The sequence below is a fragment of the Patella vulgata genome, chromosome 5 (genome assembly GCF_932274485.2).
Source record: "Patella vulgata chromosome 5, xgPatVulg1.2, whole genome shotgun sequence".
NCBI classification, from domain to species: Eukaryota; Metazoa; Mollusca; class Gastropoda; family Patellidae; genus Patella; species Patella vulgata.
In genome coordinates this window covers 54,417,214-54,470,641 of record NC_065883.2, presented here as the reverse complement: position 1 = coordinate 54,470,641, position 53,428 = coordinate 54,417,214, and the positions used below count along the sequence as shown (strand labels likewise).

At 35.6% G+C, this 53,428-nt stretch overlaps 1 protein-coding gene and 2 long non-coding RNA genes across 9 annotated transcripts; 2 read left to right on the top strand and 1 right to left on the bottom strand.

The window, feature by feature from the left end:
- Positions 1-409: 409 nt before the first annotated feature.
- Positions 410-40,234, bottom strand: LOC126821131 (kelch domain-containing protein 3). 7 transcript variants are annotated; one of them, XM_050549468.2, is made up of 12 exons: positions 29,790-29,935; positions 23,446-23,635; positions 22,024-22,197; positions 17,335-17,450; positions 14,692-14,763; positions 13,770-13,986; positions 13,049-13,135; positions 11,322-11,430; positions 9,406-9,476; positions 4,645-4,723; positions 2,776-2,862; positions 410-2,181 (listed from the first exon to the last, which is right to left on the bottom strand). In XM_050549468.2, the coding sequence occupies exons 2-11, from the start codon at positions 23,600-23,602 to the stop codon at positions 2,799-2,801; spliced, it is 1,146 nt and encodes a 381-aa protein (XP_050405425.1). In that variant the 5' UTR covers positions 23,603-23,635; positions 29,790-29,935; the 3' UTR covers positions 410-2,181; positions 2,776-2,798. The 7 variants fall into 7 exon arrangements, with proteins under 7 accessions (XP_050405425.1, XP_050405422.1, XP_055957127.1 ...); XM_050549465.2 differs by lacking the exon at positions 29,790-29,935 and adding an exon at positions 39,786-40,234 and having other exon boundaries at positions 410-2,862; XM_056101152.1 differs by having other exon boundaries at positions 410-2,862.
- LOC126821133 (uncharacterized) lies at positions 39,521-46,412 on the top strand. Its single transcript, XR_007680261.1, has 3 exons — positions 39,521-39,564; positions 45,461-45,579; positions 46,220-46,412. It is a non-coding gene; the product is annotated as an uncharacterized LOC126821133 (long non-coding RNA).
- Positions 46,413-47,760: 1,348 nt separating this feature from the next.
- On the top strand, positions 47,761-53,169 carry LOC126821617 (uncharacterized). Its single transcript, XR_007680429.2, has 5 exons — positions 47,761-47,917; positions 49,337-49,515; positions 50,812-50,910; positions 51,338-51,469; positions 52,675-53,169. It is a non-coding gene; the product is annotated as an uncharacterized LOC126821617 (long non-coding RNA).
- Positions 53,170-53,428: the final 259 nt, after the last annotated feature.

The window sequence follows — 53,428 nt, the reverse complement described above, 5'->3', positions numbered from 1 at the left end:
TATTTTTGGTTATAATGCTTTTTTTCTTTGTATTAGTAATTCTCAATCACTTTTCATTGTATACCAACTTAAAATATCTCACTTACTTAAGATAAATGCATATCTCTCATACCAATTTAAAGGTCAATGATCTTTGAAAAACAAATTTTAATTTTTGCACACGGGTATGTGTTGATATTACCCATGTGTCTCATTTAGCCACAGCTGATCACTTTATTATAGGCTACATATAGGTCTAGGGTTGTGAAGTGCTCTGATCCCTACCCAAAAGCCAAGATAGAAAGATATGGTAACTAAACCCAATCTAATGGCTAGAAAGAATTGTTGACTTGATTCTTGATGAATAGTTATGTGACCAGTTCCATCATGATGATATATAGATACCATATATAGATACTAAGATAGGGAATAACATTATTATTGGTAACAAATTTTATTGTGTATGAAATAGTTTTGAAACTCACACAACAATTTATGTAAAACAAATAATTATTAACTAAATACATTTAAATGATGTTTTACATTTATATGCAAACCTTATAAAATACAAATCATCATGAATTTATATTTTAAAATCAAACTTTAAAAAAAACCACCCATAATACTTTATTATTAAGAATATTAGAAAAAGTTTCAAAAACAATTCTGACTAATTTTTATACCATGAAACTTAAAATATTTCATCAAAGTATGCAAACCCACAACTTTGTAAAGGTCCCTTGAGGGGTTCTTAATCCATTTTGAAAGGAACTGGTGAGAGATACATAATCTCCCACCCCCTTCCTTAACACATTTCTTCTAGAAGATTTCAACATAGGATTACAATATACTTCTTGTTACATGATCACTATACAAAATACAAAAAAAAATGAAACAACCTAACATATACAAGATAACAGGAATATGTGTGCAACTGCATCACTTATCAATGCTAAATGCGAATTACCAGTAACAATTTGTCTACAATTTCTGTAATGATTATTAATTTATTTACATATTAATTGTATAAATTAGCTACATATAAGATCTCGAGACAGCACTGTCTAACATCGAATATTTACATATAAAATATATATTATAAATTATCAAAAATATTTCACTGTTGGGACAAGGGACCCAAAATTATGTAAATTTGATTTTTATGTGCATTGAGAATTTAAAAATATATTTCAACATGTTTCAATTCTGAATCTTTAAAAAGATTGCATCATTCATATTCACAAGAATGAAAACTGAAAGTATAACTATAAAGTTAATTTACATGTACCTTGACAAAAAAAATATTTTCAAATGGGAAAATTTCACCTTTGACTAAAACGACAATCTAGACTTAAAAACTCACAGTATAAAGTTATCTTATACTTATGATATACTTACAATGAAGCAAATATGTCAATTTATCATATTCACATTATATGGCCTTTAACACATTGCTATAAAATCATAGTTACAAAAGACCTGTTCAGTTTATAGTTATAATGGTATTGTCATACTTTTATAAATCTAAGCTATTGTACTACCTGTACATCAATTAGAATATATACTATATTAAACATCAATAATAAATAATAAACAGAATCAAAGTACATCACGTAAAGTAACAATATACAGGTAATAAGGCAAACATAGGAAAAAATGTTATTCTTGTAATTAGTGGTCAAATTGATTTTAATATTTGAATGCCATTTAATTCAATTCAAATGATCTATTTTGGGCTTATTTATACCGGTAGTGCACCTTTATGTCTAGAAATTGTAAAGCTTTCAAGTTCATATAACATATTCGTTTTCTGTTAATTTATATTTTTTTTAATTTTAGCCCTTTATTATCAATATTATAAAAAAACAACTCTGATTCTTTATTTGTTTTAATTGACATTGAAATTAACAACAAATACCAAAAAATACATGAATATTTGAGTGAGCACTAGAAGAAATTGCATTTCTTTAGTAAAATTTTTAATTCAATGTACATTAATGATATAGAAAACTGCAATAATATATATTTTTTTTAATTCATCACCTGTGTACTGAAATATATTGTGTATCAAAAAACCATTTAGAAAATATATATAATAGTAACATTTATTGTAGCATAACAATAAATTTGTACTAAAGATTTCCATAAATCCAGGTCTGTTTTCAAAGCAGATCATTTAGCTTAACTGCACACCCTTCCGACCTATAGAAAATGGAAAATACTTTGGCAATATGAAATTATTCATGTAAATTGTTGACCTTTTGGTTAGAAACTATACTAAAAGCATTGTTACACTCATGAATTCCAGGAATGAGCACATTATTACTGGTACCCAACAAATACTAATTATTTACTGTTTTTAATGGAGGGCTTGGCAAAGACACTGTCACGTCATTCATGTGAGCTGAAAATCTGACATCCTGTGTACATTATTGTGCTTGTAAAAGAAAACATGACAGTTGTAATTCAATTGCTGTCTGGGCAAAATTTCCCTTATAGCACACTGTATGGCATAATGGAATGCCCTTCTTCATTCATTAGCCTGGTTGGTGCAAAAACGTAGGACCTTAAACCTCATTTCATTCATTCGTTTTTAATGGTTTCAAATTTTTATTGGTTATTTCATAATTCAATGGTCATAAATACACATGAAGGAGGAGTTTATTAGAAAGTGGAACAATGAATGTGTATTTCTATTAGTATCCGAGACCCTATTTGGTAAAAATGACTACATGTGATTTAAAAAAACATAAAAAAATGGATTGTACTTCTGGTTTAATTCCTGGTTTTACTGACCAATAACAGAAGATATAATCTAATCAGCCATTTGTATTACAAGATCGACTGATGGTATTATTAGTTGTCATAGCTGATAAATCCCACCTGAAATAACACATGAATTATGGCCCCTGATTGTACGAAAAATCACATTTTTAGCTTGTGGACTTTCTAGATTTCACTATTTTTGTCCGATTTTGATAAAACTTGCAAGTGTATGTTTATAACCCAAAGATCTCGGTTCTGGTTGATATTCGTGCATATCAGACTGTAATCATGTTTTTAGCTTGTGGTCCCTCTGGAGAACACAAGTGTTTGTGGACACTCTAAAAGTCACAATTTTTATCCCATTTAGACTAAACTTGAATTATAGGGTATATCCCAAAGATTTCTCCTTTTGATATTGGCTCCTGATTGTATGAAAAATTTTGTTTTTAGCTTTTGGACACTCTAAAGGTCACAAGCTAAAAATGTGATTTTTTTTTTCGTATACAATCAGAGGTCATAATTCCAGCAGTTATAGTCTGGTATGCATGATTTTTAAGTTTCATCAAAATCGGGCAAAAATTGTGACCTCTAGAGGGTCCACAACCTGGGTATTACATACTTTTACACTATCTGTGTACAAGGAGCGGCCATTTTGTCGGACAGTTTTACAAAATACGAACTCAACCGTCATTAAGGTGTAATGGCGATACATTTAAAAGTTATTTTGGTTTTTTTTATTTTAAATCGGATAAAAATTGTGACCTCTAGTAGGTTCACAAGCTAAAAACGTGATTTTTCAAACAATCAGGTGCCATAATCCATGATGCTATGTTCAGATCTACGCGATTATTGAAAGGAACCAAGATCTTTGTGATTTAAACATAAATTTAAAGTTTCATCAAACCTCGATATACCATATTTTTACACTATTTCCGTACGAGCGGCAGTCATTTTGTCAGGCAATTTTGGTCCGATTTTCACGATATTCAACTCAACCAACATTACGGTGTAACGGTGATATATTCAAACATTTTTTTAAATCAGGCAATAATTGTGCCCTCTAGAGGGACTACAAGCTAACAACGCGATTTTTCGTACAATCAGAGGTCATAATCCAGGATGTTACGGTCCAATATGTGTGAATATCAAAAGGAACAAGATATTTGGGTTATAAACATACGTTTCAAGTTTCATCAAAATCGGATAAAAATTGTGACCACTGGGGTGTCCACAAGCTACGTACATGATTTATAATGCAGTTACGGTCCGATACATGCCAATATCGAAAGGAACTGAGATCTTTTGAAAATAAATCTACATTTAAAGTTTCGTCAAAATCGGATAATAATTGTGATCTATAGGGTGTCCACAAACAAATTATGGACTGAAGTCATTTCGGGACTAACACATGGTTCAATTTTATTTCACTAATTCGCTTGCGCGTAGGGGTCTTTTAGCAGTGGGAGGAAACCGGAGGACCCGGAGAAAACCCACAAGGTTGGACAGGTTTGCATAACATTTCAGGCCTAAAGAAAGACCTGCAATAGGCAGATTTAGCTCTTGCATGATGTATATATTGTTTAATAAAAGTCTAATAATTTATATAGCATTTAAGGTCAAAAGAAAGACCTGCAATAGGCAGATTTAGCTCTTTAAATATTGTTTACCCTATATTTCAGTTATATCTAGAAGAAAACTTGTCATGGTTCAGACAGAACATTCTACAGGCCCCTCAAATTCTGTAGAATAATTTAGAAATTCATTCTATAGAATATGGAATCCCCTGCACCCCTCCATTCAACTCTATATCACTTCTATAATAAACTATGCTGGTATTCTATAGGACTTTTGGCTAAGGGGTATGCCAGTCTTCATTAGCCCAGGCAGTCTGGTACTTACCTCAAGCTCATAGGTAAGCATTTGGTATCTAATTTATATTCTAACACAGCTAAATTACATAATGTTTTCAAGGAAGGAGCTGAAAGCAAACAATAATAACAATAAAGAAAAGAACAAAACCATGAACTATCAAATGTGTTTTTTTTATTATTATTAGCTAAGATTTTAGGCTTTTAACACACTCTAGTAGGTGGAGACATGGTGGCTAAGTGAGTAAGATGCTGGCTCACTAGCCCAGGTTGCGGGTTCGCTCCGAGTGTTGGCCGAGAAAGTTCATCAGGGTTTTCTGGCATGGTTTTCCCATGTCAAAATAATATGGCCTCCGAATAAAAATTCAGACATATAATTGCTCAAACCATAGATGTCCTGATCACTAATTGATCATGTAATATGTTTATTATATTATACAAATATGTACTTTTAAAACATTGAAAATCAAATTGTCGTTAAATTTTTGAAAATGTTGCAATTTGTGATGTCCCTACATTGTTGAGTTACATTTTGCCCTTAACAACCGGACCATATTATATGGTAAATTGTGTGTGTGTGTCAAACACAATGATCCTCAAAACCCAGACCACTGATTGGTGTAAGGCTTGGTTATGTAAAACTGTTAATTATAGTTTTGACATAAGAGCCTTCTTAGAATGTAATGACCCCCCCCCCCCCCTCCCCAGGCCAGCCCAGGCCAGCCCAGCCCATCAAAATTTCAGATCTGTGCATCAGTGACTTTATATCTTTTGTGGTGAATTGTACTTCATGGACATTGCTCCTCAACACCCAAACCGGTGGCATATGGTACAGTGATGTAGAACTGTTGATCATGAAAATAAAACTTTATGATAAGAACACTTGGCAGGTTAAAGTGTGACTGCATGGTGCCTTGTATTATGTTCATGCTTCAGATGCACATTATTATGATGACTGCAAAATCAAATACATGGCACCCAACTCAGCAGGCCTACATATAAAATTTTATATATTCCAATTAAAATATATTGCGATTTTCTAAAAGTCAGATTTTTAATTTGAATAGCAATATTGTTATGAAAGAAGATCGGGCTATAAGACATAGAGGAAACAAGCCAACTGTGAGGCTGATGTGCCCCGTCGAAATCCTGAAATAAATAGATGACACATATTAATTAATTGCACATTTATCTTTTTCAAAAGTATGGAGCAATCATTCTAGTTATCAACTATACACTAAGTTCATCACTATACACTAAGTTTCATCACTCTCTATCAGATAGAATAAAAGTCAAAGAAATTGCTTAGCTTTGCTTAGCTTTATCGGGAAATGTTAATCATTGAACTCAGTCAAGACATTCACCTAATGAACATCAACATCAAGTTGTTGGGTTAGAGCAAAAACATTGTAAGTGACATTTTTTAATTGTGGAGAAAAATGACTTTAAAGGTTGAAACATTTCTGGTAAATCCAATTTTTTTACAATATATTTCAATTTTCTCCAGTTGACTTATGATATTAGTACAATTTTGGAATTACAATTATTTACACCCATTCTGTCCAAAATATCACTAACGATGTTTTTGCTCTGAATTAAATTTAATATTCACTCGATTCGTTTAGTGCAAAAACATTGTAAGTTTTCTTTTGGCTTTACTTTACCAGCACTGGTATTTGAGTATGGTGTGATTGGGGAGTGGGGAGGCGCTTTTAGTGATCTTCAAATCATCATTAAATACTTGCTTGTCATTTTTCATATATATATATATTAATGCAACTATAGAAGTATTACGAATGAGCTAATACAGTTTTTATCATAAGCTACTAAAGGTAGGCTATATTGATGCAAAAATCTAATGCAATTGTTAACATGCCTTGCTAACACTGTTATATAGATATCGGAAATACATTTCTAGAAATGTCGACAGTCACTTTGTAGATATTCTGCAAGTTTTAGCAGATCAGTTTTCTTATAGGCTTACTTATCAATGACTTAGTTTTTTCCGTATAATTGGCTCTATTAACATTTTCTGATGTTCACATTTCCTAGTTTTTTTTATAGGATTTGGGGTTTTAATATTTTATCACCTCCTGTTTTATCAGCACAATATACAACAATATCCCCATCTGAGATTGAAGGAAAGTAAGCCTAAAAACTGTTTATTTTAATCACCTCCAATCTGTTACCATGGAAACTTAGCTGTGATGTCATAAATTATGACATCATATCAGCTATGACATCATATTCAGAGAGATGGATTCCCTCACTTTCAATGTTCTTACTCTAAACAAGTCAGATACGATGATCTTGCTCTCACCAATATGATATTTATGCACATACGACATTTTGGGGGAAGCCATATCTCCGAGAAAAATTGATAAATTCATTCTTTCATACCCCAAAAAGGTGGATATAGGTATTCGTACTCCAAAACAATCAAAAAACAGTTTTCGTAAAATTTGTCACTTACGATGTTTTTGCTCTGACCCAGTGAAGTTTAAACATTCTACCTCAAAAGCAGAGTTGTTATATTCTAAAGTCTTGAACAAACCAATTTACTAATCGCTCTTGAGCCTAAGCAGAAAATTCTCATCAAACTTAGTCAAGATAATGATATAATGAATCTATACTCGGAGTTTCATAGCTCTCACTTAATTATAAATAACCAAAGTTATCATGCCCAAAAGCATCAACCAATCAAATTGCTTATCTCTGCTTACCGTTAGCAGACAATGTTTATCATCGAACTCCATCAAGGCATTCACCTAATGAACGCCTACACCAAGTGTGAACATTGTTGCTCAATTAGAAGGAGAGTTATTGTGTTTCAAAGTCTCAACCAATCAAATTGCTTATCACTCTGCTTACATGGAGCAGAAAATGTTCATCATCAAACTTAGTCAAGGTACTGACATAATGAAACTATACACCAGGTTTGATCACTCTTACTTAATCAGAACTAAAGTTACTGTGTCCCAAAGCATTAACCATTCAAATGGCTTATCTCTGCTTACTCTAAGCATCAACTTACTAAACACCTACACCAAGTTTGAACATTCTGGCTCAATTAGAAGGAGAGTTATTCCGTCACAAAAACTGTGACGGAAGGACGGACAGACAGACGAACCCATTTTAATAGTACCCTGCTTTCTTCGAAATGCGGGGGACAATAAATATATACCATGGGGTCTAACGAAAATTTATAATTAATTAACCCACTGTGGTGAATCGAAATCACTGAATTCTTTCTCACGAATCAAGTGAAAAGGGCGCAATGCCTATATCTCCAGTATCTGACAGTAGAACTCAATGTCTAAACTACTAGAACACCATTAAAAACAAAATCACCAAATTCTTCCACATGAATCAAGTGAAAAGACCGCAATGCCTATATCTCCAGTGTCTGACGACAGTAGAACACAATGTCTCAACTACTAGAACACCATCACCGAATTCATCTTCATAAATCAAGTGACCAAATTCTGATATGGTTAAGTACATGGATCGATTCAGCGCTCCCCACAGCGAAGCGACTATAAGATATATATTACACTGTTTTTCCCCAAATCCTGATCAGAACTATTTTCTAAGAGTAAGAAATGCGCTCAAACAATCTAGCACAAATATGAAAGAAAATGAAAATCTACACAATCTGGTTGATACAAGGCGATTATCAACTCTGACAACCAGTCTTTGTCTTACATATGATAAGGTTACATTACCTTGAAGAATGATACATGCATAGTTTTATAGTCAAAGCATGCAAGTGCACGATAGTTGAATGGCTCGCATACACCAAGCAAGTAGACAAATTGATGTGTTTGGGTGACTGGTTTGAAATTCTTTATGCACAATTCCAACACATTTATTCTTTTTCATAGCAATTTGAAAAATTGTTTTAGAATATAATTTACAGAAGAAAAAGAGTTAATATTGAGAGCTAATTAACTTGCCCATTTCATTTCCGTTCAGTGATCGTAGCGGCCAAGCTAATATTTACTGCTGATCAGTTTGCTCAGTGTGTAGGAATATGTCTTAGTGTCTTGATATTCAAGGCAAAATAGTAAATAAGCAAGATTGCTACCTTCCGTAAAGTTAAACTAAAAAGTCTGTAAATTAAAAAGTTATTGATCGAATCATCTGAAGTTTGGTGTGTGGTCATAACTTGTCACTGTGAACATCCCCACGGGAAGTACTAGATGTACAAAATAGCAGTAGCACTCCAATATTTACATTGTTTGACACGATCATGCGTTGAAAAATCAAAATAAAATAAATTGTTTCATTTTAATTTTACTGAGTGCTTGTTTATCTGAGAATAACATCAGAGAAAGATGTTAAGTTTATGGTCACATGCTAGACTTACTTGAAGCAGACAATCATCTGGCGAATGGATTTTTTCTGAATAAGTTTAGCATCCCTGTATTTACATTGTCAGTGTGATGCAAATTTATCTCCTGCATATGACTGATAAATATCTTGAAAAATTATGGGGTCTTAAACATTCATTTTTCTAGGGAAAAAATTTCAATGTTGGCATATAATTACCCTAGTCTTCCAGTAAGGAATACCCATGTATAAGAATTACTTCACCACATCGACACAAACCAATGATCTACGATTCTTAAATCAGATGATCGGTATTGTAAGCAAATCAGACGAGTCAAATAATCAATAATCAATAGTTTATTTGCAAAACTACTGCAAAATAAAACTGTTTTTTTATTAATTTTTCATTTGTTCAACTATTATTGCCGCATATTGTGATATTGTAGAAAAAAAAACTTACAAAAGTCTAGAACATATAAATCAGAATGATCAATAAGATCTATTTCATTACGGGCTGGCTGATCTTTTGGACTGAAAATAAAATGTAAATGTAAACAAATCAAGCAATCATCTCCTATTAACTCTATATCCTGATTTGAAACTTTCAGTCAGACAATTGAACTGGCTTCAAATTTTGGCATTTGATTTTGTATTTTTAAGTTGTTTTTATCAACAGATACTCTATGGAATCGGTAGAATACCATCTGCTACCTACCAGTATGTTATATCACCAAACAACAGATTTTAAAGTAGAAGTCCCAGATTTTACACAGCAGCCAGAAGTATACAAAATATATGCACTAGTGTGAATAAATAGCCAAATAGTCTGTTTGAAAGTTTCAGTACTAAGAGAGAGAGAGAGAGAGAGAGAGAGAGAGAGAGAGAGAGAGAGAGAGAGAGAGAAAAATGGGGTTTAACTCCACTCAACACAAACTAGGTCATTTCGGGACTAACACATGGTTCAATTTTATTTTAATAAATCGCTTGCGTGTAGGGGTCTTTAGCAGTGAGAGGAAACCCACAAGGTTAGACAGGCGACCCTACTGTTTCAGTACAAAATATTGAGCCATTCGTAAGTTATCATGTAACTCAATTAAGGAATTTATAGTATGACACAGGGATGATCATGATGATCACTTACACTATAAGTTAAGCAAGTATGTACACATGGGTCTCCAGGCACTTGGGAATATTTTAAGACTTGTCGTCTACCATATATGGAAATTGAAGTTTATATTTCTGTAAAATTACCACAGAGATAGTTGTAAAAGTCTCTGATGGTATTTTGCAGGATTTCTAAAAGGTATATCAGTCCGAAAATAGTTTAATTCCATTCAGTATATAAAAGAAGCCTGTGTCACCTATAATCTACGCTAACCAGCGGCTGCCAGGCAGGATACGCCCACATTTTCGAGAGATGGATAGAGAACAAGCTAAAAAGAAAGTGATTTTTCCTACAATCAAGGGCCATAATTCAGGAAATTACAATTCGATATGCGCAAATATCGAAAGGAACCGAGATCTTTGTGTTATAAACTTACATTTCAAGTTTCAAAAAAATTGGATAAAAATTGTGACCTCTATAGAGTCCACAACCTTGATATACCATATTTTTACGCTATTTGAGAACGAACGGAGGTCATTTTGTCTGTAAATTTAGGGCCGATTTTCACGATATTCGAACTCAACTGTCCTTAGGGTGTAACGGTGATATAATAATACGGTTTTTTAAATCGGATAAAAATTATGACCTCTATAGAGTCCACAAGCTAAAAACGCGATTTTTCGTACAATCTGGGGCCATAATTCAGGAAGTTACGGTCCGATATGCGTGAATATCGAAAGGAACCGAGATCTTTGGGTTATAAACTTACATTTCAAGTTTCACTAAAATTGGATAAAAATTGTGACCTCTATAGGGTCCACAAGCTAAAAACGTGATTTTTCGTACAATCAGGGGCCATAATCCATGAAGTTTCGATCCGATACATGCCAATATCTAAAGCAGCCGAGATCTTTTGGGGATAAACCTATATTTCAAGTTTCGTCAAAATCGGATAAGAATTGTGACCTGTAGAGAGTCCACAAACAATTGTGGACAGAGGGACGGACGTCCAGACGTTCAGACTAGGGCGACGGCATAATATGTCCACGTGAAAATGTGGGCGTATAAAAAATCATTTTCAGGGTCCTCTTTTTAATCCAATTGAATCCAAGCTCAAATATTATCTATCATTTATATTTTGATTTTGTTATCTTAATTTAGAGTGAATTAAGGTGTAAAAAGTGAAATATTGTCCTAAAAAAGACAATTTTTAAGTTTTTGTGTATTTGGGTGCAGATGTGGAATTAACAAGTTGTATTGTGGTTTCTTACCTGGTTCCACCAAATAGAAAGACACAGGATCCAATAACACAACAACACTGACGTCTACGTGGACATGGCTGATTACCTTTTATCTTAACTTCTCTCCATGCCATACGTACTACAAATTGTAATTCAAACGGTGTCTTTAATTAATAAGGGGATTAAACAAAGGACACATTAGAAACTTTTCCTTTAAAATAACTCTATAAATTCCACTGTTTTTCTAATATGTCAATTGTGGAAATATATACAAATAAAGTAACAAAGATATGATAAATACCCAGTCGCCTACCTGTAGTAATTTAAAGGGTGACTTACAAGTTTTCAAGGGTCAGGGGGAAAAAAGACCAGAAAGTGGATGGGCGGTTCAAATTCAACAAGTTTCGGCTATGTCAAACAAATTCTAAAATTAAAACCTTGCCATAAAACTAAAGTTCAAGTCTGACTTCCAGTTGTGTTCCTCCTCATGATTGATTATCTAGTAGGAGAAATTGTTCTGCACCTCTGTGTTTCATTAGGGTTCCTCTATAGAACAACCCAAACAATTCCGAAAAGTCTGAAAACAATTGGTTGCCATGCAAGATACGCCCACATTTTGCAAGAGATCAGCAGTGAGGCTGATATCCCCTGCTGAAATCCCGAAATAAACAGATGACACATATTAATTAATTGCACATTTATCTTTTTCAAAAGTATCAAACAATCAAACTGATTATCAACGATACACTAGTTTCATCAATCTCTATCAGATAGAATCAAAGTCAAAGAAATTGCTTAGCTCTGTTTAGCTTTAGTCTCTAGAGGGGCCATAATATAAAAAACATGTTTTTTTGTATAATCAGGGGCCATTATCCAAATAGTTACAGTCTGATATGCGTGAATATCAAAAGGAGATCTTTGGAACATAAACATGTCTTTTAAGGTGCATCAAAATTAGATAAAAATTGTGACCTCTAAGAGTGTTCACAACCTTGGTATTACATACTTTTACACTATTTGTGTACAGCGGCCAAAATTAAAAGGAACCCAGATCTTTGGGATATCAACTTATATTTCAAGTTTTGTCAAAATCGGATAAGAATTGTGATCTGTAGAGAGTCTAAATACTAATTGTGAACAGACGGACAAGGGTGAAGACAATATGCGTCCACATGAAAATGTGGGCGTATAAAAATATCAGAAAAACTCTGACCGCATTTACAAAGTGTTGATGACAGGGACAGTACTCAGAAAATTTAAAAGCAAATTTTAAAAACATTTTGAAATATACTATAACATAATTATGTTAGTTCTGAAATGACCTACTTTTCTGTTGATGGGACATTTCACTCTGTATTTAAAGGCTCAATACCACTCTTGTTGTAACTGAATAATATGTCCCAATCTTTATTCTGGTCAACAAATTGTACTATTTTAGAATATTTCAATTAATTGATGATACAAATTTCATCTTAACACACTTTATTTAAAAATTTTGAAAAATTCAACATAATAATGGTTTTAAACGTCTAACGTAAACCTTTTCAAATGAAACTTCGATTTAAAATATTTTCGAACCATCTGTACAAGTAAAATAGGATGTAATGGATAATTTACACAACAGGTAGGACACTTAAACATCTAGTACTTAGATAGAGATATTATTTATTTTCTGGAGCTTTCAAGCCAGCAAGAGTGTTATTGTCCCTTTAAACACATTTTTGAACATCTATCAATGAATAATTTAGGAAACTCACCAGGATCTAAGGCAAACACATCATTATAATGTTGATCATAGATACCATTATATCCTCCAAATATATACATTAAACCATCATAATAAACTGTAATTAAATACAAATACCATTATATACATTAAAGGAAAAGATCAACGATTTTCAACAAGGTTTCCATACATCTTAAATATATATTCATATATAATCCCCTAAGCAAAAATATTTTTGTAAGCGAGAAATTAATTTTGATTAAAACCGGAAGTGACGTAGTTGGTTCAACACACTCACTGGTCTCTATAGTAAGCATACAGATTTAGCATAAATTTATTGCTGTATTGACAAGGGGAATAATTCTGGAACAAAATGTCTTAGAACGCTGAAAGTCGATATGGATCATCCTCTAAAGGTTTGCAATCATAGTACCAAATTTCAAAATGACAGGAGTGGCAACTTTATACACCCAAACTATGTGTTGGCGTATAAAAATGCCATGTTCAGCACTAATACAATAAATACTGGCATTCGTCGATAACAATTTGAGATCAACATAGTACACAGTGTTTTCTTTATAAAACAATTCTTGATCACAGTTTGCTCAAATAATATCTTTGGCTTTTGTATGACAATAACAACAGGTAATTTGACGATCTTAAATACCTTTACTAAAATATCCCAAAACAGCCTTTTTCCAACTATTGTGATATTGAACATTAACCATATCAGAGAGCAGGCAACTACTTACATGCTGAATGACTGCGTCGTCCAGATGGTACAATACTATTTGTTATAGATAGTTCACTCCATGTACAAGTATTAGTATCCAACATATGTACTTTATTAGAGTATATCTCATGATTAGTAAATATATCTCCCCCTTCATCACTTCTACCACCAAATATATACATCTTACATCCAACATTTACTGCCGTATGAAAATCACGCCATCGTGCTGGAGTACCCTGTTAAATAAAATATCAAAAGTGTAAAAAATGTTCATCATCCACACAAGTCAAGCCATTGACATACCCGGTATACACCAAGTTCCAACATTCTACATCAATTAGAAGCAGATGTATGGTGTCCGAAATTCTTGAGAAATCAAATTGCTTACCTCTGCTTAGCCAATGCAGGAAATGCTCATTATCAAACTTAGTCAAGGTACTGATGTAATCAAACTACCATATACACCAAGCTATATCACGCCGACTCAATTAGAATCAAAGTTTTTGTGAGCATTGACAATTCTGCTTATCTCTTCAAGATATTCACCTTATAAACACCTACACCAATTTTGAACATTCTACCTCAATTAAAAAGCAGAGTAATTGTATACCAAGCAGTGTGACAGGCAAATTTACAAATCCATTTTAATAGTCCCATGTTTTCTTCGAAAGTCATGGGACAAAAAATAAAATTCTCCTTCCTTTCCTTTGACGTAGTGTCAATCAATATATGTTTGTCAAGCGAGCACAGACAATAAACACATTTTATACAATTGGCCTCAAAGGGAGACAACATTGAATAAACAAATCCTATGTATAAATCTGCATTTTTTTGTAAATAAAATTTGATACCATATTTACAAATCCATGTTTTGATTAAATAACAAAATAAAATGTAAAAGACGATAACAAGTCTAATTTTTACTTTAGTTACTAACTTACATATGTTTTGACATAGCTCCAAGTCATTGTGTTGAAATCAAGGACATACACTTCGTTAGAAAATCTGTCTATCTAAAAAGTTAAAGTAAAAAGAATTTCCATAAATTACTCATGAATCAAGAAACATTAGTCTATGTATGCTACCAATAGAATTTAAAATATTGTTATATTGTTATAAAAAAGACAACATATGTTTCCACATCACAAACTATTCTTATCACAGACGCATATAAATGAAGACAAAATTTTCAGTGATTTACTGATACGAATCTTAAGCAGGGACGAATGAACGAAAACTTGTACCGGTAAGTGTTTTGGAAGATTACTGACATAACTTGTGGTAGGCATTCATTTTCCATCATTTTTATAAATGAAAACAAATAATATTTTAGGAATATCAGTAGACATGAATTTTAATCTTGCACAGGAATTAAATTTGGAAAATAGTGAGGTGCACCTAAACTTTTGTATTCAGAACAAGACATGCTACGTAAGTTACATAACATAAAAAAATATTTGTAGTTGAAGTCTATATATGGAAGCTTATTGATTGATCGTATTCCCTGATAAATGACTTTTGGTGATTTAAATCTGGCCTCCATTAACCCCAACTAAAAATGTCTGATATGCAAATTTTCAAAAAACATCTCTGATTTGTTGTAATGAATAAGGCAGGGGATGCTTACAATTTCTAAACCAACCTATCGGGCATGGGGGAAAAATATAATTTTAAAAATACTTCATTATTTCATTTTCCTGCTGTATGTAACTTCATAAATCAATTGATAGTGGTGCCACAATAACAAATGGATTCAATTATTATTCTTAAAACTTTTGCTTTGTTCTTTCACGATAAGGTTGACACCATCTGCCGAGATTTGGATGGGTATCCAGTGTACGTTCCTCCATCTATAGATGTACACTCGTTTGCTTCATTCAGTGAAATAGACACTGAAACTGTTGAAAAGCTCATTCAAAATGCAAAACCAACTACGTGCAGTTTGGATCCGTTACCATCATGCCTGGTTAAAGAACATCGCGATATATTCGCACCAGTAATCCGTGATATTATCAATACCTCCCTCTCGTTGGGTGTGTTTCATTCAGACTGGAAAAGAGCTATCATAAAACCACTTCTAAAGAAGACAAATTTAGACCACATCAAAAAGAACTACCGTCCAGTTAGCAACCTTTCCTTTTTGTCCAAATTAGTCGAAAAGGCTTCTCTAATCAGCTTTACTAAGCACATGGACAGCCATCGTCTCCTACCATCATACCAGAGCGCATATCGTAAAAACTATAGTACAGAAACATTAATCCTTAAAATATACAACGACATCTTACACAATATGGAACATCAATTATTATCCCCTTTTGTTGCCATAGATCTTAGCGCCGCGTTTGATACCGTGAACCATGAACTGCGGCTTGAAATCCTCTCAAAGTGCTTTGGTGTTTGTGAAACCGCACACAAATGGGTAGCTTCCTATCTCTCTGGTAGAAGCTTTAATGTTAACATCAACCAAACTAACTCGACACCAGTCGATATAAATTTTTCTGTTCCTCAAGGTAGTATAAACGGTCCAGTTTTCTTCACATGTTATTCTAGCACATTGCAGTACAGTGTCAAGGATGACCTTAATCTCGTTGGGTATGCCGATGATCATAACATCTACGGTAGTTTTAAAGCTGGCGATAATACATCGGAATTGGAAACGATCTCGCGTTTATCTTCCACGATGGATGACATTAAACATTGGATGCTTAGCAACCGGCTTAAAATGAATGATGATAAATCAGAATTTATAGTTTTTGGTAGTAACAGAACTCTACAAAAATGTACAACAACAGAGATTAAAGTTGGAGATGTTTCTGTCACACGATCAAACCGTGTTAAGATTCTCGGTGTCTCAATGGATGAAAACCTCAGTCTCAAAAAACATATCGCAATAAAATCTCGTACCGCTGCAATATCACTATTCAATATCAAGAAAATAAACCGCTACCTTGATAGAAATTCTCGTTTAAAACTTGCTAATGCTCTGGTCTTTTCGCATCTGGATTACTGCAATAGCCTTTATGACAATTTGCCAAAAAATACCTTGTTACCGCTTCAAAGAATACAAAACCTCACAGCAAAAATGATCCTCAGACAGTCTAAATATTCAAGTTCAACAGATGCTCTGAAAGAACTTCATTTTTTGCCTATACATGCTCGTGCAGAATATAAACTATTGCTTCTAGTATATAACCCAGTACTTGATAGATTTACTTAAACCCAATCCCAACCGATATTCGACACGATTTTCCAACAGTCAGTCACTATACGTTCCACCCACAAAAAGAAAAACATTTGCGGACAGGTCATTCAGTGTTGCCGGACCTCGGCTATGGAATGAACTTCCCGACAGCTTAAAAAACTCTAACTCTCAGGATAGTTTTAAGAAATCACTTAAAACGTATCTTTTCCAAAGGACCTTCAAGAATTAATTAATTATTAATATACTATATTTTATATTCTTGTACTGTACAAGTTGTACATACTAAATTATTTATTTTAATTGTACAGTGCCATTGAATGCATGTATTGCAGTAATGAGCGCTATATTAAATGTAATAAACTTAAACTTATTATAATTTTACCTCTTCTTCAAAACCTCCAAATATAAACATTTTGTTTTCATTAAGACAGGCAGAATGTCCATCTCTTGCACCAGGCAAACATCCATGAACTTCTGGTTTAGACCATTCTAACGTAACTGTAATAATATAGGAAAAATCCTGAATGTTAATTGCAATCTTTCAAGATCAGATTATGGGGGTTGTGGTAGTCCAGTCAACGGGTGTTTATCATATAAACAACACTTCCCATTCACTACTTTCCAGCCATTCAAGAGGCGATGGTGGATTCTGGGGTCTGTAATGCAGCATAATGTAGGGTTTATAGTTAGCTCTTTTGACCTTTTGCATAAAACGATCAATATCAATATCCACGTGTGGTAAGTCGTTTCAAGGGTTGTGGGGGACGGGAAACACGAATATGCCATTTCCAAGCTTCCAGAACTAATTTGAAAGAGTTTGCATACAAAAATTAAGCATTGTCACGACTACAGACCTACATACAGCCATAATCTTTTCCAAATACCCATGAATCTTATCCGCCATATATTACAGCTATCATAATACATTATAATGCACTATATAATGCTGTATTCCGCAGTATGATAGTCTTGAGTATTTTGAGTCATCTATCGGACTTGCGCACTCAGTTTGAGAAGTAATGTTATTTTGGGAGTTATCAACTCAGAAGTTATTTAAACCCTTAGACATAGGGAATTGGGTGTGTAACATATACTTTCCAGTCATGCCCAAGAGGCAAATGGGGATTCTGGAGTCTGTAATTTAGCATAATGTCACCATCTTGTGGTAAATTCGTGGTACACAATAGAAATCATATGCTTCCAAGCTACTGAATAGTTTTTGTTCAAATATTAGAGACCGTTTCCGAATTGGGGCACTTTAGTCTTTTCAAAGGGTATGCATGTAGACACTCAAGTCCCATCACATTTAAGGGTCAAATAGAAGCTATATTACCAAATCTGCGTCTTTTTCATAATGGCTGAATAGATATCTCTAAAAACGCGGTAGTAATCACCCTGATAAAGTTAAGAGTTAGTGTGGAAGTAGTTGAAGAATTTTGATGAATAGTGGCATGAATGTTACTTAGCTTTCGGTTGTTGAGATTTAGTCTAATGAAATTGCTCGATCACATGGTTTTTGGCACAAAAGCACCTTGATTGAGCAACTTGTGGACCCCTCGTGGACCCCTCGTGAACCCTTTAATGGGTTTCAACAAAGTTTGGTAGGTCATGATTGAGTAGTGCTTGGCCAGATACGTCCAAGCGCCAGGCATCCATTTCATGGGGAATCCAATCAAAGAGTAAGATCAAAACTAAGTTTGTTGAAATTTGAAATTATCGCTGTTACCTTTGTTGTAAAAGGTTATTTCATCTGATTTTACAATTTTTGAAATGTTTCCTTTCTCAAATTTCTCTGTAGTAGACCTTATAATTGAGTACTGGATTGGCAGTCGGGACAAATGATGACCCCGATATCATTAAACCCTTCAAGCGGCAGACATTGGTACCGTGAAGGAACATATTTAGACATTGTCGCTTTCTTGATTCTCCTAAAACTCACGGTGAACTCTAGCTAAATTCAGAAACTATTGCCTGGATTATGAGGGAGCAGTTTTTAATGGAACTTTTCAATATAAATTTCTCTTTAAAGCTACTTCTGCATAATCCTGGCTTTATGTTATGAATTTATCTGCAATCCATCATAACTTTCAGAAGAGTCACAAGTAGTGTATAGGAAGTGTTTGTCTATATCATACACACCCGATGCTTTATGTCTAAGTGTTTAAAACTACTTTTCTCAGTCATTTTCTCCCAAAATAACAACACTTCTCAATTTGAGTGCGCAAGTCCGATAGATGACTCAAAATACCTAGACTCACTGCACATATTTTCTAAGATTTGAGAGTCATACTGCGGAATACATTATTATATATTGCATTATAATGTATTATGATAGCTAAAATATATGCAGGATAATATTCATGGATGTCTGGAACAATTTATGGTTGTTATTATTACATGTGTTGGTCTGTAGTCACGAAAATGCTTAATTTTTGTATGCTATCGCCTTTCAAATTAGTTCTATCAGCTTGGAAATGACATATTCGTGTTTCTCGTCCCCCATAATGACCATAACCCCTGAAACGACATATCACACGTGTATGTTGCTATTGGTATTGACAGAATACTTTCCGAGCCCATTTCTGTCGCCATTTTGGATTTTGGTGGCCATATTGGATCAACCAGTTGTGAAATGAATAGTAAACTGTCCAAAATGAGTCAGGTGACCAACAAAATCTATAAAATGAAATATTACACGGGTCATTTCTCCAATAATGTTTGTCATGGTCAATTTCAGACCATTTATGGCCACCATCTTGGATATTCGGCTCTCCTGAAGTTAGCCCGTAGATTTCAGAGGTAGCTAACTACATATATCTTCACTAGCGTCCCTTCTATCAGAAACCATCGTCAAACCTTGTTCCCCGAGAAATGGTCACGGATCTGGGGGTTGTGACCCGACTACAAGACACAATACGCAGAAATAACAAACATGCGTACATATCAAATTAAGTGAATGGATCCGGGGGCTAGCCATAAGCGTCCACTGCGCCGTACAGTCCTGGGCCTGTAGTGATACAGACTTCACTCAAAATTGAAAGACAAACAATCAGGAACATAACCCAGAGAAAAACATTGTGTAATACTAGTACGAGTCATGATCTGCTATATGCCACATGAAATATGAATGCAAGCATATTGAAGTAAAAAATATACAAGTAACCATATCGGTGAAATGTATAAAAAAAACAGGCAGTCTAAAACAAAATCAACAATGTCAAGTGAGAAACATTTTAAGTATTCAACAGAATTGAGGTATATTGACTATAAAGTTGGGGCATATTTCCATTTACCACAAAAAAAAGAGGTACCAGCAGTTGCCATGCAAGATCCGCCCACATTTTGCAAGAGATGGATAGAGAACAAGCTAAAAAAAAGTGATTTTTCGTAAAAAAAAAACCATGGGCCATAATCCAGTAAGTTATGGTCTGAAATGTGCGAATATCGAAATAGACTGAGATATTTGGGATATAAAGATATATTTTAAATTCTAACTCAACCGTCATTATGGTGTAACGGTGATACATTTAAATGCTTTTTAAAATTGGATAAAAATTGTGACCTCCAGAGGATCCACAAGCTAAAATTGTGATTTTTCCTACTATTAGGGGACATAATCCAGGAAGTTAGGGTCCGATATGTGCAAATATCGAAAGAAACCAAGATCTTTGGATTATAATCATACATTTCAAGTTCAATCAAAATCAGATAAAAATTGTAACTTCTATAGTGTCCACAACCTAGGTATTATATAGAACTTTTACACTATTTGCGTACAAGGAGCGGTCATTTTGTCCGGCAGTTTGGGTCAGATTTTTACGAAATTTGAATTCAACCTTCATTTATGTGCAACAATGATATCTAAACGTTTTTTTTAAAATTGAATACAAATTGTGACTTCTAGTGGGTCCACTAGCTAGAAATGCGATTTTTCAAACAATCGGGGGCCATAATCCAGAAAGTTACGTTTGGATATGCATTATTATTGAAATGAACCAAGATCATTGTGATATAAACACAAATTTAAAGTTTCATCAAAATCTAATCAAAATTGTGTGCTCTAGGCGGTCCACAGCCATAATATACCATATAATATTTACACTACAGTGTATTTGCATACGAGGGGTCTGATGTAACAATATATTCAAAGGTTTTTTTTAATTGCGTAAAAATTGTGACCTCTAGAGGGACGACAAGATAAAAACGTGATTTTTCTCCCCATCAAGAGCCATAATTTAGGAAGTTACGATCTGATATGCGTGAATGTCGAAAGGAACCAAGATCTTAGGGTTATAAACATGCACTTCAAGTTTCATCAAAATCAGATGAAAATTGTGACCTCTCTAGAGGGGGTTCACAACCTTGTTTTACCATATTTTTAAAGTAATTTATGTACAAGGGTCAGTCATTTTGTCCAGCAGTTTTGGTCTGATTTTCACGACATTTGAACTCAACCTACATTATGGTGTAACGGTGATATATTTAAACGTTTTTTAAAATCAGATAAAAATTATGACCTCTAGAGGAACCACAAGCTAAAAACGTGATTTTTCGTCCAATCAAAGGCCATAATCCAGGAAGTTACGATCCGATATGCACGAATATCAAAAGGAACCCAGATCATGTATATTAAGTTTCATCAAAATCAGATGAAAATTGTGACCTATAGAGTGTTCACAAGCTAAAAAACGTAATTTTGTGTACAATCGGGGGCCATAATCCATGAAGTTATGGTCCAATACATGCCAATATCGAAAGGAACTAAGATCTTTTGGAAATAGTCCTATATGGATAAAAATTGTGACGTAGAGTATCCACAAACAAATTGTGGCTGGCGGACATCGGCGATGGCATGATACGTCCAAATGAAAATGTGGGCATATTATGTCAAATAGGAAGTGAACAAACGATGGAAAGTCGTCTGTTTTTAAGAAGTAAATCATATTACGATATTAACGCTGTATTCAACTTACGACAATGTCGACTTTTGTCGACATGGCCCCTTAATGGTAACGTTTTAAGCATTGACAAAAGTCGACTGGAGTCATTTATGAGTTAAAGAAAAACATACCTCCATTAAAACAATACAGAATATTGCATGCTCCATCTTTGTCATTTCTTCCTCCCCATATATAAGCACAATCATCTACCGAGACAGCTGTATGTCCATACCGTTGATACGGTATGTCACCATTTTTATTATCATAGCTATCTGGAGCAGGCAGTAAACGCCAGCGTAATGATACTGAAGACATATTAAAATAAGTGTGCAAATGTAAATTAGCAAGTTGAAATTCAAAATAATTGCTCACTTTATTAATGAAATTCACTATTCACTTATTAATTTGTTACTCACTATTCACTTATGAATAAGTTCCTCACTATTCACTTAAACATGCATTATGCAAGAGCAAAATCTGCTTATTACAAGTCTTTCTTTAGGCCTGAAATGTTATCTAAATTATCAATTAGACATTAATTAACTTATCCAGACCATAATAAACTCTCGATGTCAAGGCTAGCCATCGATGTTGGCTTAATTAGATTCCTATATGCCGCTAACGGCCGTTGATAATTAAATCAATAAAAGTGGATAATCGAGACTAAGCTGTTTATAATAATGATTTTAGTAATGATGACCGAGACTATGCCAAAATTTCACCCGCTTCTTTCTCGGCTCATAGTGGATCAATTTGACTGAAATTTTCAGCAAATTACCTTTACACTATCTAGTTTTTAACTATTATAGCGAGAACTGCCATCTCGTTATCTTATCTCCCATAATGTATCTTTAATAATATATTAATATTAATGTCCTACATTTTTGCACTGACTGGGCAAATGAAGACGGGCATATACCATACAGTGTGCTACGGGGGAACCGGCACTATGTCCTACTCTCATTTCAAATTCCAACTGGTAAGGGTTCTAAAATGTTCACCTCAGCTTTTTGCCTCATTCAAACGACTAGATACTGTTTCTTGTCAGGCCTACGCACTGAGTCTACCTGGCTCTCATCCTAAGTGTTAAGGAGAAACGCCCATTATATGAAGTACCATTCGTTAATTATTGCTACGCTATATGTTTTTCAATTAGTCATCTCTCCCTGTCTGGTTCAAACATCAGCTTACATGTAGGCTAAATTTGGAAACAAATTACTGGTATATATGTGCAATAGAGAGAGAGAGAGAGAGAGAAATGGAGTTTAAAGTCCACTCGACACAAACTGGGTCATTTCGGGACTAACATATGGTTTAATTTTATTTCAATAATTTGCTTGTGCATAAGGGCCTTTAGCAGTGGGAGGAAACCGGAGGACCCAGAGAAAACCCACGAGGTTGGACAGGCAATCTTACTCCTTGTCACGTACAATCGGGGATTCAAAACCATGCCCGTTGACTCAGTGACAGGCTTTATGATACAGCACGCACGTGCTAACCATTCGGCCATCCATCCCCCCTAATTTTTTCATCCAAGATACTGATTAGCTTACAGGTATCCAAAATGTGTACATCCATCGGTCGTGTGGTCTCTTCATAATCTTCTCCAGTACAATATCCACCAAATGAAAAGATGTAATCACGGATAGCAACAGCTGCATGATTAACACGCCTGGGACCACCCTCTAAATGAATTGTCCACATAGGCATGTCAAAATTCTATGATCTTCAACACATGAATATCTGAAATAATAGCAAAACATCTTAAATATAATAATATTCCATCTCACATTTATCAGCTTAGACAATTTGGTTTGGGCAGAGATTCTTGAAGATCCCAAACCCATAATACTTTCAATATGTCAATATTTAAAGTTATTTCATCCATAATTTACTATCCTAATCCTAAATAAATAACAACTTTGGATTCGAAAGGATATTCACATACAACTTTTCACAGAGAGAGAAAAATTTAGTTTAACATCAACTCAACACAAATTAGGTCTTTTTGGGACGAACATATTGATTAATTCTATTTCAATAATTAGCAAGAGAAAACCCACGCAGTTGGGCAGGCCACTTGACTCAATGATAGACCTTAAGATCTAACTGGCATGTGTTAAATGATTCGGCCACCCAACCCCCTTACAACTTTTCAGTTTAAGATCAAACTGATCAAACATAGCTTGATTACTATTACTTATTTAAACGCATACTGACTTTACAAAAACAAAAAATATTATGTTTCCAAATTAAAGTCGCTGATTGTCATTTATTTTCTTCAGTATTACTTAATTCTTCATGGCTTAAAGATCACAGGAAAAGCTTCATAATTCTTTAAATGCAAATAATTATGTCAACATATCCATTCCATAAGTACAATACGATCCCGAATGTCAATGTTCCCTACCACAGGTAAATTTCAACATTGGCGATTTCTGACGATTTCTGTGAGTAGTCGTAACTTTCCGCCAATAAACAAGCCGTGACGTAACTTTAGTCCTTCTGCTCAAAGAAATGGCACAAAATGGGGTTTAATGTTCTACTTTTGTGCTACGGCTGCGCTAATGAAGATGGGCATAAGCCATACAGTGTGCTGTGGGAAATTTTGCCCGGGCAGCGGCACTATGGCCTACTCTTATATCAAATTCCAAATGCCAAGGGATGTTTTACATGCACGCCAATGTATACACGGGACCTTGGTTTTCTGTACCATATGAACGACTAGTTGACAGCTGTCCTTGTCAGGCCCTCTGTCCTGCACCACTGACAAGAGGAAACGTCAGAAAACTTCTGCTCATAGAAATATAGACCAGAAAATTAGCAGAAAGACTAAAATTACGTCATGACTTGTTGACTGGCCGAAAGTTACGACTACTCACGGAGAATGTCTGAAATCTACCGTCTGAAATTTACCTGTGGCATGTTCCGGTAACATTGACATTCGGGATAGTGTTATACTTATGGAATGGATACGTTAACATAATTATTTGCATTATTCAAAATAATTATGAAGCTTTTCCGGTGATCTTTAAGCCATAAAAAATTAGATGTCCAAAGAAGGGTTGTAGCTGAGATAAAACTTTCTAATTAATCAATTCAATTCTCAAGAATTTTGTATTGCATATAACATTGTATCAAGCATGTAATAACAGTCCATCTTGTCAAATATCATATTCTAATTCAGGGGTGGCCAATCTTTTACATACCATGCATCAATTTTTTCATACACGAATTCAGGGGCAAATAATTGCATAACAAAAGTCCTATTTTGATTTATATAAAGCATATCAATAATTGAGAACAGATTATTGTGAAAGAAGATAACATTCACTAATATTTATTATTATCAGAGGGATGCAATGCACAACTTCAAATCATCCAATGCCTCACATTTGGTGCATGTGCCGAATGTTGGTCATCCCATTCTTATACAGTCAAATGTATGATTTCTCAAGTTCTAGTTTCCTGCATACATAATAGTAAAGTTAAACTTTTACAATAGCATTAAAATTAATCCACACTAAATAGAGCTATCTTTCAAAATTTTATCATTCACAAATGAAAATGTAGTTTAATATCCTAATCCCACTTTACTGCCTTTAAAAAAAAATAAAAGGTAAATTTTATGTCCAATATGTAGGCCATTGAAAAAACTGACTTGTTCAAATATAACAAGTGTGACTTTGCTTGAGACTTTTCAAGCCACTTTTTGTATAATAAGGTACATAAGCATTCTTTGAAATATATTGGTGTGGGTGTGTGTGTGTGTGTGTATGTGTGGTCAAATGGCTAAGTTGTTATCTGTAATGACACTATTTTAAGTATTTACTTAGCCAGAATGATCGTATCAAATGCAGAATGCCATGCAATTCAAATGATCAATTTTTGGACCATCTTGATTCAATTGCAATTTCACAATTCTAAAAAATGTAAATCTTTCAAATCAATATATTTTTGAATATTAATTGATTCCAATGAATGAATACGATCATAAAAATAGTTCTAACATGATGAGACAGAAAACTGATTACTTTTAATTGATATTTTTCTAAATATGGAAGTACATGATAACATGCATTGTCTGTAGACCCCAAACCTATCCAACATTTGGTGTGTGTATTTGCGCGGATAGGATCTGGTCATAAAACTAATGTAAATTTGTCTTTACATCCGAAAACACATATATTCAAATCAAAGTATTGTTTTTATTAAAGGGGCATTATAGGAGATTAGATAAAGAGTTGACAGTCCTGGATAATGCCCCCTGATTATACGAAAAATCACGTTTTTAGCTATAATAGTTTAAAGATAGGTTGCCTGGCAACAAAACATACGCCCACTACAGCTGAATCGTCAGTGCGGTTGACAAGGGTTGTCGCATATTTATTCTGTGGTAGGTAATATGAGGCATTTACATGACAGTTTCATGCAGATCAGATGATAATTTCTGTCGTTTGAGGGTTTCACAAGGTTCTACAAACTGAAACAAGGGCCTTAACTCTGGAAGTAATTTACAATTTTGAAATTTGACAGGCTTTTTCGTTTTACTAATTTAAATAATGCATATAAATTTCATACAGATCGGACGTCGACGATAATTTTTGTCATTTGAACATTCACATGGTTCACAAAGTAAAACAATGTCCATAACTCTAGAAATTGCTGAAATTCAACAGACCTCCATTTCACAAATTTAAATGATGTATATAAATTTCATGCTTATTGGATGATAACTTTCATTAATCGAGCATTAATAAGTTAAACAAAGTCAAACAAGGGCCATAACTCTAGAAGTAATTAATGTAAATTGCTGAAATTCAATAGACTTCATGGTTTCACTAATCTAAATGATGCATATAAATTTCATACAGATCGGATGGTAACTTTTGGCGTTAAAGCTTTCATAAGGTTCAACAAAGTGAAACAAGGGTCATAACTCCAGAAGTAATAAACAGAAATTGTTGAAATTCAACAGGATTCTCTGTTTCACTAATTTAAATAATGCATATAAATTTCACAAAGATCGGATGATAACTTTTGGCGTTAGAGCGTTCACAAGGTTCAACAAAGTGAAACAAGGGCCATAACTCCTGGCATAATAAACATAAATTATTGAAATTAAATAGGCTTCTTCATCTCACTAATGTAAACAGCATATATCAATTCTAAAACAATTGGATGATAACAAATTGTGGATGATGGACGGATGGGTGCGACGACAATATACGTCCACATTTTCATGTGGGCGTATAAAAACACTGACTTCCTTACACAAACAATAAAGAGAACATAGCTAATCATACTACATTTATGTCCTCAGACATAAAACGAAAATTTCCTTGTATTACTCTTCTCATTCTATTGAACTGCCAAGTTATTTTGGTTAAAGTAAATCACTGCACATTTTGGGAACACTGTAGTATTATACACTACTTACACTACAGTACAGTGGTAAAATAAAAAATGTAAACATACGGTGCCTAATGCAGGACTCCGGTCATAAAATGTAGAAATATATGTAATATACTCTTCAAAAAAAGTTGGGGACTGGGACATTCAGAAACAATACAAAACTGTGGAAATGCACTGCTGTTTTTATTAGAGGTAACCAGTGTATGTTAATAACAGGCCAATTGCCTACACATGTACATAAACAGTTCATATGGGCGGCTTATCTGACGGTCCATTTCACTCGCAAAGAGATACAGCGTCAAAAGTGAAAATGGACGTTTTTGATTTTTGTCTTAATAATGAGTAATTGCTCTACCAATCCTCAGACATTCAGCAATTCGTCGTGACATGCTCCTAATCAACCATCCAATCACGATTTGGGGCAATCTGACCCACTCCTTTTGAAGTGCCACGGCCAATTCTTGCAGTGTTGTCGGTTGACATTGACGAACACGTCTCCCGATCAAATCAAACATAATACACTAAAGTAAAGATACCCTAAACAGTAAATCTTAAGCAAGAACCAATAGGAAAGCAAACATGGATAGATAAACCAGCACGTGGCAGTTTTCATCAACCCTTCCATGAAGTGTCAAATTTGACAACGAACCCCTCCCACGTGTATGGCGCTATTGCGTGTCGCATGTGCAGCTCAGTTGTTCTGTTTGGGCGATAAGTTCTTCATCTGTGAACATACTCTCAAAGCATGTCAAGTGTCCATGCATAGGTATTTGCATTTCAATATCCCCTCCTTTTTTTGAAGAGTATATATGTGTGGCCGAAACTGAAAAGAGTTATAGCATGCAGCAAAAACAATAACCAGCAGCTGCCAGGCAAGAGACGTCCACATTTTCAAACAGATGGATAGAGAACAAGCTAAAAACAAAAGCAATTTTTTGTACAATCAGGGGCCATAATTCAGAAAGTTATAGTCTGAAATGTGCAAATATCAAAAGGGACTGAGATCTTTGGGATATAAAGATATGTTTTAAGCTTCAGCAAAATGGATAAAAATTGTGACCTCTAGAGGGTCCACAAACTTCGTATTACATACTTTTACACAATTTGCCATTTTGTTGGGCAGTTTCTATTCGATTTACCCGAAATTTGAATTCAACCTTCATTCAACAATCAGGGGCCATAATCTAGTAAGTTACGCTCAGATATGCATGATTATCAAAAGGAACCAAGATCCTAGTGTGTAACGGTGATATATTCGAAGCTAAAAATGTGATTTTCGTACAATCAGGAGGTTGCAATCCAATATGCGTGAATATCGAAAGGAACCGAGACCTTTGGGATATAAACATGCATTTCAAGTTTCATCAAAATTGTATCAAAACTGTGACCTCTACAGGATCCAAAATCTTGATATACAAGATGTTTACACTATTTGCGTACGAGGGCGACCATTTTGTCCGGCAGATTTGATCTGATTTTCACAAAACTTGAACTCAACCGACATTATGGTGTAACAGTGATACATACGAACGTTTTTTAAATCGGATAATAATTGTGAGCTCTATAATCAACTCATATTTTTTACTTGAACCGAATAGTAGAAGCCTATAGTGGCTATATGTAAGCCTACTGAGTCTCCCCAACCCTCTGTCAAGAGAGAGAGGGAAAAGGGTCATTTCGGAACTATAATGCATATTTCAATTTATTTCAATAATTTGTTTGCTCATAGGGCCTTTAGCAGTTGGAGGAAAATGGAGGACCCGGTGAAAATCCAGGAGGTTGGACAGGTGACCCTAGGCCCACTCCTTATCACGTTCAAGAGGTCGGGAAACAAAACCACGACACTCGCAACTCAATGACAGACCTTATTATTTCACATGCACGCATTAAACCACTAGACCCCCCCACCCACTCCCTCAGTCAAATTAGCCATAGCAACTTAAATTATATTATATATATAATTATATAGATCTAATAAATAAATATAGAAGCTTTTTGGATTAATATTTACTATTTGTATTTTAATACATTGACATTCCATGTGTCCCCTGGACCCTGACATATTTGGCGCTATTGCACTTTCGCACCTCTACCACCTCTACCAGTTCCCGTTGTCGTAGAGACTTGAAATTTTCAGGGGATGTTAAGGGTGACTAGCAATGACCACATATTATTTATAACACTTAACACATCTATGCTGATGCCTACTAATATTTCTGAAATTTATTTATTTTTAGATAATCCTAAATCATTTACATTAATTCATTAATAATGATTAACATTCAATTCTTCTATTACAGTATTAGTTCTAGTTGCTATTTCCATGAAGTAAAAGACTAGGCCTAAACCTAATCCAAATCCAATCCAATCTATACATCTCATCAAAATGTACTAGTCTAGTGACATTGACACTTAAATGATGGACGTAAAAAATGAATTAGCAGGAAATACATTAAGGTTCACAATCTGAATAATAACACACAAAATTTATGTCTGTTATTGACAAACTTTCTTCTATGTTATCAGTATTAGCCATTCCAAACACACAAAACAAAAATGAAAACAGATAATACACGATTATTTAGTCTTTTTGATATTGAGACTATTAATTTTGATGCTATATCGTATCTAGCGAAATACCAAAAAGGGGAGGAGCTACCAATAGCTAGTTGAGCAGAAATTCTAACCTATTTGTAGGCGGGAATTAAAAAGCATAACCACGCCTTGACCACACTGATTCGCAGTGAATATTTGCTTGGCCGATTATACGAGACTCGTAATTCTCTGTGAAACAGATTGCGCCTTGACATGATCGGTGAAGGTCGCCGTCTCCACATGACAATGATCACAATACGTATCAGCGAAATGGCGATCCGATAGATGTTTAATTCGATTAGGAAACCGAGAAATTATATATATTAAAGCGACAGAAGTACACGCGACGACACAAATAATATATCACGAAAGATCAGGAATTTCAATGCATCAGTAGGAAGCGTCTTTTGATATCGATAAGTAGGCCTATAATTTATGTTTTGCCAAAATTACGCATTGTTCATTGGACGAGAAAGTTCATCGGATTTTTCCGACGTGGTTTCCCTTTGTCAGTGGTGGTGGAAGGAGGGTCTGACAAGGACAGCTGTCTAGTCTTTCGGAACGGACGGAAATCCTAGGTCCCGACTATACATTGGCGTGCACATTTAAAGGATCCCTTGGCAGTTGGAATTCGATATAATAGCCTAAGAGTATAGGCCATAGTGCCGCTGCTCGGGCAAAATTTCCCTCATTGCATACTGTAGGATGCCCATCTTCATTAGCCCAGTCTGAGAAGAACAGTAGGACGTTAAACCCTATTTCACTTCATTTTGCCAAATTACATTTTTCATTTGTCAAAATGTGATTTCCATTTAGTTGCAACTACCAAACTTGTAGTCCATTCCGTATTGTAAATCTGTCGGCTTTTCGGTCAGAAATCATGGAACAAACTATATTTTGGAGGTTTCGACATCTAGGCCTGGTAACAAATGTTGACATTTTTTTCTGAGTAGGTCTTCATAAGTAATATGCCATTGTATGGTATGCCGATACTTGAAGGGTGGACATAAGGCGTTTAAGCTAAAAGTCCAACTTATTTTTATTTTCACCTAATTTGTAATGTTATCAAGATGTCAACTGTGATTTGGCACTGTATTATTATCGACAGGGGTCATGGCTGATGGGACTAGGGAGTTGATAATGCTATGGGCTTGGCAAGTGAATAAATGTAACGATCTGCATTAAGCAAAATTAGCTTTAGTCTAAGTAACATAATGCATCTTTATAAATAAAGCATCATTTATTTGCATTTTAATTTTGTTCTATTTTGATTTTTTCATCAGGATGATGCTCTAATAGTCTATTGAAAAGTCTAATGCCAAAGTAGAAATTATGTAAATGGGTTTATTCTTTGACAAAAATTCAGCTTACATACTAAAAGTAATAAAGTGCCCATTGTTTGTTTCCGGTAATATGTAGCACCATGAGTCTTTCTGTCTGACGTGGAGAGCGTCTATGGGAATCCGGTCGCCACATCCTACGTAGAACCCATGCATCTTTTCTTACTACATATTTCTGTAGCCTTGTGATCGTCTAGAATTTGTCTCTAGCTGTCTTTACTTCTGCTTCACGTTGTGTATTTACTTCTTCCAGTTTCTTAAGACGTTTGTCTTACCAGGAATAATAATGCATAGTTCGCTTCTACATTTTATATAGCATATAACTGAATACAGGTATACAAGCATAGCACAAATTACAATACTATATAGCTAAAACCACTTCTCCACCCTATCCAGCCTATCGGCTGTCTAGGAACTCAGATGTACCCTCGATCTCTGGAATCTAATGCAAGTCTGACTTACAGGGTTCCCCGGTTTCTTTTAAAGGTAAGTGAATATCATGCACAATAACGCGTGATCATGGCCCTGAACTTGTGTAATTAACAAAATGATTGGTTACTTTAAATCAAATGATGCAATTAGAATAATTCCACTCACGTGTAATTCGGTGGTAAATGAGTGACATATGTTTTCGATAAATCGCTCTTTTTTATGTGTCAACTATCAATTACAGACTAAGTTGATTTAAGTATTTTAAGTACATATCACATATTATGCGAATATGTTATTTCTCGAGCAAAAATTCTACTAAAAGTATTACATTCGTCCCTTTCTTTAAGACTTTTTGCTCGGTATTGGGTAAAAGATCCCTTGAATCCTTTACAATAACCATACCAACATCTGTAGAATTATATAACTATTCATAAATGTAGCAGAAATCTAGAAAATCAACATATATAATTATCACCTCCCCGCCTTCTAAGATTTATGCTAAATGAACAGGTAGGAGACTCTTAAAACGTCTATGTGCTAAACCCTATAATTATTCATGCAACAGGCAAATATCAATGATACTATACTATATAACAAAACTGAAAACACAAACACACATAATCAAAAATCAAAAGTTGCATGAAAAAGTTCTCCAAAAGGTTCAACACTGTAAAATCCTATGAAAATTCACTAAGCCCAAACACAGAAAACACAAATTGTCTTTTTTAAATCTTCAAGTGTCCTAATTTCAAAACACTATAACACATCACGTAATGTTTATAAAGTTCAGGTTTCACTTCAAATTCTGTCTCAGGAAATCTCAATTTAGTAAACTGATAAACCATTTCTTCTTCTTGGATTTGTATTGGTCTGTTTCAGCTACCATAGTATCAAGTTGAAACTTTCTTTTTTCCTTCTAAGTATGGGTTGTACAATTTTATCCGTCAATCAAACCTGTCATTGCCATCAGACCAAGAACTAACTATTCCTAAATTATTAAAACTTTATTTTCATATTAATCTAACATTATTATTTCGAAAAATTATTTGTAAATCTTACTCTTAATTAAAATTAACTTTATTTAAGTATTAATAAACTTTGATGTGTCCCTTTAACTATAAAACTTCAAACTAAGTTTGACCTCTTGACCTAACTCGATCAGTAATGGACAATTTTAGAATTACGTTTATGTTTTTTAATTTCCGTTTCTGTTTTAGAATTCATACATTGTTATTTTATATTTCACCGTCAGTAATGTGACCTTTTTGACCTAATCATTATAATCCACCATTTTGTATGTTAGTCAAAAACCAATACATGAAACAAGCCCATGGTTACTTATTCCACATTAGTATCACCTAACACGTTATTTAGAATAGAACTGTCAATCAAATATGGCCAGTACGTATATGAATGACATTCCATTTCATCCTACAGTTCCTATTCCATTATTAGTATTACATGTATATAAACATTATTTAGAATCATGTTCAAAGCAAGTGACGTGCACTTCACTCCCTCGGAACACCAGTCTATATTCTATAAACAAAACAATTAGAACATACCTAACTATATCCTATATATTATATTAATGCAATCCGTGACTTTTACACACGTCAAATTTAACACAGTGTTAGAACATATTGTTTATAATAATTCGACCTCATGTCAAATTACACATTCTAATCCTTGCGTACATGTCGACAGCTTAAAGCAATTAGCAGTATATATTAAACGTTAATATTACGTTTCTAAGCAAAAATTTAATTACATAAAATTATATACGGACAAAATCTACCGTATACTCCACTTTTCTAAAAAAAAGTGTTGTATTCTTAACTCTAACCTCCTATAAAACTCGTATTAATGACTTTGTGATAATCTCACAATTTAACGAGCCGTTAATTTTAGTTTTTTCCCAGGAAAACTATAACCAACATCCCTAGATGAACCATATGGGATTTTTTACATAACCCAACTTTTTAATCAAAAGTTAAATTACAACAACTCTAAGGCCTGGACTAAGGACCTCAAAATTATATAGCTGAACACACATATACGAAACAACACAAAAACACAAATTAACGAATCACAGTAGAAACCACGGCCAACTAGGAAACTAGAGTTAATCACTCACAAATTTCATCCTTAGCTCTGCCTTCTTTCTCACTGCGATCCGGAGACAACATTAGTTCCTTATTTTATTCCCTATTCCGTTTCCTTATTATTCCTTAGTTATATCAAAACATTTATTTTTTTAAACCTACTCCCTAAAGACCCTCACTTTAACTTTAATTTTACTCTAATTTACTACAGGTCATGTTAACCCGGCAATATACATACCTAACTCATGAAATTATATTGTTTAATAAACCTATCAATCTAAACTTATGAATGACTCTAATTTATTCTCTATACAGTTAAATTTTAAATACTTAGATTCTAATCAGATTTTAACTTTAAATTAATATTATTTGGTCTTTAAACAAATTTAACACATTTAATTTACCAAACAAAATGTATTTACCCAATTTTTCGAATATCTTCACCAGAATTGTTCTGTTGCTGGATTGTACAGGTTTTCTTCGTAACGTCTTCAAATATGTATTCTTCTTCTAAAGTGACTTCTTACCCCAAAGGTCGAAACTCCGTTACGGCACCAAATAGAATATGTAAGACTATGCAGTGCTATGCAGTCACTGGTTAGATGTGGAAAATATTACGGGAGAACTCCCCACATCCAACGTGTGATGCATACTCTCTTTTCTTCTAATCTTCTTCCAAATTTTCTGCTTACCCTAAAGGTCGAAACTGTCACGGCAACCAAATAGAATATGTATTCTTCTTCCAGGTTACTCGATCTCGTAGTCACGTGCACCAAATAGAATATGTAGCACCATGAGTCTTTCTGTCTGACGTGGAGAGCGTCTATGGGAAACCGGTCGCCACATCCTACGTAGAACCCATGCATCTTTTCTTACTACATATTTCTGTAGCCTTGTGATCGTCTAGAATTTGTCTCTAGCTGTCTTTACTTCTGCTTCACGTTGTGTATTTACTTCTTCCAGTTTCTTAAGACCTTTGTCTTACCAGGAATAATAATGCATAGTTCGCTTCTACATTTTATATAGCATATAACTGAATACAGGTATACAAGCATAGCACAAATTACAATACTATATAGCTAAAACCACTTCTCCACCCTATCCAGCCTCTCGGCTGTCTAGGAACTCAGATGTACCCTCGATCTCTGGAATCTAATGCAAGTCTGACTTACAGGGTTCCCCGGTTTCTTTTAAAGGTAAGTGAATATCATGCACAATAACGCGTGATCATGGCCCTGAACTTGTGTAATTAACAAAATGATTGGTTACTTTAAATCAAATGATGCAATTAGAATAATTCCACTCACGTGTAATTCGGTGGTAAATGAGTGACATATGTTTTCGATAAATCGCTCTTTTTTATGTGTCAACTATCAATTACAGACTAAGTTGATTTAAGTATTTTAAGTACATATCACATATTATGCGAATATGTTATTTCTCGAGCAAAAATTCTACTAAAAGTATTACATTTGACCAAGAAAATTCATCTCGGTTTTCCGGCGTGGTTTCCCCTTGTCATTGAGTAGTGCAAAACATAGGGCCTGGCAAGGTCAGCTGCCTAGTCGTTCGGATAGAAAGAATAACCGAGGTGGCGTGCACGTAAAAGTTCCCTTGTAGTCCGGTGGCTGAAGGGGGGGGGGGGGCGATCGCCACCCGAGCTGTGAATTTATGAGACCAAGTTTTTCTAGACCAGTTTTTTGCGTAGATTCCGAATCTAGGTGGTGATCAGGCGTTTGAGGGATATGGGGGGTCCTATGTCTACAATTGCGGGAAAATGTGATTATGTTGACATAAATGTTGATGATGTTATATATAATAATAATAAAATAATAATAATAATAATAATATTTATATAGCGCTGTAACACCACACCTCAGTATGCTCGAAGCGCATTAAAAAGTTATCTCACTACGAGTTATATATAGCGTCTAAATAAGTAAGTTTTTATTCTTGATTTGAATATATCTAGTGATGAGGAACTTATGATATCTTCGGGTAGTTCATTCCACAAAGCAGCTGATGTATAACCAAACGATCGCGCACCAAATGTTTTTAAATTGATGTCAGGTTTATATAAACGTGATTGCTTTGAAGATCTTAGCATTCTGTTCGGCACATATTGTACTGTGAGATCTTGAATGTAATCTGGAGAGGTTTTGTGGACTGATTGGTAGGTGAGCGACAGAATTTTATAATCAATCCTTTCACGAAGTTGTAGCCAATGCAACGATTTCAATACTGGAGTAATGTGTTCTCGCGGTTTAGTTCTGGTCACAATTCTGGCTGCTCTGTTCTGTAATTTTTGTAATTTGGATAACTGCTCCAATGACACACCAGTTAGTAAGCTGTTGCAGTAATCTAATCGTGACATTACCAAAGATCTGATTAAAATTGCTGCGGATTCATTTGTCAGAAAATGACGAATTGCACCTATGTTTCTCAAGTGAAAATTGCAGATTGAGCATAAATAACTAATGTGTTTCTCCATAGTTAGTCCAGAATCCAGGAAGACACCAAGATTCTTAAAACATATATTTCTAGGATTGTACATCTCTAAATAAGTGTATATGATGCCCCTGGACAACTGTTTTGATTTGTGGCGAGGTGGGATGGGTGGTTGCAGGTGTGCTTGTGTGGAAAGGGGGGGGGGGGAATTGGCGGGAAATGAATTCACGTTGATTTAAATGATGATGTTCTTAGAACTTGATGAAACATCTCTACAAATATGTGTATAAGATTCCGACTGTGTGTGTGTGTGTGGGGGGGGGGGGCGCCGGGATGAGTGCTCATGGGGGGGGGGGGCAACATGCATTTTTGTGGACAGAAATCATTTGGTTCAATATTGACCTTAAAAGTGTTTCTCATTAGCATTTCGTTCAGTACCTATATTTGGTCATTCAAAGTATTAAATTATGATGGAACTTTTCAAGAGGTCTGGAAATGTAAATAAAAAAACACAGTAAATCAGAGAGACATGTTTAGATATTAGTTTATTCTTAGTCTTCATCAGAATATTCAAAATCAAAAGTTCATTATATGAGCGAGATAAATATCTTCTTGGTTGCTTACCAACAGCTCTCATATGTCCTTTGGAAATGCTTCAGATACCAGTTCACATTGTAAATCTTCATTCCAGCCATTTGAAATTTTTACCCAGAAAATCTTTCTTCTAGCGTCCTCTACTGATGTAAGTCGCCTTCCGCAATATTTTCTACCTTTGTCCGTCTCATTATCGATCAAAATGTGTATTTTGGGATCATCGTTTGCGAGGAGAACGATTTGGATGTCTATTTCGCCCGAGCAAGAACACAAAATACAATTTGTTTCAGCGCCTCCATTAATATGCAATGCGAAGAGGAGTAAGTTCTTGGATATTCTCGACACTTTCAATACTAATCTTGATATAAGTGTCTAGGAATATCTATAAGGCCTTCATGCTTTCAGTGGTAATGACCATCTGTTTTTCTTTTACAAGATAATTCCAACTTTTTAACAATTTTTGAAGAGCTGGGACAGGCAAATGATGTTTCTGATGACGTAATTACTGGAATAGAAATAATAATTTGTGCCATGTATGATGAAAGGCGACTTACATCAGTATGCGCCGACCATTCATAGACTACATAAGATAAACTACTTTTAAAAGCCAAACCTGTTTAATTTGTCTCTTATGGTTGGGGCTCTTTGAGTTATCAACTGCCTGTTTTATGGAATAATCTTCCATTTAGTATAAGGCCGTGTACATCTACATCTCTATATTCTTTTAATAAACAACTTAACACGTTTATTTTAACTTGCTTTAACTGACACCGCATACAACTGATAATATATGTCCATAATTTTGTTGGTTGGTTTGTTTTGTTGTAGGATTTTTTTTTTTTTTTTTTTTTTTTTTTGTGTTTTTTTATATGGTTACATTGTCACTTAGTAAAGTGCCACTGAACACGGTATATGAAAGGGTGCACTATAAATATGCTGTAATAATATATGCTGTAATGGTAATAAATATGCTGTTATAGTAATCTATAGAAAAATCTTATTGAAGGGTGGGATGGGGCAATCTATAGAGAATTATGGTGTGGGCACCAATCACATTATGTAAGATTTAGATAAAGAACTAGCCATTCTTGCTATAATAGTTCTAAAGAAGATGATGTAAAATGAATAATTTGAAAATTTCATTCAAATTATTCTATTGCAAGCGAAGATATTAGCCTTTGAAGGCTTGACAGACGTGTGCAATAATTTCAACCACCGTACTGGATGATCGAAGCTAAGTCTCGGTCCTCCATATAATTTGATTAAATCAAAGTATCGCTGAACCATTCTAATCTATTTAATATCGGAGAAATCTAATGCCATCGAGAGTTGATTAAGGCTTGGATCAGTTAATTAATGTCTAATTATTACTTTAGAAAACATTTCAGGCCTAAAGAAAGACCTGCAATAGGCAGATTTAGCTCTTGCAAAATGCATGTTTTAAGAAAGATCTTGCTGTGAAAGCCAAACTGAAAAAAAGCATTCTCAAACTTAAGTTAAGAATTTACTCCAAATTGTTCGCCTTATTTTAACTAAAATATAGCCCTTTATAAAACCTTTGCTGTTTTAATGTATCAAATACATGAATAAGAAACTGTGTAAAGTTTTGTGTTTCTGGATCAAAGAATTTCTTATAAACAGTAGGCCCTAATTGTAAGTTGAGTAAATTTTTAAGTCTGGGAATTTTTTTTTTTTAAACAATATTTTTATTCAGGTTGTCTGAATGGGATTGGGGAACAGGCTCTGCCTATGTAAAACCCCTCTCCCTAAATAATTTGTATGTATCATTAATACAAAAATGTGTGTATATACATAGTTATAATGGCAAACACATACCTATTATATAAGCAAAATAAAATATAATGGGTGAAAATGTACAGTATATATAGTAATTAATAATTATACATATACAACCATAGTAAGAATTTTTAATAATAGGCAACATTAGAGAGACTAACCAAAATTATACATAAAATAGACGATAAAATATTAATTGATCGAGTTTAAAATCTGTTTGACATATCTATAAACTTATGTCTGAGAATGCTTTGTGAACTCGGGGTCCGATGTGATGGATAATCTAAAGAAAACTCCTGTTGTGGGGGCTAATCCGAATAAGAAGTCTGCTGTGAGGGGCAATTTATATAAAATCATTGGGACCATAGAAATACTAATATTATTATAACAATTTAAATAGACCGGACCATGCAATCTTTACAAAATCGTCCTGTGTGCGCTAATTTACAGAAAAATCCCGCTGGAGATTAATCTAGGCAAAATCCCTGCCGTGAGGAATAACCTAAAAAAATCATTGGGACCAATGAAGAAAATCCTGCCGTGACACGAATCTAAATAAAAATCGTGTCTTGGGGCCAATCTAAATATAAAAAAAAATATGCTGTGAGAGCCAATCTACGATATAAATATGATGGGGTGGGGGCGGGGGTATATATAGAAAAATTAAAACATTGAATGTTTATTTCTTTCTTTCGTCACTTTTTGTGTATGTGGGGGGGGGGGGGAAGAATTAATGGCGTTATGGGTGAAAAACGATTGTCAAAGTTAGCGATATAAATAAGGTTATATTAGTTTATTGTTCTACTTTAAACCCATGGCCTGGAATAGCAGGTAAACGGGTTTTAACATTTATCTAGTAGACAATGTGGTCTGCCTCCAGTTGTTCAAATTATTTCCCTTGATATTTCCAAGGTGAAGGCTGACAGCTGTCAATCATTCTGCTCTGGTATGTTTTATGCCAATCTGTTTCACAGAGAATTACGAGTCTCGTATAATACCTCTGTCATAGATGACTGCCTTAACACGTGCTGTCACAGCACGCGGTGTGAATCATTGGCTGAATGACGCGTGCATTGTTTACATAAGCCATAACTGCTTCGGAGAGAATGCTGCATTTTAGTCATTTTAATACCCATTTACACTAAATAGGAAATAATTTTTACCTACCTGTTTTAGAATTTAATTTGTCGCAGGAAAAAGATAAATATTTCTAGCTCATTAAGCCGCATCAATGTCATCCTTATCAGTGATTGTCGCGGCCAAGCAAATATTCACTGCGGATCAGTGTGGTATTATGCCTGTCACTCTGTCGTGTCTACGAAAGAGTGTTCACCATTAAGAGCTATTGAATAGTGTGGAGAACGCTAGATCGGACACGGTCCTGCGCATATGACGTCAGATGTGGATTGTGCGTTAGGGTTAGGTTTGACCCAGGGTTAGGGCTAGGGTGAGCGCTAGTCCTGGTTATATTTCAAGACTGACAAAATCTGCAGGTTCTAACCTTACCCTAACCCCACAATCCACATAATATGACGCCCAGGCCCGTAGCCAGTGGGGGCAAGCCGGGGGGGAATGCCCCCCATAACATTTTTTTGCCCTCCCCCACCCCTAAAAAAATTTTGCCGACCATAGCTCTAAAATACCTACTGTAGACTGTGCCCCCCCCCCCCCTTAATAACTTCACTGCCTCTACGCAGTCAGCAAGCTGGCTACGGGCCTGATGACGTCATGTGTGCAAAAATGTGGAGGACCGTCTCCGATCTACCGTTCTCTTACTGATCAGTGAGTATACCCAATGACGTTCAAGACCTGGCGCATGTCCAGTCTTGACAGCATCCGAGTCATAACATCCGGTTCAGGCAGAAGGCGGGAAATGTGATAAGAGTGTAATACGTAACAGTAATTATTTATGTAGCCTGCAGATTCTCAATCTGTTCAGTATGGTGGCTGATTGGTATCATGTCGTGGTGTCGCCCTTCATAAGGCGACATCACGACATTTTTAACCCGACACTACATTTTCACCCGACACCACAACATGCATTAAAAATGTCGCAATGTCGCATAAAAATGTCGTATTGTCGCGTAAAAATGTCGAGTTGTCGTGGTGTCGGGTTGTCGACCACACTGATCAGTGAATATTCGCTAGACCGCTTCAATAACTGATAAGGATGACATCAATGCGACTCGTCGAGGTGTATATATTGACGATATATACACCTGATCTATGATGCGACTTAATGAGTCTCAAATAATAACTTTTTTCCACCGACAAATTAAATTCTTAAACATTTTTTTGATGTATTAGAAAAGTAAATAAACACGTTTGACGTATTTGTAGGTAAAAATTATTTCCTATTTAGTGTGTAAATAGGTATTAAAGGGACAATAACACTCTTGCTGGCTTGACAGCTCCAGAAAATAAAAAATAGCCTTATTCTAAGTACTAGATGTGTTAGTGTCCTACCTGTTGTGTAATTTATCCAGTAAATCCTATTTTACTTGTCCAGAGGGTTCAAAAATATTTTTAAATCCAAGTCACATTTGAAAAGCTTTACGTCGGGCTTTTCAAATCATTTAGTTGAATTTTTCCAATTTTTTAAATTAGGTGTGTTAAGATGAAATTTGTATCATCAATTAATTGGAATATTGTAAAATAGTACAATTTGTTGACCAGAATAAAGATTGGGACATATTTTTCAGTTACAACAAGAGTGGTATTGAGCCTTTAAAATGACTAAAAGGCAGCATTCTGCCCGAAGCAGTAATGTCTTACGTAAACAATGCACGCGCCATTCAGCCAATGATTGACGCCGCGTGCTGTGACGGCACGTGTTAAAGGCAGTCGTCTTTTACAGAGATGTAAGAGAAGACGTCGTAATTCTCTGTGAAACAGATTGGTTGTCGACTTTATTTATCAATGTTGAAGTGGCCACGAGATCAAGTCAGCACTCATTATCTCCTCATTCTTCACTTAGAATACTTACCCTTAACTAACTGCGAATCAAGCTAGCCCAGTGGCCCTCACTACCAAATTACCAAGGGCGTGGATTTGTCATAAGTTTTTATTTTTTTTATGGGGGGGGGGGGGGGGGGTAGGGGGGCGAACGAACTCTGGAACCTGGAACATTTCATTACCAAACGAAATAAATAATTACAAACAGTTTACTGTACCAGTGTTATTTCGATGAAGACTGTAATTAGGGGTAATATGATGACAATATGGAAAAATTGACTACCTACATGAAAGCTGCATAAATATTAATTGTTCATGAATCGTCCAAAGACGCTCGTTCTACGACCAGGACTGTTCTCTTTGTCATTATGCACCGCACACGCCATCAAGTGGTTCAGTCGGTTTTGCGTCACGGAGTTGCGCAGCCAAGTTTTGATACAGCGCAGAGTGCTGAAGGATCGCTCGGCTGAGCAGGAACTAGCAGGGTTCAGCAGTGTTACATGAGAAGAGCTTCGACAGAAGGGAATATCTGCCTCACTTCAGGTGATATAATGAGGAACGCTTCGTGCACTTGGCCGAAAACTGGCGCTTGAAGAATGGCAATTCTTGTTCTAAGTCCCGATTCAGTTCCAGATACGTAGAAACAAGCTCACCATCATGGGGATATAAACCTGAAAATCTGTCCTGGCGATCAAAATCATGAGGGGGGTGGGTGACAAAGACCTATTCGCCGCCCCCCCCCCTAAATCCACGCCCATGCAAATTACGGGTCTTAATACGAAATTCCCGATATCATGTTACACGTCACTGAAAAGCACGTTCACTGCTCTATTCAAATATATAAATAATTTTCTGGCACATTTATATTTAATTGCCTTGAGAGGTGATCAAAGACGAATGGTACAAAAATCTATTAAATGATGGGGGTAGGAGTATTCAAAGTAAATATACGGGTCTTAATACGAAATTCCAGATATATCACTGAAAAGCACTTTCAATTCTCTTTTCAAATATATAAATAATATTCTGACACATTTATATTTACTTACCTTGATAGATGATCAAAGTTGAGTGAAACAAAACTCTACTGAATGATGGAGTTAGGGTATTCAAAGTAAAATACGGGTCTTAATACGAAATTCCAGATATTATGTTACATATCACTGAAAAACACGTTCACTGGGGTTTTTTTTTCAAATATATAAATAATTTTCTGGCACATTTATATTTACTTGCACTGAAAAGTGAAAAGAGGGGGCGGGGGTATTTGAAATAAAAATGCGCGGCTTAATCCAAAATTCCGTATGTCTATACTGAACAGGGTCGTATGTAGGATTTTAAAAGTGGGGGTGCAGCAGGGTGGTGGGGGCACCAATATAATGCCCGAGTTACTGAGCGCGGAGCGGTGACCGGCAAACGCGTTTTCCACCCACTTCGAGCTGCAATCAAAGTCGCTCCCGTGTGTCAATTTCGGCGGCGCTATTTCTCATTTTGATGTTAAACACACCAAAATGAGAAACGTCTTGTCCGCTGAACTAGAACTAGTCCGAAATACCAATAAGGTCTTGTGGATAGGGTGACCAGAACGAGAATCTCTAATAATGTCATTTGGTGGCGGCGCCCCCAAAGACCGATAACGCCCTATCAAATGTGAATAAGGGCGACCAAAACGAACCCTCTTATGTCATGTGGTGGGTCAGGCGCTGACCCAGAAAGAGGTGATAGGAGGGGCACTTCGCCTATGGGGGCGGCACCCATGTCTGGGATCCTCCCTCAGAAAAGTTTGAAAAATAAAGCTGCAGGAAACACGTTTTTCGGCCACTCTGGTGATATCTAAGAGTCAATTTTGTATTTTATATGGTCGATTTTTTTTCAGGGGCGGCAGATTTTTTGGGAGAGGCATTTGCTCTGGGTGCCTGGCTCCTTGGATCCGCACCTGTGGTGGCGCCCCATAGCCTTCACATAAGTTTGGATCAGGACAAACGAATCAGGTACCCATTGGTGTGTGGGCGCCATTAAAACCGACCGATTCATCAGTGCCTTAAGAGCATCACCGTGTGATCATAATCAAGTGTATTATTTTATAATTGAAAGGTTGTCAATTTTTTTTGAGGGGGGCGCCATTTCTCGGGGTGCCTTATTTTTCTGGGGGTGCAATGTACCCCCTGCACCCCCGCTAGATACGGCCCTGGATGTGCTAGTCATGGTGATTCCTCCTCACAACATAACAGACCCACGCCCGAATCTGTCATGCTGTCTGACGTTAACGTTAGCATGACGCTCATTTATACGCCTCCAAACGCGAGCACGCCTATCGGTGAAATCCAGAGTAAATCTGGACTCATCTGTGAACATTACACGCGCCCACGACGATTACTCCAATTTCTATACTGCCTACACCATTGACTCCTGTTTGCCATGTGCTGGCGAGTTAATGGAGGTACAACACGCGGTCGTCGCGCATGCAAATGGGCTGCATGTAGCCGATTTCTAATTGTTTGGGGTGTAACTCGAATTCCTGTAACTTGGTACAAGTTTACAGAAAGTTGATTGGCCGTTTGTCCTCGATTTCGCAGGACCTGTGTACGAATGTATCGATCCTGGTCTAGTGTAATAATGATCTGAACGAGGTCTATCATCAGCATTGTGTGTTTGTTGGTACCGGAAAGCAAACATGGATAGGATAAACCAGCATGCGGCATTTTTCATCAACCCTTTCTTGAAGTGTCAAATTTGATAATGAACCCCTCCCACGTGTATGGCGCTATCGGCGTCCTCGCTGAAGGAATTCCCACCAGGCGTCGCTAGTAAAAACTCGGTTCCACGTGACCTTATCGATGATAAGAGACCCGTATCGAGATTAAATTCAATATTAACGACCAAAACTAACGTTTGTCAACACACCAGTTCGTAATGAATGTACAGGAAAACAATGCTGTATGGTAAACAATGAGGTCACGTGGGACCGCCTCACCTATAAATTATGCCCCTTTACCTCTAGCGAGGACGCCCATTGCGTGTCGCACGTGCAGCTCAGTGGTACTGTTGGGGCGATAAGATATTCATCTGTGAACATCCTCTCAAAGCATGATTATCATATCACAACCTGCATAGGTATTTGCATTTCAATATCCCCTACTTTTTTTGAAGAGTATATAATGTTTATGCGACATACTGTATACTTGTATGTTTACCTTATGCGTGGGATCGTCCTTAACCAGAAGGGTTGGCGCGTGCGCGTTGTATCATAAGGTCTGCCATTGAGTCAACTGGCGTGGTTTCGATTCCCCGGTTTTACGTGACAAGGAGTAGGAACGCCTGCCCAATCTCGTGGGTTTTCTCCGGGTCCCCCGGTTTCCCCTCCACTACTAAAGACTCCTACGCGCAAGCGAATTATTGAAATAAAATTGAACCACATGTTAGTCCCGAAATGACCTAGTTTGTGTCGAGCGGACGTTACCCCCCCCCCCCCTCTCTCTCCCCCTCTCTCGTCCTTAACCAGCAGCCATTTCCTGTATTATGCAAAGGGCATACAGCGGGATCTAGTGTGGGTCAAAATGTTAATAACAAAACCCAGTCTTTCATATTGAGTTCTTTTGTACAATTTGGAAAATGGCAGATCACTAACTATATTTCACGAATTAATGCCTAGTTCCCACTGGGGAAAAATCATCGGCGATATGGAAATAAAAAAAATTTCTCCCGATGGCTCCCGATGTTTTTGCCCAAAGAAACGGAGTAATCCCATGAGAAATAGGACTTATTTCTCCCACGTGACCACATATGATGTGTATGGTAGAAATCGGTTAACTGAGGACTTGATACACTCGCTGTCCAATAAACACTAGCCGCGGACTTGATACACAATCATATTTTTCCTTTTTCAGATCACACACACGAAAGATACACCTTAAACTTAACCGTAGAATACCGCCTAACGCGGAACTGGACGCTTGTTGACCTAAAAGAAAATCCAGTGCAGCTACAAGTATCTGCCGTAAAAATGGTGAATCATTTGTGTGTTTTGTATAAAGCTTTATACAATATTGTGTTTACTATTATACAGATTAAGCCGCATATATGAAATAGGCCACTGATTTTGATTTTTATTAAAAATTCAAATTCAAATTTATTAAATCTTCGTGTCGTTAAGAAATCATTATTATCCAGTTAGTAATTTATCTGGAAATCTTTTAACTACATGGTATTAGAACAAATTACACAAGGAAATACGCTACATCTTCCAACACTCATAACTTCGTTCAGAATGAAGTAACTTGATTGTATTTTTTTATATTTTCATTTTTCATTACCCTTTCTATACTATTATAGCAAGAACGGACAGCTCTTTATCCAAATATTACATAATGCATCATAAATGGGCTGTCGGGTTTTGCAAGTTTTTATGGTATGTTAACTGATACCAAATCTCACATAAAACGCTTCGAAAATTCACTTGTAAGTTGGCCGTTTTTTGTAGGTTCAACTTTATTAAAAGAAGACATAAAGAAAATGCTTTATCCTACTGAAAGGGTGGGTGTCGTGTTATTTGACATTTAAACCATTTAAACATCAGCTGCAAAAAAATATGATTAAAACACTGAAATGTTTGTTAGTCTGATAAATTTGTTTTTGTATCATTGCAGAAACGGAGAAAGTGATGTCATGGATAAATAAACAACTTATGGAATTGGAAATGCGAAAGATTTCGTTAGACTTTTCAAATTTTAATGTGTTTTGGGTACATTGAACTGATTCTTAGTGACCATTTACTATATTTGTATGAATTAAATACGAATGTATTTTATTTACAATATTTTAAGTTGGTAGAATAAAATACTTATATGGACTACCTCATTTAAAAAAAAAATACTCGATATTATTCAACTTTTAAACTGACACAATAATGATCATACAGGCTTAGAAATATAATATTTTGTTATTTGATTGTTCGGCTAACTATTTCGTTAGTTCATTTCACTGATATAGAGGTTGATACCTCAGGCATAAAGTTGTTGGCAAATGTGACATATTAGAATCGTGTAATCGTATTCGTTTTTAGTAACTATACCGATATTTTTCGCCTGCTTGGGGCAATGCCGAAAGAAATATCCGTAAAAATAAAGGAAAATGAAATTGTAATTTAATTTTAATAGAACCCGGGCTTGTGTGGAGTCATTTAACTCGTTGTGTAGGCTAGTCATTTGATTAATATCTATTTGCATTGATTCACTTTACTAGTCATTGTCGATTTGACTCACTGCAGTTAGTCGCGTTACTCATCTGTTGTGTCACATAACTCAGTAAAATAGTCAAAGAACACACTTTACCAGACGAGTCACTTGACTCATTTAACGAGTCGTTTTATGGATTTTTGGGTGACTCACAAAAATGAGTCTCTGGACTCATTATTTGAGTCCCATGTGCGTCCAAGTTAGTCAACGAAAAGTGAGTCGTTTTATGGATACTTACCCAAATGAATCAACTGACCCACTTTTTTCGCTCTGTGTAAAGACGAAGCCGGTTCGACCCCAGTGTTGCATACCAGAAAGTTCTGCGTGATATTCTAGCGTGGTGCAGGAGGGGGGCCCTAACTGCGTCAAATCTGAAAATCAAATGAACATAGTACACAGCAGTACCGGCATTGGTACACTGACGTAAATGGGGACTCCCATTGTTCAGTCTCTCCCGCATCATTCTGTATTCTAACTTTAAAGGGCCCCTAAAGCCCTGTGGCTCCGGCACAGGTGCGCTAAGTGCACCATGGGTAACCCGCCACTGCAAGATGTAACTCTACATATTTTAAAAGCAACAAAAATATGTACTGCTGAATAAAATACTATTCATATGGAAAGCTAAATATCAATTTTAATACAAATGACAAAAAAATGACAGTTTTTAATAGAATACCCATTCAACAAGCTTGAATGCATGAAAAGGCCGGACACATAAATGGGTTGCAAACAAGGACAGTGCAGCCGTCTATACATTTAGCCAATGAAATAGCAATGTACTTAAACCGAAGCCAATCAAATTCATGCAATAGAAATTGTTTTCGGGGCCAACAGAAGGAATACATCCGTTTTTCTAAAATCAACCAAAATACATTTTGAATTATTAAAATAAATCAACCAGTAGTATCCCGGATCTGATTGTGCTTATATTTTTTTCACGTTCACGGAACATCTTTGCATTACAATGCTTGGATAATTTCATTGGATGTTTTGATCAGATCCAAAATATATAAATATATACACTGTTGATCGTTTGCTTTATTCGATTCCAACTTTCCTGATCTTGGTAATTAAGATTCGAAGAATTTCAAGATGCTGCGTTTAATTTTGGTGAGTATAGTAATACTTTATTTTAATCAATGTGAATTTCGAAAGATAATTTGTAAAGTTTATCTGTAATACAATTTGGTATTATCGTTAAATTTTGTGAAAAGGGATGTTATATTATAACAGCTAACAATGGTTAAGCGCGACCTTTAAAGCACCTTAAAACTACGTTCCCAGAAAAGTATTTATCGGGTGGTTATTTCCAATAAAAGTATGGCAATTTTAGTGTATATCAGTAGAAATATCCAATCTTGCTAGAAAAATACTGGATTCCCTGAAAAACACTCATGGAGCGCATACAGGACAACAATATAAGGGTTTCCCTAATCGACAGCCCGACGATTAGGGGTGTCTGCACGGGTAACGTCGAAGGTTTCACTCGGAGATTGAGCGCTTGATGTACATTTTGATAAACTTTACGAAGAATTAGACGTACAACCCTTTCTGAGATAAAAATCACGGAAAAAGACGCGGGCAGTGGATAATCCGAAAATTTAATTAGGCTTCGATATTTGTAATAAACAGTCAGCGATTAAAGACAACATCGTCTTGTGTATGCAATGAATTCTCCTCAGACTTCGCTTGCGTTGCTAGGTACCGAGAGAGGTAGTCACGTGAAACTAACATGCCCTCTTTTGATCGATTATTTTCTAGCCAGGGTATTCCCCGACAATTGCAATGTTTTGAGAAGGGTTAGAAGCAAAATTATGATAAATTAATTAGTTTGAATATGTTTTTAGTCCAAATATATTATCAAATCACCCAGTTTGTACCCGGGAATGTATCTCTTGAATTATATCAACATTCGCCATATAAAAACGGGAACTTTATAACTAGGCTAATATTTTTCGTGGCTTGAAGATGTCAATTAATAAAATCATGACATGAGAGGCGGTGGTGTGGGGGTGGGGCATTCTGTTGAAAAGTACATTCTTTGTATTCTAACACCGTGACATTGGATACGGGAGCAATGGAAATTGCAATTTGCAAAACTGAAATACGTATATTTTGAACTGCTGATATTTTATGCAGTTTACTCCGAACATTGACGTAATATTGGCAACGTTATTCTTCCATGAAATATGACATAAAAGTAGACTGAATAAACAAAAAAGATAAAGTAGAAGTGTTGTGGAAGCATCGACTGCGAGAACGCGCAACATTAATTAATTTTAATTCGACACTGATGATTCCCATTCCTTTAGGCTGAGATTTCCTTCCTGCACTCCCTCAGCTCCGAACCACATAAATGAGACTATTTGATCCCTTTTTAGTTTCTGTACTCACAGGCCAAATCAGTAGGCAAAGCCGCGGATGCTACACGAGAAGTTTTTCAGTCATTTCACATTGACCCACTCCCAATTCATCGGGCGCCTTACGTCTATGAATAAAATGTCTAACTATATATAGCTATTGTTACAGGTAACCATGTTGGTTGCCATTACCGCTGCCCAGCGGGAATTGCCCCCAATTGCACCAACGTGCAGTTCTGTGGAGCCTCCTATAGATACCAATGGATTAAACTATGTTGAAAGCACGAAATCAGCAGCGCCGACATTGACAGATGCGATGGCTCAACGGCTTTTTACAGGTTCTTCCAGGTATGTAAAACTTAGCAAAACTATTGTATGTAGTAAACTCTGCCATGGTTGTTGGCTTTATAGTAACAAACCAAATTGATTGTTCCACAGCAAAAGTAATTGTCGAGTACAAATAATCCTAATGAAATGAAATGGGGGGGGGGGGGTATAACGTCCCACTTTTCTACGCCAATCGGGCAAATGGAGACGCATCCCAAACTTAGGCTACCTCTCTACAGTTAGCTCCGCCTGAGAATAGGCCCTAACCTAATTAACCGAGATTTTAATTTCTACATCGACGATTTTAGTCGAAAGCACCGAGTATGCCTTTAGGAATTTTTAGAAGCATTTATTTCTCTTCTATTTTCACATTGAATGAAATTTAATATGTTTATTTAGCCGTTGTGTGTATGAAAGATGTCATACGGATTAGAGCGGAAGCACGAAATAGGTCACTAATTATTCAATATGGCGGCGCCCATGAAAGATACGTTCATAGAAGCGACTTTGTTTGCGAAGACAAATTTAGGAGTAGCTAACCTTGTTTTGAAAGATAAACAGATTGAAACTCTAAAGGCAGTTTACAATGATAAAGACTGTATTGCAATATCACCCATTGGCATAATATATTATATATCGCTTTTACCGTAATAGCAGAAGTCGACATTTCGCTAACTTGACATTATTTGTTTACATAAACCAAGTGCTTCGGTTATAAAAGGTAGTATATAAACGTCATTAGCCGTAAAGTCCCGCCCAAAAATGATCACGTGAGCGTTTTAAATGTACGGCATTTAGCGCAGTAATGTATTCTCGAGGTATGAAGTAGATGCATCGCTGTGTGCAGTATGATGAAGACGAGAATACGTCATACGTTTGCTATAATGAAAATGTTGACACGATAGCGATACTATAGCCTACTCTTATTTCGATTTTCTACTGCCAAGGGTAAAGTGTGCACACTAATTTGTACATGGGCCTCGGTTTTTCGTCCTACTCGACCAGGCAGTGTTTCTTGTTACCCCCCCCCCCGCCTACACCCCACGTGACTATTCGCTTGGCCGATACACTCACTGATAGGGGTGACATCGGTGCGGCTTAATGATCCCCCAATATTAACATTTTTCCTTCTGCAAATTAAATTCTACACCATTTTTTTGCCAACAAGCCCATCTCAACTCGATTTAATATGGACTATTAAAGGATTTAGTTTGTGTGTAATAAGTACTTCATATTTGAATTTGTTACGAGTCTCAAGCATTTCTCTAAAACTGCTTTTAATTCACTTTTACGCCATGTTTTTACTTTTTTATTCAGTGAACGTGGAAAAAGAGCTGCAAGAACTTCAACTGAATTGGCCCGGACCGAATTGAAAGATGCCACTGGAAGTATAATACTTTCTCAACCCCGATTCACGTAAATATTACAACCAATTACATTTTATCATAAAATACATTAATGCCCTCTTGACGCCAATTTTATATTCAAATGATTTATAAACTTTTTGGGAGCATTTTCTAAACATTTGATTGCCAATGGAATAGAACAAATTACATCTGGAATTGTCCCCTTTTCCCTCAAATTTTAATACTTAAGTGATGAACATAAGGATTGGGAATGGGTTCCTTCATTTTTAACTGGTAACTTCTACATGCATACATGTCGAAAAGTTTACATGGATCAGCAAACTAAATCGGCATTACAATATCGAAAATTTCACTGTTTATTTTGCAAGCAACAACAAAACAATAAATACCGACGCATTTAGATTACTAATAAAGCATAGTTTATAAAATCTCAATAATGTATTAAATAATTTAAACCTTAAATATTCTATTTACAGTGTTAATCGTGCCACTGAACCACGATGTCTTTGTCCTCACCGAAATGAATTGTTGACAAGCTTCAAATACAATGGTGGATATTGCCATGTTCTATTCCCAGAGTTTCAGGGCAAATATTACACCCGGTGTCTGTAAGTATACTTTAACACATATCCTCGATGACGGCTTAAAGAAAACTAATTTATAAAGCTCCTTTTGAGAAATGTTACCTATACTTTAATTGACCAAAACACCCTCTTAAAAAGAATTTTTATACACCCACATTTTCATGTGGGCATATATTTTCGTCGTCTCTGTCCGTCCGAAAATCCGTCCACTTATATATTATTGACACTCTGCAGGTCACAATTTTTATCCGACTTTGACAGAACTTGAAATATAGGTTGATATCCCACATATCTCGGTTCCTTTCTATATTGGCATGTATCGAACTGCAATTTCAAGGATTATGGTCAGAGGCCTGCTGGGTAGGCAGACCAAACATAGGTCGGAAAAATGTTGGTTCTTTGGCACATGCTGTAATCGATTTGACGTTATGTCGTGACACTTGTTGAGGGATCTGAACAAGTTTGACAACAATCAAGAACTAACCGACCCGTGAGTAAAGAAAAACAAGTATCAAAAGGGCCTAGTATTCCTTAATAAGGATTCCTGCCTAGTTTTAGAGCGGGAGCCCCAGGGGATGGCGGCGGGCAACCTAGCTGAAAAGTGTACTTATTTTCTCCTATATGGTATCAATGCATGTATATCTGGTATCAACAGAATGTAAGTCTGTCGGGTTTATGATGGCGGGTGTGGCTGTGAGGGTTGTGATTCTGGGCGTGAATTCTTGGGCTAGATTAGCTCAAAAGTGTACCACATGGAAATCGCACAGCGGTGTACTGCACATTTTCGGGTATTACCAAAACACTGACAGCCATTTCTAGTGGTGTGTTTCCGCTTGTAGATGGGCATGGGGGCAAGGAACTACTTGTAATCGTCCGGATGGGACGAAAAAACCGCGGCCCCGTGCAGCGTTGGTGAGCACGTAAAATAACCCCTGACAGTTGGAATTTGATAAGAGTATACTTATAGCACATTGCGTAGTGTATGGCCGTTTTCATTAGCCTGGTCGGTGCAGAAACGTGTCATTGTTAAACATTCTTTCATGACGGATATTATAATATACTGATGTATGTTTGTAACATACTAAGTTTAGTTATTCGTTTAACCCTGATTCTGTGAGACAATCAATCCTCATTATTGTAAAGCTTAAAAAACGTTACAAATAGTAATGTGAATGGTGGGAACGACGGCTGACTTTTAGATCCCAAACGTTTTTATTCTTCCTTTTCAGGTACAGGAATTGCTTAACTGGATGTGTGTCAACAACTAATGGTCGCCGCAACCTGTGTAGACCCAAAAAAAGCTATTCGACTGTCTCCGTTTGGTCTATCTGTCTTACACCAATATTCCATATCAAGAAAATTACACTTCGAGTTCCCACAGGTGGATGTGAATGTAAATCTTATCCACCAATATGCCAGTTTCTTAGTCCATTTACTGTAAGAGTGTAAAAGGTTAAGAGACCACTTTTAACCATACAATCGGCAAAAATATTCTGACATTTCGACATTTTTTAAAATTTGCTCACAATGTTTAATATAAAGAAAAGCACGATCAATATCATTGTTAAATTCATACCGTACATTTAATCAATTCTTTTCTGTATACATGGACAAATAACTTACATTCATATTTTACTGATGTGCTATGTTTTGTTTAATATATTGTCATTGCTTTAGGTATATTTTTGATCACTTAGTGAAATATATTATGAAATGTCGATAAAGTGTTCCTTATTATTTTACCTGTCAACGCCGTTTTTCCAAATATTTATTGGAACTAAAAAACGTTGATTCTGGATAAAAAAACATAAGTAACTCTAACCAGCTTTCGGGAATAGTCGATGACCATTAAAACCAGAAAAAAATCTGAGATCCTGGGCATTTTTCTAATATTGCACAGCGATACCGTTAATTGAAATAGATTGAAGGATATGGCAACGCGGTTGATTGTTATTGATATCGGCTGAAAGATATCACTACTAG

Excerpts from the sequence above, each read along its gene's own strand:
- LOC126821131 (XM_050549465.2), bottom strand. The coding sequence starts at position 23,602 with ATGCCTATGTGGACAATTCATTTAGAGGGTGGTCCCAGGCGTGTTAAT. Across the intron at positions 22,198-23,445 it reads TGTACACATTTTGGATACCT|TATCATTACGCTGGCGTTTA; the intron begins GTAAGCTAATCA and ends ATATGTCTTCAG. Across the intron at positions 13,987-14,691 it reads GGAGCTATGTCAAAACATAT|GGTACTCCAGCACGATGGCG; the intron begins GTAAGTTAGTAA and ends TTTATTTAACAG.